This window comes from Pungitius pungitius, chromosome 10, assembly GCF_949316345.1.
Source record: "Pungitius pungitius chromosome 10, fPunPun2.1, whole genome shotgun sequence".
NCBI classification, from domain to species: Eukaryota; Metazoa; Chordata; class Actinopteri; order Perciformes; family Gasterosteidae; genus Pungitius; species Pungitius pungitius.
This window is the reverse complement of record NC_084909.1, coordinates 4,734,051-4,794,998: the sequence shown is the minus strand read 5'-3', so window position 1 is coordinate 4,794,998 and position 60,948 is coordinate 4,734,051. Positions and strand designations below refer to the sequence as shown.

At 42.2% G+C, this 60,948-nt stretch overlaps 3 protein-coding genes across 11 annotated transcripts; all 3 read right to left on the bottom strand.

Annotated features, from left to right (window-relative positions):
• Window positions 1–632: 632 nt before the first annotated feature.
• On the bottom strand, window positions 633–14,950 carry LOC119229016 (kinesin heavy chain-like). The gene is made up of 25 exons (XM_037489092.2): window positions 14,602–14,950; window positions 11,864–11,951; window positions 11,524–11,597; window positions 11,273–11,377; window positions 10,735–10,783; window positions 10,601–10,656; window positions 10,169–10,256; window positions 9,915–10,039; window positions 9,586–9,690; window positions 9,343–9,491; window positions 8,687–8,835; window positions 8,301–8,470; window positions 8,097–8,165; window positions 7,733–7,939; window positions 6,975–7,121; window positions 6,545–6,733; window positions 6,280–6,397; window positions 6,107–6,183; window positions 5,351–5,460; window positions 4,953–5,054; window positions 4,774–4,834; window positions 4,603–4,674; window positions 4,035–4,139; window positions 3,449–3,665; window positions 633–3,255 (listed from the first exon to the last, which is right to left on the bottom strand). The coding sequence occupies exons 1-25, from the start codon at window positions 14,734–14,736 to the stop codon at window positions 3,098–3,100; spliced, it is 2,925 nt and encodes a 974-aa protein (XP_037344989.2). The 5' UTR covers window positions 14,737–14,950; the 3' UTR covers window positions 633–3,097.
• Window positions 14,951–15,507: 557 nt separating this feature from the next.
• Window positions 15,508–28,068, bottom strand: epc2 (enhancer of polycomb homolog 2 (Drosophila)). Of its 7 annotated transcripts, none has more exons than XM_037488619.2 (14): window positions 27,991–28,068; window positions 24,142–24,301; window positions 23,848–23,987; window positions 22,851–23,057; window positions 21,964–22,112; window positions 21,462–21,615; window positions 21,043–21,219; window positions 19,816–19,899; window positions 19,073–19,191; window positions 18,717–18,988; window positions 18,359–18,483; window positions 18,018–18,171; window positions 17,635–17,809; window positions 15,508–16,163 (listed from the first exon to the last, which is right to left on the bottom strand). In XM_037488619.2, exons 2-14 carry the CDS (start codon window positions 24,278–24,280, stop codon window positions 16,094–16,096), a joined length of 1,965 nt encoding a protein of 654 aa, XP_037344516.2. In that variant the 5' UTR covers window positions 24,281–24,301; window positions 27,991–28,068; the 3' UTR covers window positions 15,508–16,093. The 7 variants fall into 7 exon arrangements, with proteins under 7 accessions (XP_037344516.2, XP_037344514.2, XP_037344512.2 ...); XM_037488617.2 differs by lacking the exon at window positions 27,991–28,068 and adding an exon at window positions 26,000–26,763 and having other exon boundaries at window positions 17,914–18,171; XM_037488615.2 differs by lacking the exon at window positions 27,991–28,068 and adding an exon at window positions 26,000–26,763.
• LOC119228726 (activin receptor type-2A-like) lies at window positions 26,833–34,289 on the bottom strand. 3 transcript variants are annotated; one of them, XM_037488621.2, is made up of 11 exons: window positions 33,407–34,289; window positions 32,522–32,787; window positions 32,163–32,333; window positions 30,931–31,082; window positions 30,093–30,236; window positions 29,767–29,910; window positions 29,407–29,540; window positions 29,157–29,271; window positions 28,766–28,904; window positions 28,522–28,652; window positions 26,833–28,301 (listed from the first exon to the last, which is right to left on the bottom strand). In XM_037488621.2, the coding sequence occupies exons 2-11, from the start codon at window positions 32,718–32,720 to the stop codon at window positions 28,107–28,109; spliced, it is 1,524 nt and encodes a 507-aa protein (XP_037344518.2). In that variant the 5' UTR covers window positions 32,721–32,787; window positions 33,407–34,289; the 3' UTR covers window positions 26,833–28,106. The 3 variants fall into 3 exon arrangements, with proteins under 3 accessions (XP_037344518.2, XP_062420958.1, XP_037344517.2); XM_062564974.1 differs by having other exon boundaries at window positions 32,522–32,768; window positions 33,407–34,288; XM_037488620.2 differs by having other exon boundaries at window positions 32,163–32,278; window positions 32,522–32,768; window positions 33,407–34,288.
• Between the last annotated feature and the right edge of the window lie 26,659 nt (window positions 34,290–60,948).

Below are 60,948 nucleotides of genomic sequence, written 5' to 3'. Positions count from 1 at the left end.
CTTAACTAATTTCATTTGAATTTAAAATTACCATAAAGTAAAGGTAAAGGCCAAGTCCTAAAAGGATGCAGCCCACCAAATAAGAGAAAACTATTGTGTTATGGAATTTGTACTATTCATTCTGTCTTTTACAGTCTTTTCTTGTCTTTTACTCCATCGTTTCCATGAAGAACTGACTTCAGAAATTCCTTTCATTCATCCTTTCTTTGGAACAATAAATACCCTTCATTTGCAAAGTGTGATTCCATTTTTGTCAGAGCTTTTTAAAAATGGACCGTGAAAAGTAAAATTACATCAGATTTACACATTTATAAAGCAGTCAACATATTGGTTATATGAACTAAGGTGAAAGTGTTAATGATAAGATATATGATTTAACAGTTTTAAATCATATATCCATTGAACCATTAGATATTTCTAAAAAGTCATGAGGTTTGTTGACGAGTGGCAGGTCAACAGATTTCCTCGCTAGTGTCAAAAGAAATCTTTTGTAACAATTCATGAGATTTGTTCGGCTAGTATTAACATTTAAAACTAAGCTCAATGGATTTGTTGTAAAGTGAACAGGTTGATATCACCGTTGTATTCACAACCATCATTTAAGATTTCTGTCAACATACTGCAAGAACACATTAACTGCACTACAGTTTATTAATACACAAAGCGCACACAGACAGGAAAACACTGGTTCAAAAAACAGTGGGTCTTAAAGACTGTGCTTCTCAGACTAAATGCTCATGATTCAGATCATTTCAGCCACAACACATATAGGAAAACACAGTAGCAGGTGAACACAATTTTAGAGTTGAAAGTTTACTATTTTCTGAGCTAAACACTTTCATAACAAACAACAAAATAAATCATTAAAGAAATCTGTAAAAAATACTGTGATGAATACCAATTATTATTAAAAAAAAAAAAACAGCTATAACATTCAGTCCAGGACAATAAAAACAGTTAGGAATGATAAATCCTAATTTACATAATCACACAGTTTAAAAATCAAAGGATGGGGCGGTAATTCAATAATTAAGTAATTTCTACGTATATAAACGTATTTATTCTTTGATTTATTTGTTCAAAGATCATAATTTGGTTAATAAACTGTTTGGGATTAGCTTTTGGGGGGTAATCAGCTGATTGGGAGTTAATCAGCACTATGAGATATGCATGAGCTACAGTTTGTCTGCTCTTCCTTTTAAAATATATTCATTTCTCGGCCTCTGCCTTGGTGAATCTTTTGGCTTTGTTCTTTTGGAAGCAGTCCTGTGCATTCATCCATCCATATATTTCACTGCTTTACATTGGTTTTCTTAGGGTTGTTATTAATAAATTGCTTCCCCCTGTTTGTCTCCCTGCTTATCCTACAGTCTCTGATTTGGGCTGAGGGTAAATTGTGCTTTTGGAAGGAAAAATCCTAACTGAATAATGTTCAACTTTAAACTTAATATTTTCTGTTGGAAATTAACACTGGTGAGTTATTTGTGATATGTGTCATTATTTTATCATTCCTAACTATTTATTTTCCTGATGGGATACAATATCCAAATGATGAACGGTGCACATTCCATACATTCTTGTGTAAAGCACAGAAGGAGTTCTACATGAAATATTCGACACATTTGTTTGACACATGAATACTGTGGAGGAAATATAAGTTATAAGCACAACGGTTCGATTTTACCCTGAAAAGGATTTTTACAAAGATAATTAATCACATCGATCTTTTCTCAGATTTAGGTGAAACACAATCACCTTAAAGACAATTTTGTTGTTTCAAACTTGCTGTTTCATCTCATCAACATGCTAAGTCATAATCTTATAATGAGTATCAGTTTAAGTAAAAAAGGGGACATTTAATCATTATTTCCCCAATCTTGTTATTTTCCTCGAAATTTTCCACAACACATGGATCAAAATCTGTTAACCGAATAAACCCTGAACATTTCTACATAATAAGTAATTATCATCCAACTTTTTATTTGACTTATCCAACTATTTGTCGAATTAAATAAAATGGTAATAGACAAGTTTTTTTTTAATTTAACATATAATATTTTAGTCTTTACTATGAAATTCTGTCTGCCACCAGGAACGATCTCCTGAAGAAAAAGCAGTTTCTCAGGTTAGCGTCCGAACCGCTGGCCACAAGTCTGTGACCTTTGACACTAAGTGGAAGAAGCTTTAACTTGATTCAACTTGAAGTTTGGTTTTCAGAGCTGCTCTCCTCCAGGTAAAGTTCTTTTACCAACACCCACGTGGTACAATATCAAAACACTGCTTCAGAAAATTCAATCAAATGTATAAGTTTAATTCAGCATATTATTTCATTATAAGTCAATATATCAAATGTAATATCTAACTCCTTCAACTTGTTATTCAACGAAACGACCGTAATTAACAAAACTGACTTTGAGAAGATTAAGACATGGAAATAAACATTCAATATCTGTTAAGGTGGAATGGCTGTTAAGGTAAGGGGGCTGTTAAGGTGGAATGATTGTTACAGTGAAACGGCAGTTTTGGTGGAACATCTGTACAGGTTGAACGGCTGTTCGGGTGGGAAGTTGTAGAAACAAGAAGCCCGGTTCCAGTAAAGGCAGAGTGGTGAGAGCAGGAGAGATCAGAAGACCCACAGAAAAGGAAACTCATCGGCCCTTGTCTGCCACCTTTGAAGACAGGACTCATACACTTTTATTAATACAGCATGATGTAAACAAAGTTGATCCAGACACCGATCCTTCAACAGAAAATGCTGCACATATAAACTAATGTCAACAAGCATGACTGCCAAATCTTAAGGACAGATTTTATAAAAACAGGCAGCATTTAAATTGATGAAATAATAACAGGAATCCTCTCTAATCTAGTTCCACCACCCGGGTCACTATCAATCATGTAAATTATCCTGTGATTAAAAAGCTCTTTGAATTTCAATAGTATATGTGGCTATATTCCTGGATGTTCCTTTTTTCCACTTCCCAGATTGATGTAGCATACAAATAGTTTGATTGCTTTTAGTGCCACATGCGAAGATGCCAGGTTTGCTTCTTTTTGGTGATTAATGTGGTTGCCATGGTTGTGACTCACCTGTAGCTCACTTGATTTGACTCTGATGGGGTTGTTGTTGGGGTGGTTGGTGTGAGGAATGGTGATGTGGATTAGACCTCACCCCCCCTCCTCGAATGGTGGGTCGGATGGACGGAGAGGACGACGGGTGCTGATGATGCTGATGTCCGGCTCTGATTGGCTTGGCTAAATGAAGACAGGTGAAAGACAGACAGATACCAGATTCAGTCTGACCCATTAATAAGTTGACGGATTCTCCTCAGAACTGAACCCTTGACATTTAATAACCATTAATCCAGCACTGCCAATAGGTCTGTTCTGAAGACCTGGATCGTTCATAGGTTCAGTTCGTTGTGGGGTTCAGCAAACATTTACTCACCTATCTGAGCAGAGTTTACTCTCCTGGAGACATTCTTGGTGCGAACAGCCTCTTTGATCCGGTCCACTTCCTGTTGATACCGTTTACGGTCCCTCACGGCCGACTCCTTGGCTTCTCTCAGGGCAGCTTCCAAAGCTTTGACTCGTTCCGCTGTGGCCCGCAGACGCTTCTCGAGCTTAGGTAGCTCGCAGCGAAGGTCTGCATTGTCCTGTACAAGCTGGACCATACAAAGGGTTAAATGTGCTGACTCATTTGGACGGATGCAGTGTCTCTATCATCCACCGGCCGGAATTACAGCTGATGTTGTTTCATCGGATTTGTAAGAAAAATATGTACATAGGATTTTTGAGTAGGAAAACTTTCCCGAAACTCACACTAAATGATTAGAAAATCTATATTTTTCTGAGCTAGTACTGAGAAACTGGTTTTGGGGGATTGTAGATTCAGGGATCCACTCTTTAAAAATGGACTGTGTGATAGAAAAACTGGAACCATTGTCAACTCTATTAATTGAAGTAAGCCAAAGTTGTAGTTTAGCAATAGCAACCACGTTGAAGAGATCTGAACCTGTGGTGTAATAGCTTACCTGTTTGTGGACCTTGCTCAGCTGCTCCAGGTTATTTTCTAAGAAAACAATCCTTTGTCTCTGAGCCATACTACCGCCTGCCTCGTCGCAATCGTTCTCCGAACTCTGAACCAGAAACAGAAAAATATCGAAGCTCAAATCTTCATGTTCGTCACACAAACCCATCAAACATCTTGGTCTTGAAGTTAAACTTCTAAAGAGCTAATTGAACAATAATGCAACGTGTTTTTTGCAATGAGTGTTTATAGCCTGTTCGGGTTTATAGGTTTATTCATGTCCTAGTAATGCACATTACTATGCTTCTTCCTTAAAGGCTCTCTTCTTTCTCGTCTCACAGGTTTCCAGAAATCATGGTTTTACCTAGATTCACCTTAATAGTAATTCACATTCATCCACAATGCTGCGCTCACACCTCGGGCAGGGGAGAAGAAACCAGCAGGTTATGCTTTGGATGGTTGATCCAGAGCTAAATACTTTCATAAATGACGCATTTGCTAAGATCATGTTTACTATGAAGTTTTGTTAAAGGCAGATTTAACGCTTAGTATTAAGGAGGTTTTTTTTTTACGTTCTTGACTCGAGTGCTGAGGTCTTGGATGAAGACTTTACGAAGGGTGGTCAGCGTCTGCAGCTCTTTGGCCTATTGGATGAAAAACAATAACTCAGCTCATCTCAGGTGTTTCACTTCTCCGTTAAAGATATAATAAATATATTTTGAAGTAAATAATATTCCACCTACCACAGTCTCCTCTAGACCCTTCAGGTCCTCTTTGGCTTGTTCTCTCTTCTCATTCAGGAACCTTAATAACATAAACGAGAGTTCAACGAATGGTAAACTGGTATGTGGTAGAAAACTAACTGATACTCAACTGCAGATATGCTTCTTGAGTCTAAATAAGCACAAGTGGACAGACTTACAGGAGTTTTTGAAGTTTCTGGCCTTTGTTCTGATCCTCGGCTTTAAGTTTGTCAAAATCAGACCGAAGCTTCTGGTTCTCCAGCTGCAAAGCCTGATTCACACTAAATGAATAAATAAAGCATTTATTCATGCTTTATTACTGCCACCGCATTTGCACCGCCTCAAAAGGTTGAAAGTAATTGTAAAGTCATTAATTCATCAATTTTAAAGCACAATATAAAATAGGACGAAAAATGAAAATGACTAAAGAGACATAACAATAGTGCAGAAATCAAGGCTGCTATACACATGTATAAACAATATAATTATTACTTTACTTTAATTAAAACCACACCATCTGTTATTCACTCTTGTTTGACATGATCAGTCACTTTTATAATTTGAATCGTTAACTTACTCTTTGAGTTGGTCAACGTTTCTATGCTTCTGCTCGATCTCGTCACGTAGGGCACTCAACTGTTTGTGATGAACCTCTCTGTGGTTCTCCATCTGTTCCTCCAGAGTTCTCTACAGAAAGAAGCAAGTTACAGATTGCTCCAAAAGTTACTGTGAGTAGGGAAACAAATTAAATCTCTGAAGGTTACCAAGCTTCAATCGCAGGAATCAGGAATCAGGAAACGGTTATTGCCATGTCAGACATACATGGAATTTGACTTGGGGGGTCAGTGCATGACAGCAGACAGTACGACAATGGACAACACACAACGCAGTGCAGGAATAAGATTAAAATATAATAAAATATAGTGAAATACATGCTATGGGTTAGGAAGCTAAAGCTGTGGGTCAGGCCAGAGGGTATTCTCCAGGTTCTTTGGCTTCCTGCCACCCTCCATAAACACGTAGCTTGGGTTAATTGAGGACTCTAAAGTGAAGGTCTGGGTGTGAGTGTACATGTTGTTTGTCTCCCTGCGTCATTTCTGTGAAAGCTTGGCAACTTTCCCCTCGCATCAGCTATGTGCCGTGTATACAATACAGCTCTTCAGTTATACATGAATGTTAATCAATGTTCATCAGTAGCCCATGATGTTGAGATCAACCTCTGAATATGCCCCTTGTAGAAAATGAAGGTTATTTTAAATAAAAATGTTGCCTGTAATGTAACATTTGCATCATTGTAAAGTCTTAAATTCTTTTCGTCTTGAAGTATTCCTACCTTCATCTCAACAGCATCTTTCAGTCTGCTCATATGTTCTTTCTCTTTGTCCATCACCGTCACCTCGTGCATTTGACCTGACACACACACACACACACACACACACGTGATTTGAACAGTTAAGCAATAAACTAGCAGTGTTTCCTCCTCTCGTGACGGAGATGTTGTCTGACCTTGAGCGTTGAGTTTGGCGACTTCCTCCACCAGACCGTCCTGACTCTCTTCCAGCTTCCTCTTCTTCTGCTCCACCCTCTGCAGGTCGTCTGTCAAAGACGCAATCTTCGCCCGGAGCTGTAATGAGCACAAATAACATGTATTGGGGAAAATAGTAATCTCAATATATTGTAATATATTATAATGCATTAATCTATCCATTAAAAAGGGTAAGACCCAGATTTTTGATCCAAACTCTGGTGTGAAATTTGGACATTCTATTACCTGTGCAACAAGGAGTTGACAGCTGTTGAGCTCCTTTTCATTAGCCTCCATCTTGCAGACGTTCTCCGTCAGGTTGACTTCCAGGTGTCTGCTGCGGCTCACCAGAGATTTGACCTCAGACTTCATTTTACTAATGTAGAGACGAGCTGTGGTAAACTCTTCCTCCATCACTCCACTCGTCTCCGTCATCTGAAGAGACAGAGCGACACTGACGTGACACTGTGTCCGCACTTCATCCACAGCTGTGGGCACTGGGAAGCTTAGTAACATTTTCATTTAAGTAAGAATACTATTCTTGCGTGTATAGATGATTTATGTTATTGTTTAATGTGACATATTACTAAGAAAACATTGAAGTCCTGCACACTGTCAGTAATCGTGTAAAATGAGTATGATTTCTGAACAGGTGGAAGAGGAGTTGTAGTCTTACGGCTTTGAGGTCAGTGGTTCCGAGGACGCTGCCAATATCGCTGAGGTCTCTCAGTAGCAGACAGAGAATATCTGCTGACCTCTTCTTATGATGAGAATTGACCTCATTCAGGGTGGCCAGTTCCCTCTGAACCGCCTCCAGACTAACCTGAAACACAGGATTGTGGAGGGTTAGCTCAGTGGTAGAGGTGGTACCTCCAAAACAAAGTCCCACCTATCTCTAAACCCCTCACGACCCGCGTCTTTCCTTTCAGCTAAAGACATTTGAGGCAATATTAATAAAAAACCCTCCCAGCCTAATCAATGCAACAAACCTATCAACCAACTGTCCGAACATCCACCCGCCATAAACCTTAACATCCTTAAGTCAGATTGTTGAAAAGCCTCCTGTCAAACACCAACATCAGAACTAGCGGTTGCCTCAAAGTCTTTTCCTTGTAATACTGAAATGATAACGATCCTAACCCCAAACTACCACCACCCCACAACTCTCACACCTAAAATCCGAAGATCTTACCCTTCTGAACATGCAACGTTCCTACCAATCTCACACCCCACTGTCCTATCTTACCCTGACATCTTAACATCCTACCGCTTTCAAACCCTAAAGTCCATCATCCCACCCTTTCTTCTGAACATGCTACCCTCCTCATGTCCTAATCCCCTAACAAACCATCATCCCACCACTCTCATACCCTCCAGTTCTATCATCCTGGCCTACTGTCCTACTGCCACCATAGCTTCTTCATGTGAACTCACCGTTTTGCGTACTAGCTCCTCGTTCAGCTGATCATTGCAGCGGTTCTTGTTCTCCACTTCTTGGCTCTTTTGGTCGTAGTTGACGGCAAGCTCCTCCAGCGCCTGCAACACCTCCTTCACCTCCTCTTTGGACGAGTCACTTTCCCTGTGCAGCCGGGACAGTTCCTCCTGCACACGCTCATATTCCTGACGGCTCAACACCAACATCTGAGTGAACGGATTATGAGGAGGTAGATGTTCACATTGGTTCCCAAACTGCTCATGGCAGCAAAGAGGCAGAGGGAGGCCCCACCTTTGAGGGCCCTGACAGGAAAGGTTTCGTTTCGGCACTGATGGATGGATGTAGTTCATTTCAGAGACTCACCTCATCCTGATCAATAAGCTGCTGTTTGAGTTCCTCTGCAGTCTGACTCTGATGGTTGATCTCATCATCCTAAAACACGACAGACTTAACAGAATTAAAAGGTCACAGAAGACAGGTAGGACAGCTTGTCCCATTAAAGGCTCACCTTGGGGTTAAACTAGTTGTACAATGTATAATCTAGATGACAGGACAGGTTGGACTCACCTTGTCGTCCAGCTGGTGGTACAAGTCGCTGATAAGCGTCTCGTACTGCGTCTTCTGTTCGTCTGACAGCGGGAGAGGGGGCGGGGCCAAGCTGTCCATCACCGCTGTTGCCTCGCTGTTGCTCTTCTTGTTTCTACTGCTCAGCTGCTCCTCCACAGGCACAGAATCCCCTGGGAGGTTAGGAGTCAGATAATGTCTGTCCAAACACAGCTCAACATGTAAATCTAAACACAAATCTCATCTTCAGGCTGATGAACAGGGTCTAAGGCACCTCCAAGCCTACAAGTGAACCGCACATCATACAGCAAAGTGCTGCTTTGGCCAAATAAACTCATTCTCATACTCAGCTACCCTTGGTGGTTGACGACACTACTACTACTGTTTACCTTTCCTCCAGCGTTTCAGCTCGTTCTCTTGCTTCTGTATCATGATATTCAGGCTCCGGTTCTTTTCCTTCTCCTTCTCGTACTTCTTCTTCCACTCCTCGGCAGTCAGCTCCAGGTTCATAGACACAGTGTTCTTTATGGTTTTTGCTCTAAAACACAAAAGCACTTTGCCGTTTGACCAAAAACAGTTTAGAGGGGTTGTGAGAGATGATGGAGATGAAGGGTAACTGGCATTAAGCACTAACCCCCCCCCCACCCTAACCCTAACCCACTAATATAAAAAGTCAGGGACAAGAACCTAAAATATGTTCTTCAGTCACGCCGGAGTGATCATTTATTATAACGATGCAGTACAATGTTACCGTTGCACTGCAATTTGATGACTATGCATTCAACTTCTAACAGATGCTGCTAATTTCAGTCAGATTTCAATAAAACCAGGAGGAACAATTAACACACATTACAGTTTCACAGTTATGGCAGCTTGTTTTTAGCTGTGTCAAAATATATATCTGGGAACATGTCTGCCTGTCTGCCTGTAAAATAGTGAAGAGCATCAGAAGTGTTCAGCCTCCAGGGAGAGTGAATTTTCATAGTTCCAGATAATGACATCAGCTTCTCAATGATATGTGGGTCCCTCAGCTGTGTTCCCGTACCTCTGTCCAAACATGAGGGTGGACTTGGTTTCAGCCTCATTGTACACAGAAGGAGAGCAGCAGATGATGATGGTGGTTCGACAGTTTCCCCCCAGGGAGTCCTGCAGGATCCGAGTCATCTTACTGTCTCTGTACGGGACGTGGGTTTTCTATGAAAATGATATGAGAAGAAGTGTCTGACTTTACGCTGCATGTATTTTGTATTTCTAACGGACATTTGAAACGTTCCAGGCGAGGACTCACTGTTCCTTCACTCAGAGCAGAGATCACGTTTCCCAGAGCAGAAAGAGACTTATTGATGTTCTTGGCTTCGTCCAACACGGAACCTTCTGCTCCAGTTTTACTAACCTGAGCAAAAACACCATCCTCTTCAAAATTCATCATCACCGACATCAGTATGTAATCATTTCGTCATTGTGTTTGTTATTGATTATGGAGTCACGTATCTCATCAGATGCATTTAGTTCACCGCTGGATGTGTTTCATGTTAGGTATTGAATGTTAAGGCATTGTTGTTAGGATACAGATCAATAAATATGTTCAATAAAGTGAGTGTGGTGGAGCACAATGACCTTCTCGCTGCCGGCAAGATCGACCAAGTAAAGCTTCCCCGACAGTTTCAGCTCCGTCTCCATGTTTTCCTGCTTGATGTTGATCAGAAAAATACTGTGACTCCGAGAGCTGTGCTCGTTCATGTCTGCAGGAGCAAACCAAAAGACACTACGTTATACATTCATTTGTTGTAACAGTAGAAGTAACTGTAGTTGTTATGGTTGTAGTGGTAATATTAGAGGTGTTAGTTGTAGTAGTAGAATTACAGACTTACTGGTGACGGCGACATGTCTATTTGCTTTTCCCTCGTCGATGACGTCCATCACTTCGTCAGGACTAGAAACAAAGCGCTCTGTGCAGCCCTGAGGGGGAAATACACAAAGCGCTGTTGTTGTGTTGACGCTGCAAAGCTCATATTCTAGTACTGATACTGCAGAGTCTATATCGTAGTACCGATACCGTAGACCTCATATCGCAGTATTGACACTGTGGAGCTCATACCATAGGACTGAATAGGTGGAGATCACACTGTACAACTGGTGTTGTAGAGATATTGTATTACCAATACTGCATAACTCATATTATAGTACTGATAATGTAGAGCACAAATCCTCGTAGTGGTATCGAGGACCGCATATCATAACTCATATTGTAGTACTAATACTGTAGTTGCAACAACATCACTTAAGTAGTAAAGGATAGATACCTTCACAAAGGGGACCCTGTTTTTGTCCTCGTGAACTGACAGGTTTGTCTTTGACACTGAAACATGAATCACATCAATGATTAGCACCATCAATGTTTGTGTGAAAAAATATTGATATTAAATATTACTGTTACCATCCAGCAAGTCTCTGATTTTATCCAGATATATTTCGAAATAAGACACCTACAGAGAAGACAGAAATGTTTCATTATGTGGAAATACATATGCATAGTATAATATACAATAATAACAATATAAAAATGACCATGATTTCCACAAGCTTAAGAGAATATCTGTAATATCTCATTTTTAACAACAGATATATTGATCAAAATGCAACACTGTCTATCATTAGTCTAGGAGTACTGAGGTTATTGTATCTTGCTATTTCGAGACGAGCAGGTGGTGGCCAGTCAGGTACACAAAAGATACACTAAATATTTATCAAGTGAATGAATTTCCAAGAGCTGTGACTGAAACACATTTATAATTTTGAACCATCTTACACTTGATTCATTTTAGTGTCAATGTTACATAATACTATAATAATAATTTAAGTTTGTTTTGGTGATATTTACTTATTATTCATATTTATTTTTCAAAACTGGACCAATATATAATAGATCAATTTGAACAATAAAGTGTTGGTTTCGTGTGACTGAGGTGACTCACCTTAATGTGAAACTCCAGGTTTTCGTCCATGGAGTAGATGTGGTCAAAGATATCTCTGGAGATACGAGGGATGATTCCCATCAAACGTGGGTCGTGCAGATTCCCCTAAAATCACATTGTTTTCGTGTGAAGGCAAAAAATAGTTCATTAATGTCTAAAAATACATTTAAACAGAAGACTTGATGATTTTAGGTGTTCAATTCAAGGTCACATGCTGTAAATAAAGGTATGTATGTAATAAGTCAGATGACCTCCATGGTGTGAGTCTTTCCTGATGCCGTCTGACCGTAAGCAAAGATGGTTCCGTTATATCCTCCTAGCACATCTGAAAGGCAAACAGCAGACATAGGTATTTACTTTTTATAAATTTGAAAAATTTGCTTTTTTTTCCACTTTGTCCTTTTCCTTGTGTGCAATATTTAGAGGACAAAATGTATTTAATCCATTTTGGAATAAGACTGTAGCATATTAAAATGTGAAAAAAGTGAAGCCCTCAGAATACTTTTCCAGATACATTGTATATCTACATATATATATATATATATATATATATATATATACTTATATAGCTTGTTAATCAGCTGAACGGACCTTTAACAATCTGTCTGGCGCAGGTGTCGTAGACCTGAACCTGCTCAGTGTTTGGAGGAAGAACTCGGTCGAACACATAAGGCTTCCCCTGAAACAAAGGAAACACACCGCCAAATTAAAAGCTTATTTCTCATTACATTACTGTCATGTAATTTGTCATTATGAACCAGCTAAGTATTAGTTAGAGACCTGATAATACATATTGTTAGAAGACATCTCTGTTGAACCAGATGTCAGCCATCAGGATAAACGCACATGCAACAGTACAAGAGCAAATAAAGGAAGAGACTATTTTTTTCTGTTGATGAGCAGATGATCACGCAACGCATATGAGGAGTTCAGGACCATAATGTATATTATGTATGTATCAGACGTATCAAATTTGAATCATTTCTGTCGTATGAATAGATCGTATTGTATCTTTTACGTTGTTCATTCTGTACACCCATCGCAGCCTCTCCATCCTGGGCGAGGGATCCTCCTCTGTCTCTCTAAAGGTTTCTTCCCTTTATTCTCATGCTTTGTCATTTTGGGGTATTTTTCTTGTGTCAATGTGACGGTTTCAGGACAGGATGTTGCATTTGTAAAAGCCCTGTGAGGTAAATTTGTCATTTTTGTGCAAGAGAAAATTAAATCAATTGAATCAAATAATCATGGCAAAAACTGACAGCGCCCCCAAGATGAAGAAGAAGCCATTTTTATTGCCAAGCATTATTTTACACATACAGGAAATTGTTCTCTGCATGGAGCAGGACGGGGCTCGAACTGCCAACTCTTTGTGCCTCATCACTCTAATCAATCAGATTATATTTCTTTAAACGTGCCTGCTGGCATGAGGCTTCATGGATGCATCATCATCCAATGAGAATAATGATCTCAACTCTTTCAGAATAAGTAGATAAAAACAAGCCCAAAGAGCATCTAAGTGATGCAGAAAAACTAGTTCATGCATTTGTTACTTCTAGACTGGATTGCTGTAATTCTTTGTTATCAGGCTGCTCTTGTAAATCGCTTAAACCTCTCCAGCTGATTCAGAATGCTGCAGCACGTGTATTAACAAGAAGTAAGAAATGGGATCATATAACTCCTGTATTAACTTCTCTGCACTGGCTTCCTGTTAAATCAAGAATAGAATTTAAGGTACTTCTCCTCACCTACAAGGCACTTGCTGGTGAGGCACCGTCTTATCTTAAAGAGCTTGTTACACCGTATTGTCCTACAAGGCATCTACGCTCCGTAGATGCTGGGCTACTTGTGGTTCCTAGAGTTTTAAAAAGTAGGATGGGGGCCAGAGCCTTCAGTTATCAAGCTCCTCTTTTGTGGAACCAGCTTCCACTTTCATTCCGGGGGGGCAGACTCGGTCAGTTTATTTAAGATAAAGCTTAAAACGTTCCTCTTTGATATTGCTTATAGTTAGGGCTGGCTCAGGTTAGCCTGGACCAGCCCTTAGTTAAGCTGCTCCAGGCTTAGACTGCCGGGGGGGACTTCTTAGGACACACCGAGCCCCTCTCTCACTCTCACTCTCTCCTTCCACAATCATCCATGTTTTATTAATGTACATCACTAATTCAGCTTCTTTCCGGGTGTTTATTGTGCTTTCTCGCCTAGCAGGTCTCCGTGGATCATAGTTCCGTGCGGACCCCGGTTCGGACTCCTGGCATGGCTCTGCTGACACCTGCTGATGCCATCATCATTACTTTAAATATGATTCATATTACTGTCATCATAAACCAACATCTTTTTGCTCTCCCTCCCCACAGAAGCTTCTGTGGATGGTGGTTCTATGTGATTGTGGTTCTATCTGATGGTGGTTCTATTTGATGGTGGATCTATCTGATCGTGGTTCTATCTGATGGTGGTTCTATCTGATGGTGGATCTATCTGATGGTGGTTCCATCTGATGGTGGATCTATCTGATGGTGGATCTATCTGATGGTGGATCTATCTGATTGTGGTTCTATCTGATGGTGGTTCTATCTGATCGTGGTTCTATCTGATGGTGGATCTATCTGATGGTGGATCTATCTGATGGTGGTTTTATCTGATGGTGGATCTATCTGATGGTGGATCTATCTGATGACGGTTCCATCTGATGGTGGATCTATCTGATGGTGGTTCCATCTGATGGTGGTTCTATCTGATGGTGGATCTATCTGATGGTGGATCTATCTGATTGTGGTTTTATCTGATGGTGGATCCATCTGATGGTGGATCTATCTGATGGTGGTTCTATCTGATGGTGGATCGATCTGATGGTGGATCTATCTGGTTTTGGTTCTATTTGACGGTGGTTCTATCTGATTGTGGATCTATCTGATGGTGGTTGTCCCTGTGGTGGTCCTGCAGTACACTTGTTCTGTTACTTGCAATTACATGTATCATTTCTGTTAGAGGAATTGAATGTATTTTTATGTACTGTATGCGGGTATGTATCATACGTATGTGTATATAACACAGTTGTGTAGAGTATGGTTATGTTTGCCAGTGGACTTTATTTTAATTTTGAATTTAATTTTTCTTTTTATCCTTTTTATTTTTTTAATTTTATATCACCTTAGCCCATAGCCTTCTATTTTACACTGTAGAGTTAAAATGTAAATTTGTAAATTGAATTGATGTTATTATGGCCGTAGAGGAACGATCATGATCCTTTGTTTCTGTTTCCATCTCAGTATGTGAATGAGATATTTTATTTTTCATGATTCTACACACAGAACAACGGTGACACGGGGACTCACCGACACCACCACCGTCTCCTCTCCGTTAAATTTGGGGATATATTTGTCTCCTCGGCTCCGTTCCGCGTCGTTCAGCGGTCGGAAGCGACACATCACCTTCACTCCGCACACCCCGCACCCCGCCGCGTCCTCCATCACTCCGGTAAACACGGCCACGGGGCGCACCGGACGCTTCTCTCGCTCCTCACGGTTCGAACACACCGGACCGGAGAAACTCGTCTACCGGAGACTAGGCCGACAGAGCCCCGCCGTTATCAGAATCAGAGGACCGGTTATTTCTTCCCGTTAGATCGCAGTCGCTCCTTTACGGTGCTGACCGACTGAACACACCCTCCTGCGACCCTGGACCACCGAACCGCAGGGCATTCTGGGAGATGGTGTCCTACCTGTTTATACAGCGATCTGATGGATTCATTTATCCGTTTATGAAATATAAAAAAATTAAAAATATGTAATAATACATTTACAAATATTATATAAAAAATACACATTATATATAATAATGTATAAAGTATATATATATATATATATATATAAGCGTATATATATATATATATATATAAGCGTGTATATATATATATATATATATATATATATATATACACGCTTATCCTGGACCAGCTCTTAGATAAGCTGCTTTAGACCTAGGAGGCACCTCTCGGTCTCTCTCCATCTTCTTACCTTCTTAGTTTTGTTGTGCCTTCTCGCTTCGCAGGTATCTGTGGATCTGGACCCTGGTCCTGACCAGCCTAGCCCTGCTGACATATTGAGCAAATTGTATTGTGCCGTTTTTTCATTGTTCATTCTGTACACATGCCATCCATTGTAGTCGGTCCATCCCGGGAGAGGGATCCATGATTTATTGTATATTTATACACAAATAAAACAAACCAAAAAGTTGTTCGTCTGTTAAATATATTTTTATTTCTCAGCATTTCATGAGAAATACAAACTTCTTTTGCTCATGATTCAGACTGCATACATTTTAAAATATAAAAGACTTCCATGTCTCATTTCAGAGGTGCATTTTAATGGGCTCAAATGATCAGACATTCGTTAACATTAAAAAATACAGAGCAGATCCTGGCCGGCGCACACATCTTTAAATCCTTCAAATCAGTTTTTCATCTTTAAGAAAAAAAAATGAAGACTTGAATTAGGATTTTAAAGAAATGCTAAATGTAAACATGATAAATAAATAACCAAACAGGAAGCTACACTTATTGTGGACCAATCAGAGCCAGGTGCTGTGTACCAATCAGTTGTTTCTTCAGTCACATAATAATCTGCTTTAAAAAATATACTTATGAAATGAAAAAACTATTTTACAAAGACATTTACAAACCGTATAATAACAATAATTATATTATTGACACTAGGAAAAATTCTCACACCATCTCTTCTTCTAGAGGTCAGGAAATTCACATTCACCAGTGACTGAGGAAGAGGAGAAGCAAGGGGTGATTGGTAATAGCAGGAAGAGCAGGAGGTGTTATGTGACCTCCATAGGTAGCGTCGTCTCTGACAGTCCGTTCAGTGGTCTCTCCGACTCATGAGGGTTTCTGCAAGATAAAAAACAGTCAACCATCAGCAGTGTTTCCCCAAACATTATAAAGGGGGGAAGGAGACAAGAGTGAGTGTCCTCTTCCCACTGGAGTTCCTCAGGGCTCCGTCCTGGGTCCCCCCCTCTTCTCCCTCTACACCAACTCTCTCGGCTCTGTCATTCGCTCGCATGGTTTCTCCTTCCACAGCAACCAACTACTTCTCTCCTTCCCTCACTCAGACACTCAGGTGGCGGCACAGATTTCTGCCTGTCTGACTGACATCTCCTCTTTCTGGGAGAAGATTCTCCGACCCAGCACCTGACTTAACTTTGGAAACTCCGTGTTAACGCCCACTTTGACCGCCAGGAACCTCTGTGTGACACTTGAGAGCCAACTCTCTCTGACTCCCAGCATCACAGTGACAACACAATCCTGTAGGTCCACGCTCTACAACATCAGGAGAATACGACCCCTTCTCTCTCTGAAGGTGGCGCAGGTACTGATTCAGACTCTTGTGATCTCCTGGACTATTGTAACTCTCTCCTGGCAGGTCTCCCTGCTCCATTCCACCTCTGCAGCTCATCCAGAATGCAGCAGCTCGACTGCTCTTTAACCTTCCTAAGTTCTCCCACACTTCTCCCCTCTAAAATAGCTAACCGCATCCACTGTGAATGGATGGGGTCCAGTCTCCATCCAGGACATGACCCCATGGCCTTTACATCTTCAGACTAAAGACACACCTCAGACTCTACCTCCACTAAAACACTAACACTGCAGACCTTAAACTGTACTTATATTGGCTCTTATCTAGAACAAGTTGTGCATCGGCTTATTTGATGAAATTGCACTTCTTGTTTTTCTGGGTTTGTATCGTTATGGTTGAAATGCACTAAGTCGCTTTGGATGAAACACTGCGCAAAAGTTTCTGAAATTGTTTGTTAGGCCACAAGATGACCGGACGTTTTACCTTCAAAAAACAGCAGCAGATTATATTCACATTTTCGATGAAAACGGAAAAGGTATGGGGCATATCGGATATATATAATTCTGGTGCTTGGTGTCCTTTTACAATAACTCCAGCACAGTTTGTCTGAGAGAAATGTTAGATATCACCGTATTCAGGGTCGAATGCGCTGGCGTTTGCAGAAGTTCGTTGTTGCCTTCTAGCTTTGATAGAGTTACATATGCATCGCTGTGGGAGATATTTATGGACACATTTGGATATTTTATAACTCTTTTAAGGCTTGTAGGAGTTGTGTTTGGAGTATTTTCAACCGAACGGTGGGAAACACTATTTGTTCGTGATGAGTACAGAATTGTTGGGTTGGAACTTGGTTCTGGCTCGGTTCTGTAGCAAAATGGGAGATGCTTTAGCCCAACCTTGGTCATGGGGACAGGAGCTAGTTCTAGGATAAGCAGCCAGCGAGCTCTATAGATATAACTTTGCTGCCCTGAAGCTAACATTAGCTATGCCACATGAGGCGCTCACCTGGCGGCGGAGACTTTCGGCACTCGGTCGAGGCTGGCAGCGACCATTATGGCAGACGTTGGGGGGGCGAAGGGTCGAGCAGTGTGGGCTGGGGAGGGGAAGACAGCTCCGGCCTGGTTCCTTTTGTTAGGAAGTGACTGAGGGGAGGAGGACAAGTACGCAAGCTTGGAGGCACCTGAGGAGAATATTAACATCTAAGAGTTAGCACTAAATAAATAAAACATCATTGTATACATTTAAAATACATAGTCCTTCACTATTGATGAGGTCAATCTTTACCTCTTCGACCATCATCTTAGTATTGGAGGATGTGACAAGGACACCCAATGGAATAAGGTTCTCCTTGGTTTCCCAGTGAGGCTCACACAGGTGAGGTGTCTCACCTGAGGAATAAAGCCCTCCGTTGCACTTGTAGGGTTTTTTCTGTCGGTCCATGTGACAATAAGGAGGAAGAGGAGCGCTGATCACAGCTGAGGCTGCAAACTGAGCACTGGCAGAGTTCACAGTCGCTGATCTGGTCTCACTGGACCTGGATGACTAAACACAAGAGGAAAGGATGTTACTCAGAGACCAGGAGGCTGAGACAGACACACACACACACACACACACACACACACACACACACACACACACACACACACACACACACACACACACACACACACACACACACACACACACACACACACACACACACACACACACACACACACACACACACTACCTGTGTATTGTACAGTCTATATGGAGCAGAGTGGTTCTGTAGTTGCAGCTGCTCCAGCTGTTTTCTCTGCATCTGGATGAGCTGCTGCTGATGACTGTGGTACTCCTCCTCTGTGGTGCCTCCTGCTGGCACAAGACATGTTAAAATGCATCACTATCTTCCCTGAAGCCATGATATGACAAATGAGCATATTTGACACATGACAAATTGAACCACAGACTCTTTTTTGAGGTGATGTTTTCAGACTAAAGATCAACTGAAGCAACACACCTGAAAAATTCTGCTTTACTAACCTACGACACTCTGCAGATGAGCTACACCTCGGTCACATGCAAACACTATGGTCCTCAAGGCTTACCTGAGTTATTGCAAAGTCCTCTAAGGTCCTTCATACAGAGCGCAGTGGTCCTACTGCCGCCCTTCCTCTGGCCCTGAGCTGGTCTGGGCCTGAAGCAGAACCTCCTCAGGACCTCAGTCAGAAAGGGAGCCGTGGTTCCTGAAGTCTGGGGGGGGTTCTGCTCCAGTGTTACAGTGTCATTACTCGTCCTGGTTCTGCAGACCCGATGTGTTAAAGACTCCAGCTCCTTCAGTAATGGATCCAGACCTGTAAAGGCTCGGTCCAGTATGACCCTGATCAAAAAGACGGAAAAAGGGGCTTCAGCTTTACGGATGCAGACTGTGAGGAGTGTGAGGGCTCAGCAGAGGGGGAGCTACCTGCCCCCCCGTCCTATCCTGCGCCGGCCTAGGCCCGTCCAATGAGGAGCCAGAATCAGTTTAGCTAGAGAGTGATGGAGTCCCGAGTGATCGTCTCCACCCGGCTGATCCGCCCCAGGCTGCAGAAACAAAACACAGTTCAGAGAGGTATACATATTCAGTGTTTCACAACTTATTCTACGTTCACACTGAACACGACGCAAATGTGTCGCCTCAAACGCTCCGCAGGACTCTCGGGGTACATTTGTGGTCAATCCGCGTGTATCGCGACCACAAATGTGAACTGACCACAAATGTACCCCGGGAGTCCTGCGGAGCGTTTAGAGCGTCTGAGCGCAACTTGTCACCGTTTGGAAGTCAGATGTTGAGGAAGTGGACAGTAAGGAGGACGTTGATGAGCTCCAGGAAGAAAACATTCAGAGAAATGAAATTATATTTAAAAAATCTAAAAAAAACTATCGCCTTGTCGCCAAAGATGGAGTATCTGATGTTTGGGGTGGCTCAATCGCAGAGTTGCGTCCCTCCATGCGTAGACTTTGTGTGACGGGTTCGGTGTGAACGCTCCTTTGGACGTAGTATTTAAAAGGATCAATCAGGTCCCCGAATTAGTTATCTGTCATGAAGCAAAACCAGTAGCAAAGTACTACAAGAAGCAGCAGTACTAGAATCAGTACTATATGTATTACTAAACGCAGCAGCAATAGTACCACAAGCAGTACTAGTTTAAAATAAAACACACTCACAGCGAGATATTGACATCCAGCTTTTCTCCTGAAGACATAAACTCCATCAGGATCATTTTCCCCATCAGGGGGAGATGGAGGAGACTGAGGAGAGATGGGATTAGAATATTGTGTTACTGCATTACACAGATTAGGAGGATAATAGTGTAGCGATTACAATAATGGATTAGATAATGATTTTTTTTCTCCCTTTGACTGACACCCTGCCCATAAGCAACTAGCATTCACACACACCGTAGTCACAGCTACAGGACCAACGTTGGGTTAAGAGTCCTACCCAATGACACGTTAACACGCAGGTTAGCCGGACCTGGGATCAAACCACCAATCCTCTGAACTCTTTTAGCATTTAACCTAGCTTAGCACGTAAAGGACACACACGTCCAGTACTGGTGCGTTCAGATTAGGGCTGCAACTATCGATTATTTTGATAATTGATTAATTGACGCATCGGATTATAAAAACCTTCGAACCCTTAATTCTAAAGCAAAATTCCAAATTCACACTGCAAAAAAACAGGCTGCTTAAAAGATCATTTGTAAAAAAATAAAGAAAAATACAAATCCGAATATTTAACAGGATTTGTTTTAACGTCAGATCTTGTTCTTAATACTACACTCACAGATGCACACCCCCCCATGTTCACTTGAAGCTTATTCATTAAATAACCATCATTTTAGTCCAAGTTAAGTAAATGTACACATCACATCTAAATACAGCTAAGAAATAACCAAGTGCTATGAGATTAATTTAAAATGGCATTTGTAAATAAATTCATTAGAGGATTCTTAGTTTAATGGATCACCGTGTGTCTCCCTTTACAGGCATAGCATCAACTACCATATAACCCACAGTAGATGTGCACTAGACTACCGTATATGACAGCATTAAGAAGTACAACACATAGAAATATATTTGTCAACAATAACAGACATGGGACAAATTTGTGAAATAAATAGACGTCTTCGTCTGAATAGAATAGAATATGAATAGTCGTTGTGAGTCATGTGACTGCTCTTTCCTCTACGTCGGCTCGGCTTTTATTTTTGCTCCGCAACCCAGTGAATGACGTAATAATCGCAGGACGAAACGAAAATGTTGCAGCCCTAGTGCAGACTCGCATCAGGTGATGGTCATGTTTCAGATGAGTGAGTTTACTACATTTCAAATGATGATGTTTCTTTGTAACTAAAAGACGGTAAAGATGCTGTGATGGTGCAGGCTGACCAGTGGAGGTGGGGAGCTGTCTTCTTCTCCAGAGCTGTGGAAATCGTACTGTCTGATGTTGGCCTTATTGACGGTGAATGGACAGGGACGTCTCTGTGGAGGACACAATCGCTCCCTTTTGATGTTGTTCTTTGGCTGGAGCAGATTAGAGGCATGCTCGTCAAAGACCAGGTTCTTCTGAAAAACACACTTGAACATGAGATCTAAGGGAGCAAAGACACTGTATTGATACACAAAACAACAAAGTCCCTTCTTCAAAATGTCTTCAATGATGACTAGGGAGAAAATTATATTTTTAGCTTGGATAATCACTGCTGGCAGGTATGCTGAGTGATTTATATGAGAGAAGGTTCTTTGAAGGGGACTAACTAATGTATTAAATACATTTTAGAGTCTTCTAAGTAACTACAGAAGGTCACCTGTGTACTGTGAAGGAGACCCCGTTGTAGCTTGATCTTGATGTCGCCTCTGTGTCTGTTGTTCAGGGTAAAGGGGGCGCTGTACACTGGTTTTTCCACAAGGGGGAGTGAAACCTCTCTGAGAGCTTCTCCACTGAAATCTTCCATCTGATACCTGAATGCAAACACATAAGACTACAAACATCAAGACTTCCCACCCACACCCACTGCAGGCTGTTTCACCTCATGCTCCCAGTAGTGACAATGACTCTAGCTAGAGAAATGGGAAAAAAAGATGTCATCTGGTTCTATAGTTACTACCCTTAACCGTCAAGAGCTGACATGGCGACGTCATCAAGTCAGCTGCTGTTCCAGCTGAAAAACGCACATCGCTGGTCCACACGTCTCTGGGAGTACGGACTCTAGAGCCCATTCTACTGAGAACACAAGTTTTTCTGTCTGACGTTCTCGGTATTGAGGAACAGCTCAACTTTCCACCGACCCTCCCCACCCACCTCCTCACCTCTTCTCCACCACCTCCAGGGTGAGGTGGAGCAGCTCCCTCTTGGACTTCTCTCTCCTCTTGATCATCTCCAGGGTGGTGACGGCCCGACTGAACTCCCTCCTGAGTCTCAGCATCTTCTCGTAAGAAGCCTCATCGTTCTTACGGTTCTGAAACACATCAGATATATATAAATAAGTGATGAGTGAAAAGTCTCATGCTTTGGTTGTACACTGTTAAAGGCTCATGGTCTACATACAGGGGTGTAAGAGCCCAAAGTGTGTATGTTGTTTAATTGGACCTCCTTATGTTGAGGACGTATTATATTGGACATCTGTTGGCGTGACGCCCCCTTTATTTTCCTGCTTATATTGACAACATGTTTCCAACAGGTGATTCCCGAGATGAGCTGATTAGGCACTTGTGCACAGTTTTTCTACCGCGTGACGGAATGTTTTATTTTGTGTATTTAGTCAACGTTTTTAATGCGTAAATAAACTCCAAACGAAACAAGCGTAAGATCTGCTGTCATTCGTGTCAAGAAAAGGAATTCAATGTGCCTGCAGCTCAATAGCGGCTTAGAAATGCAACGAAGGAACGGCGCTATAAGGATTCTTCAGCTAAAATGTGAAGAGGTCCAGTTAAAGAAAATTTCTACAAGCAGAGGTCCGGAAGATCATAATGTTCCTATCGTCTTTTTATTTGTACTTTGCCGCTACCTCATCTCATCTGTCCGCGCAGTATTGAGACGATATCATCTTCCTGCCTGGAATGCAAAGACTCGATTGGTGGAATAGTATCACGTGGGATGGTTCAACGCGAATGCTATTGGTCGGCGCTTTAGGTCCGGGTCCGGATCGCGATCCGCCAGTCTACATCACAAAGTCTGCATGATGACAAACACTAACCTTCCTGGTCTGCATCTTCTCCGTCCTGCGTCTGAATGCCACGTAGGCGTCACTGTTTGTGGACCCATCTCTCTTCTCCTGCTTGATGTGAGGAGTCAGAGATGGACCTCGAAAGTTCTTCCTCTTCCTCAGCCAGTAATCATACACCGACTTCAGCAAGTAGTCGTCCTCGTTCAGCAGCAATTTTGCCTCCGACAGAGGGACCAGCTGAGGACAGAACCAGACAAAAAAATTATCATTATTAGGTACATGATGTGCGATATATTGACTTATCGCACAATATACAAAGATTAGTGCAATTAATTTTGGTGGTGCGATATTAATTTTACATATAAATGAACGTCACCAACATTTTCACTTTGGGATTCTGACTGATACAACGTTCTTTGTTCTTTAAAAGAGCGTACTTGTATCTCTATTATATCATAATTATGTTATTAGTTGCATAAAATTACAATATCGTTTATAACAACTAATGTTGGTGAAAGGATTGCACAACAAAAATGTGATATCTTGACAGCCCTACACATGGCCACAACTCGCTGCATGTAGGCCCACAGACGTGGTGAAGTCGGAACGGGGAAGAAAGGGGATTGAAGAGATTTTAACGTGGACGGTTGTTGGTGCAGACGGGCTGGTCTGAGTACGTCACAAACTGCTCATCTACTGGGATTTAAACACACAACCATCTCGGGTTCACAGAGGATGGTCCTAAAGAGAGGAAATATCCAGCGAGCACCAGTTGATGTGAGAGGTCAGAGGAGAACGGGCAGACTGGTTGGAGACGATAGAAAGGCAACAGGAAGTCAAATAACCACTCGTTACAACCAAAGAACACACAATACCATCTCTGAATGCACAACACGTGGAACCTTGAAGAAGATCTACAGCAGCAGAAGACCTCACCGGCGGCCCCTCCTGTCCCCTAACAACAGGAAACTGAGACTCCAACTCACACAGGCTCACCACAACGGGACAATAGCAGATTCAGTGTTACCTGGAGTGTCATGGACTTCTCTAGTCGGTCCACCATGGTCTCAAACTGCAGAGGTTTGATCTCCATTTTTCTGTTGAGCCTGTTGAGCAGCGTCTCATCCTCGGAGTCCATGTCGTAGTCTGGACGGTCTAGGCCCAGAGCTGCAGAACCACATCATTACACACATAAAGATGAAGACCCGACGCAGGTAGTCTGCTCAGCAGAAGGTGCAATACAGAGGTACACATGCACATGTCTACTAGTGATAAGATCATGCAGGTTCAAGCTCAGGTACTACACAAAGGTAGAACTCACGCTGTATGTGGATGAGCTGTTTGGGGACTTTGACTTCTCCTTTGTACAGACGGTCGTAGTAGGTGGTGTTACTCTCAGTTTCAGGTACAGGGATCACCATGTTCTCCTTCTTCTCCCTGAAAACCTGCTGGGCTGACATCGCCCTCTGCAGGTGATGCTCCTAAAAAAACATCCAGACACAGACTGAAGCCAAGGTAACAGTGGGTGTTCACTTGAATAATAAACTGGACTGATCACATAAATGCACTCTATAAAAAGGGACAGAAGACTGCTGAGGAGACTGAGTGCTCCCTGCCCCCGAAAACCTCCTTTGACAGTGTGGCAGCATCACCATACCCTACAGCAGAGGTGTCAAAGGCATTTCAGGTTTGGGCTGTGACAATTAAAATTCATAGAAAGGGGGAGCAGATGGTCCAGCTGACTATTATTAATTATAATAATAATAATAATAATAATTACGAGCAGTAGCAGTAGCCATACATTGCATTACATGTCATTTAGCTCAGTGATTCTTAAACATTCTATAGCGGATAGTATTCTAACTGTCTTTACGGAGATAAGCCACGCCCCCTTCAGGGCGTGCATAAAGCGGGACGCGAATAAAGTGAAATTACTACACAACTAGTCGGGGCTGCGCTTGGCTTTTGGTGTGAACGCAGCATAACACACTCCAACTAAGCATTGAAGCGTCATACGAAAACCAAAGATCCAAAGCAGGTGGGGTTTTTTTTAAACGAAAGAATAAACGGTCTGAAGCATTAATCAAATCTATTTTAAGATTATATGGCCACATTTTCATTTGCACACAATATGAATTTTATTTGAAACCCATTTTAAATGTATTTTATTATTCCATATCATTATTAGAAACTCAGAGGAACAAGAAACAAATAAGCCGATGTATAACTTGTTACAAGTACAATTTCAATGCAACAATTTGTTGGTGTTTTTAGTCAAGGGTTAGTCTGAAGAGGTGTGTCTAGTTTGCGGTGGATATGATACAACAGCGGACCAGCTGAGGACCTTGTGAGGCCACCGGCGTTTTATAAGTTTGGGAGCATTCTGGCTTCCCCGTCTACACGTGTCTGTGTATGCGCGCGTATGGCCACACAGAACACATTGAGAAGACCAGACGGAGGGATCTTCTCCACCAAAGAAGTGAGCCATAGAGGAGCTTTTTGGGGGAGATCCGTGCATGCAAGGACCCTGAACACCACACCTTTTCCCAACACGATCACACAGGAAGAGGCCCTCTATTAAGAAGTCAAAAGCATTCCATTGGGGGGGGGCAATCTTCTCTTTCAGTATCGAGTACAGGAAGAGGGTATCAATAATATTAGTGTACGAAGGAGAACTGCCGCCGCTCCTTCCTTCAAATACCAGGTGAGTTACTTTGGTTAATAGTAGTAACGTTATACAACAGTGGTGTACTGTTAGGCAGCTCTGTTCCCAGTAAATCACAAAACACGCAAGACCTGTGCAATATAAATACACTGTGCAATAGTGCATAGTCATGTCTGTATATTATGTTACTGCTTATTTCTAATACTTGTTTGAACGGTTCTGGTTGCACTTTAACCTGGACTGCGGTTAGATTTTCCCGCAGCGGGACTAATAGATTATTTGATCATCTTATCTTAGTAGCACTGATAAGATAGCAGCTAGGTCGGCTAGCAGGGATACGGTACACCGCGTCGCCGGTTGCCATGTGAACTACGTATAAACGTTGGCACTACGCTAACAACGCGGACAGTTCGCAAAACGTAAGTTACGTACGGACAGAACTTTACGTAAACATGCCATGAATCCCGCCATAGCACGCCGCGAGGCTAACTTCACAGTTTAAACATGTCCGTACCAGCTCCTCTTCTTTCTCCATCCCGCTCGGCATCTGTGGGACAGCCCGGTTGATGGAAACGCAGTCGGTGAGGTCCGGCAGGTCTCTGTTACGGTAAACCGGGAGCGGTTTGGCGGCGTCTAGCGCCCGCGCCCGAAACGAGAGTTTACTCATTGTTCGCCAATCCCACGGAACCGTGAATCCCGCCAGAAACCCGCACCGGTACCGACGTGTCCGCCGCAGCAGAGCTCATCGGTATCCGCTGCTCCGGAAACCGGCGGGGAGACTCATAAGTGTGCGGGTTTAGTGGGAGGTGGGAACCGTTTGAAGGGGCTGCTCAGTTGCATGCACCGTGGAAAACATGGCGGACATGTCCTACCAGCGAGCAATCCCATCAGCCACCGCGGCACCGCTCACATAAACACGCGAGACATGAAGGTGCGCCCGCAGCTCCTCTGACAAACATTGCATTAATTGTAGCGAAACGTGTTAAAACTCTGACAGGACGTTCACAGCTCTCTTATATAACTCGAATATGTGTCTCAGTAGAACTCATTTTATTGAAAAATAGTAGAACCGTGACAGAACTTTTATAGAACCCTGATAGAACCCTTACAGGTCTTTTATAGTAATCTGGAGCAACTTTCAATAGACCATATATCTCCTGGTTTGTCAAGAAGGAAGGACATGAAGAACAGAAGAGGGGATGTGATGAAGAACAGAAGAAGAAGAGGCAGGCTATAGAACAACAATTGCTTAAAAAGCCAGATTAACATTGAATTAGTTGTTTTGGATCATATATTTATTCTTCCGGCACCGTCGGTTTAAATAATACTAATATTTATAACAACGTGTTCTGAAGCTGAAAATCTGCAACATTAGTGTTGGAAATATTTTATTCACAATCAAAGAAATCTCAAGACTTTTCTCCAGAAGTTGCATCTTAAAATGTTATGAAACGATCGGGCGAGCGATCAATTGGCTCATTTCTGATCTTGGCTTCCAAAGAGAAAATGTAAAATAAACCAAAAAAACAGAAAACTGAAAGATGTTCACACATGCATGCATGTTTAACATCTATATCTTCATTATCGTCATATAAAGCTACCGGTCATTTCAACATTATAAAATTGTCCGAGAATAAATGTTAATATGTACAAACTGAAGCGAAGTGAGACAGTGGTCTGGTTTCCTGACGATCCCTGAACGTCTCGTAACACACAATGATGTCACTTACTTGTTTAATCTTTTCTTTCTTCATTCTCAAACTGTCTTTTTGAATCCCACAGGTTTTCTCTTTTTTCAGTGATAATACCAAGTTTATGTCTGAATCAAAATTAATAAAAATAGAAATATTTCTGGATTAATTATTCAATAATTCCATTCACTTTTGAGCCACAAACAGGATAAAACACAGGAAACCAACAGGAGCTATTACAAAATAAAAGCATACTTTTAATATTAACTGTGAATTGAACAAATCCAAACTTCACATTCCATCCTCTGTTATCAGTGTTATTGATTAGCAGCTCTTTTAGTTTCTGACAAGACCTTTATGAAAATTAAAAAGCACGTTTTGGATTTTCTTCAGTCAGATTTGATTTTCAGAATAGGTTGAACAAATAGTGAAACATCACAGATTATTGATCCTAATCAATATCTAAAACATGTGAAATGTCTTGTGACTTTTATTTAGACTTAAACTTGTATAATCTATTTTAATGAACTATTTTAATCTCCCACTTATCTCCACTTTTGTCTCAACAAACCATCTTTTAAAATAATAGAAAGGATAAAAAGCCTGATTATGAAACCATGCTCTGGAACGTATATACATATGCATATGCACACACACACACACACACACACACACACACACACACACACACACACACACACACACACACACACACACACACACAATGAGTCACTCTTCAGATCAAATTACTTTACAGGAAGTCTTTTTTTTACAATACAAACAGGAACTAATATCATTGATCAGTGTTGCTCACCGTGCTGAGAAAGAGACCCTCTGCATCCTCATCAGAGGGTCACGTGACCAGAGTCTGCCATCAGGGAAAGAAACTGTTTGCTCAGGAAGTCCCAGCTCCGTCCTGATTGGTCCTCATCATAAACTGCACTCCTTTGGGGGGTAGTCCACATTGGTTACCATGGTGACCACGGTGACAACCTCCTCGGGATCCATGTGGCTCATCTGACGCTGCATCTGAACAACTCGCTCCGCCACACAGCCGGCCGACAGGCGAGCTTCGGCCTCGTGATCCCAGCACTCCTCAATGGTCTCACACAGAAAGGCTAGCCCCTGAGGACAGACACACAACGCGCACAGAGACAACACGGGTCAGAGACACAACACGGGTCAGAGACAACACAACACGGGTCAGAGACACTACATGGGTCAGAGAGACACAACACAGGTCCAAGACACACAACATGAGTCAGAGTCACAAGTAAGGATTTTTTTCTTGTCCGTGTTGGATCTGCATTGAATGGTGCATGATGGGTAATGTAGCGTTACTCACAGTATGTTTCTGCCAGCACTCTCTGATGGTGGGTCTCAGCTTGCTGTGGACCACCACCTCCTGCATGTCCTCTAGAGACGGATGGTGACCCACCTCGTCCTCAAAGGGCAGCATGTACTCATCTATTGGACCTGGATCACATACACGGAGGACACCAGAACAGTATCAGAGAGATGGCGTGCCTTCAAAGACCACAATGTGAGGTGGATCGGAATCCAGACTCATGCGGGGGGGGGGTTCTTACCATCAGCAGCTTTGCAACGGGAGGCGAGCTCCCACAGCACCAGACCCACAGCGTACATATCTATCCTCAGGAAGGCATCTCTCTGGAAGTTAATGGCCCCTTCCAGGACCTCCGGGGCCATGTACCTCCTGGTCCCCACCTGGCACACAATCACATGTGGTTTCTCTAGACATACATATAATATACAACATAACAGGTCCTCTCAGTCCCTCTCACCGTACTTTTCTAGAACCACCCTTAAGAGATATTTAATAACTTAATAAGTGTAATAATAAACTGCACACACTGGTGGACACACACTAACCTATTAGTGTGAAAGCAGTAATGAACTACAAAGAGTGATTGTTTCCTGTTCCAGCTCACACAGAGATACAAACAGGTGTACTCTCACCTGTCCGTGTGTGTCTCCAGGGGATTTTCCCGCCTCAAACCTGAGAGCGAGGCCGAAGTCCGCGATGCAGGCGGTCAGGTTGCATTTCAGAAGAACGTTCTTACTCTTAAAGTCCCTGGAAAACACAAAGAGTAAGACCCCTCGCTCACAGGCCTACCTGTGTGTGTTTTTGTGTGCCCGTGGACCAGTTTGTTACCTGTGTGCGTGTGCGTACCTGTGTGTGTGTGTGTGTTGCGGTGTGTGTGTGTACCGGTGTGCGATGGCAGGCTTGTGTCCGGGGACGTCCTGGTGCAGGTAGGCGAGACCTCGGGACATGGACTGAGCGATGAGACACAGCTCAGACCAGGAGAGGACGTTGGCCTTCAGGTAGTCAGTGAGAGAACCCTGTGGATACAACAGGTCACACGACCTCAAGCAACTGATCTGATATGGACCACTCAGAAATCAAAGGATCTACCTTCAGATAATATGTTCTGTATCCATTAATCATTCCTCTACATAGTTTATCATTATTATTAATTATTGTTATTACGGATTAGTGTTGTTGTTTTGTTGATTTAACTAAAACCATGATTCTGGTGGACACTTGTGCTGTAAGGGGTGGAGCTACCTTCTCGTGGTAGGCCGTGATGAGCCACAGCTCCAGGTTCATGTTGCTTCCTCTCTTCTCTGCTCCGATGAACTGCAGCAGGTTCTCGTGACTCATCCCGTCCAGGCTGAAGATCTCAAACTCCTTCTGCCACGACTGTTTGTTCTGAAGGTTCACAAGCAACGAGAAATGTAATACCGCGCACCAGAGGCTGACTGGGTCCTCGGCCAATCAGAATTCAGTAAAATCCCTTCAACCTTGATTGACCCCCCCCACACACACTGCCTCTCTGTTTATACTGTCTGCGTGTGATGGATGATAGTGTGTTCAACCAGGCTGGGACGGACCTGGATGGGGAAGATCTTGACAGCCACGTATTCAGTGAGTAGCTGAGCCTTCCACACACAGCCAAAGCGCCCCCTGGCTTTGACCTCCAGTAACTGCAGTGGCTTCTGGCCCAGAATGGGGGAGGGAGGCAGAGGGCCGGGGTCCTGAAAAATAAACATGGATACTACATGAGACACTGCAGTCTGAGGGTTTTCCTTCACCATCTTATATCATGTTTGACTTTTGTTCTGCTAATATTTGGCTTTGTTTCAGAAAGGAAAAAGGGATTCGGGTGATGGTAATTGTCCAGTTTGAACTAGACATGGTTCAGAGGTCCAGTTAGAGAACATTTCTAGAAGCAAAGATCCGGAAGATCATAATGGGACTACTTGGTGTGACTAAATAGAGTAATAGAGTTCTATCAACATCTGCATGTAATCAATACACGACTAACAAATCAAATGAATTCAGTTTAATTCTAAAACTTTATTTATTTATTGTCACGGAACAAAGAACTGAACAGTGATGACATAGGGGATGCACTGCCTCCCCTATGTCATCATGAAATGTTGAGATTAAAATATATATATATATATATTATGGGCAATATCGCTGAAATTGTATATTTTCCTGTTCGAATACAGGGAGGCGGCCTCCTCTCGGATTGCCAATCCCTCATAAACCCGGTTGACCTGCTCATGATTTTGCTCAATTTGAGCATGTGTGATTACTGGATCTGTTTGTCACCAATGTAATGTTAATCACATGATTTTAATCACATGTCCTCACATCCCATAGCCTGGGCCCTGTATTTCACGTATGTTAGCCTAACCCTCACTCACTCACTCACTCACTCACCTGCGTGGGCACCAGCACAGGTGGGTAGGCCTGTTTGTGGTGGCGGTACATCCAGAAGAAGAGGACGACGGCTGTGAGAGCCATGATCGGAACCAGTGAGTACATCAGAGTGGTCAGCACTGGAGTCTTTGAAGGCACTGGCTTGTTTGTTGCTACGACATAAAGGATGTATATTTATAAAAGGTATAAGAACACAATAACAACTGATAGACATACATCATATAAACCAATAAAGTTATTCTATAATTGAGAAGAAATACATTTTTTGAGAATAGGGCATTCATGGTAAATCAGTGCGCCATTACTGTAAAGCCCCTTCTAGCAGGTAGGGCTGGACCATTATTGCCAAAATCAATATAGCGATTATTTTGATCAATATTGAGATAATTATTCATCACGATCATTCATTATTTTGGGAACATCTTTTTATTGCGCTTTCACGTTTAAATGAACAAGAACACCACTTTGTCTCTGCTATTCTACTGATACCGGAGTCCATTGCAGACAGAACTTTCTTGGAGGCTGACGCTGCAGGACCTGCCCATGACTCCTCCCACCTCGTTCCCCCCCCCCCCCCCCCCCCCCCCGTGGTTGACTGAGTGTTAGTTGAGCAAGTGCTTGATCGACCTCGGCAGCTTAGAAATCAAAATGCACCAGCTCGACTGGTCTTTAACCCAACTAGATTCAGCCACACTACTCTGCTCCTTTCACTGGTTACCAGTCCGCTACTTTCACTGGTTTCATGTGGCTGCCCACTTCCGTTTCCTAACATTGGTACTCGTGTACTGTGCTGCCAACCGATCAAGTCCATTCTACATCTAGGACCGGGTCTAACCGTACCTGGATTCATCAGGTCCACCTTACATCCAGGACCTGGTCTAACCTTAGGTCCCTGCCCGCTCACTCTGCTCTACATCAAACTGTTTGTGAGAAATAAACCCTCAACAACACTCCAACTGTTTGATGTCCTGGCTCCTAAATGACACCGGGAAAGCCTGTACAGCTAAAAACACACCTCTACAGTACATTTACCTAGGGCAATGAATTAATGTGTTTACTTGAAAAAACTGAATCTTTCTAAATACAGTGATATGAATTTTTGGCCATACAGCCCTGCCCCACCTCTACAGACTAAACCTGGACTAGGTAGCATCACACACACACCCCTTACACACACACACACACACACACACACACACACAACCACCCACCCACCCACCCACCCCCCTTACTTGGTATCTGTGGCTGGTTGTTGACAGGGCTGTAGAGGAACTTATTGTTACACAAACTTCCTTCACAGCAGCAGAAGAAGACTTCAGGAGCCTCTTTCTTCTCCACACAGTCACTCCTGTCAGCCGAAGAAGAACAGGATTTATAGAAGAACACTCTCCGTCCTAAGGTGTCTGAAACCAGAGAATCAGTACGTGGTCCGTCGGTATTAAGTCAGTGTGTCAGTATTTAGCCCCACCCCCCGTAAATCAGTCTTTAGTCGTAGCCCCTCAGTCTGTCTGTGCTTGGCAGTTCTGAGGGTTACTATGTATTGATCACTCCTGATCAGTAGACATTGAACTGATCAGAAGAGGACTCTCACTTGTCGTAGCAGTTGACGTCATCCAGCCAGCAGCCCTGCTGGACCAGCTGAACCGCTCCAGATACATTCCTCCAGGTGGCGAAACAGTGAAGTCGCTTATCCTTCTCTCCAGAGCAGGAGACCACCCCAGTGTTCCCCTGAGTCTCCAGCAGCAAGGAGGAGGAGGAGGAGGAGGAGGAGGAGGAGAGGGGGGGGGCATTGGAGTTGGAGTGGATGCACCGAGTGTCCGAGCGGCCCAGGATGGCACCTGAGGAGGCCAGGTGGGACTACGATCAATATCACAAGGAATTGATCATTTAGACGCCACCTCTTATGATTGCAAACTGCAAAATATTTATTATAAGTTATATTCCCATTTGTGTTGCATAGCATAAGTGTAACAACACATATTATTGAGCACCCGGAGACTATTGTCTCAGTAATGATATTTATTTGATCAGATTGTCATGTTCAATCAGTTAACTAAGATGCAAAACAGAATGAACTGATTATTTTTGCTTAACTAATGAACAAATGAAACAATACTCAGTTAAGGATTAAAAGCGGTTTGCCAAACTTCTTGATGAAAAATGACATCACCACCCAATGAATAATAAACCTCATCTGTAAAGGTTAGCAGTTCATTTGAGTGTACTTTTTTTCTTCCTCTTGAACAGACACAACTTTAATCAATTATAACATGTTGAATAATGATATTACACTATAAACCGTTATTTACTAATAGCAGATTTGGCAGAGGATAGATCATATTGAGTTAACTAATAAATTAATGATACTGGCCAATAGATAATACTAATAGAACTATGACATGGTTCAAGTACTAGTAGTATTAGTACTGCAGTATTGCACTTCCACAGAGTAGTGTGTACCTGCAGGTAGACTCACCTGAGCAGCAGGAGATGAAGAAAACACTGAGAGCCAGTTTGGTCGCTGGTCCCATTGTGGACACTCGAATGCTTAATTTGATTCAGCGTTATAATCCCAACCGATTATCCCGGTAAAATAGCGGCGGACACCTTGTGCCGGTTTGACCTGACCACCGTGAGGAGCAGCTTTAGCCGTTCCCGTGAGACAGATCGGTTCGTGTCGCTGGAGTCGAACAACGGGCCGATCCACCGGCTGATATGAGCTGAAGTTACCGGTAGTTATCCGTCCATCGGAGCCGAACGACAGCCACGTTCTCCGGCATCAAACAGCCGGACGTGTCCATTGATGACCGCTGATATCCGCGGAGCAGCCAACGATACGGTTAGCTGAACTTTCTGATGAGAATTCAAAGGTCCGGCTCCGGTCCATTAGCGGTCTGGCTCGGGTTTGTTTCCGACCACAAACGGTCGGTTTGTGCACAACAACAACAACAACAACAAACTCGATGCAACAGAGATACTACAGTCCTCGACCTGGCACCAGCAACCACCGTTCGGTCATCGCACAGCTACATGTAACGTTAGCTGGCTTGGCTAGCCGTTAGCTTAGCTAAAGTATTTATCAGGTTCTGTGTTTCTTCATCTATGTCCTCCAGTCCGCAACGAGCAGAACAAAAATGGCCGTTCAACTCAGATTATTTAGGTATTTTTCCCTTTCTCCACCTTCTTCCATAGTAATCTGTCATAGTGTTAAGGATATTGTGACTGACGCCAAGAGTGGCCAATGGGGTGCGTAAAAGGAGCTCTCCTATTGGACATCATAACGCAGAACGTCTGGAATGCCAGATAAACCCCTCCTCCCGACAAGAGAGCTGCGAGTTTTCAGATTACATTACATCACATGTCATTTAGTTGACGCTTTTTTTTTATCCAAAGCGACTTGCAATAAGTGCATTTCAACCATAGAGATACAAACTCGAAACAAGAAACAAAAAAGTGCAATTTCATCAAATAAGGTGATTTACAACTTGTTATAGATAAGAGCCATTATAAGTACAGTTTAAGGTCTACAGTGTGTTAGTATTTAAGTGGAGGTTTAGTCTGAAGAGGTATGTCTTTAGTCTGAAGATGTAAAGGCTCTCTGTGTATGGGTGCCGTTTGTAAAATGTTGCACGTTGTAAAATCCTGTGCAGTTTTCGTACATTTAGCATTATCATATGAATTAAAAAAAGCAGGACAATATTCACATGTCACTTTTTCATTTAGAGACAAAACAACAACTTATCCGAGGACAATGTTTGGCAGTAACACAAAGTTGTAAATGTAAATGTTATATATAAGTGTTAAATATAAATGTACATGTTAAATATAAATGTAAATGTTAAATGTTAAATGTAAATGTTAAATCTAAATGTAAATCTAAGACCAGAACCCGGGCCCTCCTAAATGGAGCAGAGCCATATTTTAAATAGTCTCACCCATGTGTGTTTACAGAATAACTCTCTGATACCAATCTGATGATTTATCAATCAGCACTAATATTTGTTGAATGTGCAATGAAGTGAGTTTATTGGCATAAAATACATAAAACGTATCTAATATGTTCACAAATCACAGGAGTACCGGTATATTATGCAGCTTTACCAGCCACGAGTCCTTTATGTATTATTTATCATGTAATATGAACTTATTATATAATATTAGTATCAAAAATGGATTATGGTTAGTTTCACCTCAATTGTCCTGGTTTATGAATTACTGTTTTTAATTTACAAAAGCTTTTTGAGTCAAATGAACAGAGATACTGATAAAGTTTATGACATTACGGTGAGTTAAATGTCCTCTAGAGGGCGCTGTGACATCAGACCTCCATCAGCTGCTAGATGTCTGAACTTCATGTTGGAGATAAAAATACATTTTTTATTAAAGTGCTTCTGGAAGGTCTGGTATGACTTTTAATAAGGCTTAAGTATATATGAAGTGAAATTATCACGCTGTTACAGCAGTTTAGTGAAATGCATTCCACCTCACTGGAATTACACTTCTACTCTCAAACCTGTAGTAAATAAATCCCTTTTAAATAGATTTATATGTAATAAATCAAACATGATACAATACCAAAATAAAGCCTCAACATGATGCCAAAGAGAGAAAACAGCTTCCCACCGTGTCTCATAATGCACTGCGTCTTAACGTTGGCAGCGAGAGTGGACATTCAACGGTTTCATTCATCTGATTTCAGATCAGTGTGAAGCTCACAGCTGGAGCAGGACACACACTCTCTGTTCACGTGTCTCACACACACACACACACACACACACACAGCAATTCACATGTTTGACTTTATGATTGGACTAAAGATCACTAATATGATCACTACATATGTGTTTATATAGCAGAAAGATTGGGGCTTTTATTTTCTCTGATCTTGAGTTATACGAAAACCAACAACTAGTTTATTAGCCAATAAGTTATTTCATTTGAAGGATAGTTTAAGGTTTTAAGAGGGTCATACAATATCATGACTGTGTTGTGAGTTCATTATAGTCTAGATCTTGACCACACTGACTATGATCAGAACCTCGGACCCACCTCTATCTGTCACATCCGTACCGTCTTTTACGACCGGTGGACTAATCATCAGATGATAAAGAGAAGATATTCATTTCATGAAGGAGTTATTAATTTAATGTTTCCATCCGGTTGGACCAGAAACTAGTCTCTGCTGGTCTCCGGTCCGTTGAGGGGCTTCCTGAGCTTTCACCCGGATAAAAGGTGCTGTTGCTAAGTGACGCTGGTGCAGCTCTGGAAGCGCCTCCACCCCGCCAGGCCTCCCTTCTCTACAGCCAACACGAAAACCAAACGCAGGGGGCTCTCCAAACACTGAGATTGTCCTCAGTGAGTAGCGCTTCCTGTCACATCGAGGGGGACCTTTAGTCAGCTTTCAGCTCTGGACACTGTCCTCCTCGTGTGGACCTGCTCTGACAGAGATTCAGGAGGAAGGAAACCGACCTGGGGTCTGTTGTACAGCGTTGGCAGTGGGACAGTACCATGTGGGGTTTTTATCTATAGAGGAGGACCGTGAACAAGTGGACACTGAGGGTCCACACCGAGAGGACACAAACAGCCTCTTCAACCTCCATCTGCTGTCCCTTGTCTCTACAAAGAAGTCCACACTGTGACTTTATGATTTATATTCTTTTCTGTTGGTTTTTGTTTTGTTGGAGTATAAAGTGAAGACTGTTTACCAGCAGCCTGGAGAGAGCTAGAGTTTAACTATTGATGGTGTCACTTAACAGCGTCTCCTAGAGGAACGATCCATCTCCTCATGCGCCAAATGTGAGCATCATTAATAACATTAACCCTTGGTGATCATGTAACATGATGTAAACAGGAGAGCTGGATGTTCACTAGAGTTCAGACCAAATGAATGGTTACAGAGGATGAGGATTTACTCCTAGCATTGACGTGGTTGTCCAAAGAGATGGTTCTCCATTTAGATGGTTCTTCATTGAATTAATTAATTAATTATATGGTAGTCCAATGAGATGGTTCTCCATTTAGATGGTTCTTCATTGAATTAATTAATTAATTATATGGTAGTCCAATGAGATGGTTCTCCAGGAAGATGGTTCTTCACTGACGCATTGGTTCTGCAATGAGATGGTTCTTCCACAACATGCCTCTTCAAAAAGATGGTTCTTAAATGTGAAAATTCTTCAACAGCCTTGAAATTTCTATCTAAAGTAAAGTATTTCTCATCTCACAGGTATAACCCAGTATAGTAAAGTACAGTACAATGCGTTATACTGTTATTGTATTGTTTTTTAATGCACTCTACTCTATTGTACTGTAATGTACTCTATACCTTTTCATTTTATGTCTTTCAAATACTAAAATTGAAGTTGTGAACTGCGCGTCTCTCTATCTCCCTCTTGCTCTGCCTCTTTGCTGCACTTGTACCGTGAGCCGTTGTAGGTTCAAACACAACGCATGTCATGTTCTCGTTCGTTTTTAGCCCAGTGTGTGGAGTGTGGACTAACGCTCTCCAAACATCCAACGCTCGTGGGAAAGCCAGTGGAATTTTTTTAAAGAGAAGGGAAATGAGCTACAGATCCAGAAAAAGTCTGTCATCTCACTGACTTGCAACTTAAAAGGGAGCCCTAAAGAAAAAATAACATTAAAAGGAAACACAATCTACAAAAGGAAATGTAATTAAAATTCAATCGGGAGAGACTCGGTCCGAATTGACAAACATTTATTACACCTGTATAACATTGTAATAGTACACAATCTTTGGCGATTAGACTCCATCCGAAACCAGGATAATTAAGGGGCCCTGATGCTGAGTCTTTTGTTACCTGGTTTCATTTCCTAATTTAGACTTGAGGGCCAGTTTTAATGCATAGTCACGTTTTTTCATTAAATTCCAGATAGCATTATTTAGCCATGGAACTGCGTTCTTTTGATTTGCTTTAACTTTGGCTTTTTTAAGAAAACGGTTAATTGTGCTCTGTATCAATTTTCCTCAACACCCGTTAGACAGTTGCTCCAGTAATTTTCTTGTATGGCATTCTCAAAAGAATTTTTGGTCAATTATAAGTATTCCCAATTGGTTTACCTTTCTGGTAGATGACATAAATAAAACGTTTTGTTGTAGGTGTAAGTGTCTTCGATAAGGAAACATTTTACCCATGTGTACAGACGGCAAAGACCTCTGAGCTAAATTTGTAATTTGCGATATTGGGCTATACAAAATAAAATGGATCAAATTTAATTGAATATAATGTACACTATACCACAATGCTTTATTGTACACGCCGTACAATCATACATTGTACTTTGTGACCTTGAGGACAACTCTAATACGAAACAGGTCGTTGTGAAAAGAGCAAAAAGAAATAAAAGTTTGAAATTAGTCTGAGAGAAATGGACTCAGACGTCGGAGATTTTTCAGCTTCAAGGTCGAGCTTTGTCTCGGTCGGACGTGTTGATGACTTCCCGCAGCTGTAATCACAGACGGTCAGACATTATCAATGACCTCTGACCTCAGATTAGCCACACTCTCTTCTAGTTTCAATGTGAAGGAGCTGCTTTCACTCAGCTCATTATGTTGTCATTGTGTATTCATCCAATCAGAGAGGTTTGGGGTGATGAGGACTGAAGATTACAGCTTCAGTTCAGTTTCCGTAAGGACGACATCATTGGAGGAAAAGTGTGAAACAGCAGAAGGTGGAGAACACGGAAGATGATGCAGATATCTTTGAGCACACGGAGACGCAATGATTCACAAATGCAACTGAAGACATGTGGTCGATAATACAGACCAGAGCTTCATTAACATTCATTAAACTGGAACACTGATGAGAATATGTGAATAACCCAATCCTGAATCAGTTATCTGTGTTTCCCCATATAGGGCCTCAATATGCAGCTCTGGCGGAGACTTGCCGAGCCACAGAGCCAGAGAGCTACAAAAGCTGCAGGGAGGTGTGGATTCATTTCTTTTCTAAATATTCTCTTAACTTGTTGACTTCATCCATCTGACTCACACACCCTCATAGACCAGGAACTCAGTTACACACACACACACACACACACCTACAGAACACACTGGAGATTGAGATACTTCAGTTCAATGAGATTTATTGGAGAAATAAACCAAGCTCCTTCCAGAAAGACACTGACGAGGTGAGGAAACATTAGTTTGTTAGATGTTTCATTTCTTTGAACATTTGATTGAGTGGAACCCTCCTAACTGTGTCTTCCTGATATTTCCCACTATCCTCCACTTGTCCTTCACAACAACCCCCTCTCAGGTATGGTGATGTACCCACACCCATGAGACCTGTGTCCCACTGCTAGTGTCCCACTGCTAGTGTCCCTACACTCCATCTTCCTGGGCCTTTGCATTCATTTTTAAGGCAAAGACTTTTCTTTTTATATCTCTATAACCTTGCATGGTTGGAGTCGTATCTCTTGCCAAACGGTCTGTGCACCTTCATTTAGCTTTCCAATCTCCCTACCTAGATGTATCTATACAATTCCATGAAATGATTATAACAGGAAAAGGGCCATCAGATGTAAATTGGCCTCTCTGGCTAACTCTGCCTCATTTACAGTACAACTGTTGATTGGTGTGAGTTGTCCCTGCAAAAACATGAATAAATAAACAAATGTCCTCTGCAAGAGCTACTGACCTACAAAGCTAAAGAGCCTGTAAGAGAGGCAGAGGAATAGCTAAACATGTGACACACCAAACAAAAAAGAGCAGGTGAGGTGGGGAGGGAAGACATCACTAAGTTAGCTGCTAAAATAGTAGCTAACAGTGTGTTTAACATCGCCTCAAAAAGATATAAAACACATAATTCGCCACTTATACTGAAAAATATCAGGAATCAGGAAACGTTTATTGGCATTATATGTTAGACATACATGGAATTTGACGGTTGGTGCATGACGGAAGACATCGTAGTGCAGCAATAAGATAAAAATAAAATAAAAGATATGCTATGGGTTAGTACGCTAAAGCTATGGGTTAGTCATTTGAGAAATAAAGAGAAATTTGAAATACAAATAAAGATAAAGTGCACCAGCTAAACAGAAAGTGACAAAGTGTATGTACATGAAGTGAGAGTCAGTCAGGGGGCTGCCCCGGGCTCTGTTGATGAGCCCGGCTGCCGAAGGGAAGAAAACGTTAGTGTGGCGGGAGGTCTTATTCCTGATGGACCTCAGCCTCCTGCCGGATGGAAGGGGCACAAACAGTTCATGTCCAGGGTGGGAGGGGTCGGCTACAATCTTTCTGGCCCACTTCAAAGACCTGGAAGCGAAGTCCTGGAGAGACGGCAGATTGCAGCCAATTACTCAGAGCGGATGACATGCTGCAGCCTGCCCTTGTCCTTGGCTGTGGCTGCAGCGTACCATACAGTGATGGAGGAGCATAGGATGGACTCCATGATGGCCGTGTCTGATGTTCAGCTCCCACTTGAGGTTCTGGGTGATGATGGAGCCCAGGAAACGGAAGGAGTCCACAGTGGTGATGGGGGAAGGTGGGGCTGCGTTCTTCCTGAAGTCCACGACCATCTCCACTGTCTTCAGGGCGTTGAGCTCCAGGTTGTTCTGGCTGCACCACGTCACCAGGTGATCAGACTCCCACCTGTAGGCGGACACCAGAGATCAGTCCAATGAGGGTGGTGTCATCAGCAAACTTCAGGAGCTTGACGGACTGGTGACTGGAGGTGCAGCTGTTGGTGTACAGGGAGAAGAGCAGAGGGGAAAGAACGCAGCCTTGGGGGGAACCGGTGCTGATGGACCGAGAGGCAGAGACGTGTTTCCCCAGCTTCACGACACAATTGTGCATATGATAATATATTCATTAAGTTACAAAGGATGTGACCATTGTCTGTAATCCTACCAGCTAATCAGTTGTCTGTTTTCAACACCAGATGTGATACCCCCGTCCCCTGCCCCTACCCCCCAGCAGCTTCTTATTCAAATAACAGTGCCGTAATCCATATGGCACATTTAATGGTTCACGTCACCTAATCTCACCCTTTTATCAGATTAACACAGATGTTTTGGTACAACACTGATTCTTAGTGTCTGATACATTTTGCCTCCCTTTCTGCACCAGGTTAATGGCAACAGAAACATAAACAGCTAAATCGTCTGGCTGTTTTCATGGATATGAAAGGTCATTTGTTAAACCAGAGGACCTGATGATAGAAGATCAGAATTAAATCCCTCGAACATGCTAGAACATCACGTATGAAGCTTCAGGTCCATGGACCTGGTCATTAGAACTGAATGTGTTGATCTTTTGAAAGAATCATGCCACCAGACATTTTTACCAGCGATGCTTTATGTACTAAAGCTGCATTCTCTCTAGTGACCGCCAGGGGGGACTTCTCTGTTAGTATAGAAGTCTACTAGAAAATGACTGTACTTCTCTCTTGATTGATTCCCTCAGTAAACATTTTAAGCATGAGTTTATTTTCTCAATCTCTAGTCTCAAGTTTTCTTCACTGCAGCAACCTCAATTTGGATTGGACTATATAACAATATGTATTTTTTGTTCATTTCATTAATTATGTTCAGTTGAGTTGGTCCTGTAGGTGAAGCTCCATTACCTCCCCCCAACACAAACTAGTGTTTGTCTGTAATGTTTCTATAGTAGAAGTGAACCATAATCCAAATGTGTGTCTGAAATGTTGTTTAGTGTAGAAGCAAACAATAATCCAGATAGGTATCTGTAAAGTTGTTTAGTGTAGAAGAGAACCGCTATTCAGATGTGTGTCTTTACACCTATCAGATCATGAAGGATTTGGGTGTTACCAGGGTGGCTGATTTTCTGATGCAGTAAATGTCTCGTGGAGTCTTTTTGAAAGTAGAGATAAAGTAGTTCCTCTTTGTGTGTGAGTGAAACTGGTCCTAGAGGAAGTCAGTGAAACCGTTTACCTGCTAACAGACTGAGAATGATGCAACCTGCTGAGTGTGGACTTCAACACACACACACACACACACAGTGTGACTCACAAAGAAGAAGAAACAGACACATATCCAGAGTCTGTGTTGTGAGTCTCTGGATTTTAAAATTATGTGCAATAAAGACAACAATTGGCAATAACCACTGTGGTATGTGTGCATATACAAACATATATATTTGGTACTCAGTATATTATGCTACTGTGGCCTTTGTACTTTAATTTAATTTTGTCAGCTGATCGTCTAGCAATTCCTTCCACCTGCTGCCGATCTTCTTCTTCTTGCCTCTACTCAACTCCAGTATTATGCCCAGTCTTCACCAGTTCGTTACTTACTCTCTCTCTGCTTCCCGCCTGCTGTTCTGTTGATTAGTATTTTGTTGCCTAACTACTAGTACTAGTATTGCTGTCCAGGACTTAACTTCCTACCATCTGCTTCTTCCTCAGCTCCATTCTGTGTCCTGCTCCTCTTCTCTCTGCCTCGCCAGTTCCCGTCCGGAGCTCTGGCATCCAGCCTCCCCAGTCTCAACCACCAAGGACAGTTCCTCTTCCTCACCAGTGTGTGTTCAAATAAACTACTGTGGTGAAGTTCAGTCTGCCTTATGGATCCAGTAACAGTTTGTAAGGATAAGGATCTTGACAATGAAGGTCTCGAGGATAAAGGCCTTGAGGGTGAAGGTCTCGAAGACAAAGGTCTCGGGAATGAAGGTATTCCGGATAATGGTCTAGAGAATAAAGACCTCGATGATGAGGTTCTCGAGGATGGTCTGGAACAAAGGTCGTTAGCATGAAGGTCATGAGGATGGAGGTCTTGATGATGAAGGTCTCGAGGATAAAGGTCTCGGGAATGAAGGTATTGAGGATGACGGTATCAAGGATGAATATCTCAGAGGATAGCGGTCTTGAGGATCTGGATGATGAAGATCTCAAGGACGGTCTGGAACATAGGTTGTAAGGATGAAGGTCTCGATAATTAAGATGTCAAGGTTAAAGGTCTCAAGGAAAAGGTCTCAAGGTTGGAGGTCCCAATGATGAAGCTCTAGAGGCTGATGGTCTCAAGGATGAAGGCCGTGTGTATATAAAGGTTATGAGGATGAAGATCATGTAGAATCTGTAGATTTTTATATAAATCCAAATTTCTTCTGTGATGATTTGCCGATGAGACATTTGCGACCCTGCGAAACACTGCGAACATGTCTGAGAAGGATTGTCTCTGAGTTACTACCTGAATGAGTTAGGATAAGACCTCTTCAGTCCCCCCATTGCCCCGCCGCCCCCCTCGCCCTGCACACCCGGCCATCACAAACATGCCATTGTTGGATGGCAAAGAGACGAACAGTGTTGGTCACAGCTGCATGGACATTGATGATCCTGTGAGCAGCAGGCTAAAGAAAACCTCTGTGTACGCTCATCGTCTCTGAGACATTTATTAGTGACTAACGAGGACAAGACAGAAAGTAAAGTGACATAAAGAGAGACACAGAAGGACAGTTGACAGAACAGAGACTTATTTTTACAGATAAAAATGGATAAAGTTAGTATGGCACATCCTCTGGGGAACATAAAAGTTTCATGGAAACCTATGTTTACTCCTTTACTGACGAGCAGAGACTATAGTTTGGAATATGAATCACGTAGAGAACTGACCACCTGTACACACCTGCTTTGTTCTTTCCAACTCAGTGGTGTAGTCTACGTAATGTGCAGGCATACGCCGTATACCCACTTGGAAAAGTCAAGGTTTTCTGTAAACCCACCAACAAAAGCGCGATGATAGATAACAAAATCATTGTGACAGAACGTTCTAACTGTCATTCATGAATTCACCCTGTCTGAAGGCACAGGTCTACCGCGGGAGATGATGAAAACTATAGTGATGCTCGCTTGCTAATGGACGCATTCTCCTAACTAACGGATCTTACTTCAAGAATTAAATGACACCAAACACAAAGTGTACTGAGAGCTTCCCCACCCCCCCCCCCCCCCCCACCCCTCCGAGGTGAACACCACTGCTCCTCAGTGAGTCGGGGACAAGGCCATCGGTCGAACAGGGCGGCATTGATGGAGCGAGTCTCAGCAGCACATCTGGACCAGACTCAACAAGCAGCTCAGTGTGGTGGGATTCACGAGTTACTTTATGAAATCAAACGCACATTCATAACTGTCCCTGATTCTCCTTTCACACACAAATCACTTCCTGGGCGGGTGGCAGGGTTCAGTTGTTCATCTGTGTGCTGCTGAGCAAAACAGTTTGTTTGTCTCATCCTTTTCTTCACTGAGAAATGAGGGAGGTAGCAGAAGGATTAGGAGACCCGCTAGCAGAGGTTAGCTATGTGGGGGGGGGGTATCACCAGAGTGGAAACACCACCTAAAGCACCACCTACAGACACCGTCGGTCAGCTCCTACTTTATTGGGGTGGTGGGGATTACTCTATTATGTACGCTAAAGGCACTTCAGTACAACACAATACACCAACAATACTATAGAACACTAAAAGTACTACAGTACAATACAATAACATTGCAACACAGTACACCAACAGTACTACAGTACTATACCAGTACTACAGTACACTAACATTACACTAGTGTGTGTTCAAGGCAGGGGTGGGGCGTCAGCCTGATGTCACTTCCTCCTCATCACCTGCCAGGTCTACAAGCTGCTTTCCCTCACTTCATCGGTTCACAGTACTTCTATATCAATGGAACACACCAGGTCCTCCGAGTACCTCCAACTGCTTTAAAGGGTTCACTGCTCTGCCCCCCCCCATCCTCCTATTGTCTCCATCCCGTCTACCTGATCATCCTGAGTTATATCAAAGTATAATATCTTATCTCCACCGTGACAACCTCCTTGACCCTCACTAGTCAGGATTTAAGGCGGGCCATTCCACAGAGACGGCTCTCCTTGCTGTCTCAGAGCAACTCTACACTGCTGGAGCCGCCTCTCTCTCCTCGGTCGCCATCCTTCTGGACCTTTCTGCTCACCTTGACGGCCGCACTTACCGGGTAACTTGGATCTGCGTCTGCCAAGCTGCTTGTTCTTTCCTCACTGAGAGCAGAACACAGATCACGAGTCTTGGCTGGCCTAGCTCCGAAATGGTGGAATGAGCTCTCTGATGACACCAGGGCCGCAGAGACTCTTATATATATATATATATATATATATATATATATATATATATATATATATATATATATATATATATATATATATATATATATATATATATATATATATATATATATATATATATAGTGAAGTATAATAGAGTCCACTGAGGTATAGTGGAGTATAATACAGTCCACTGAGGTAATGTGTCATGGAGGCTGGTATTGTAGGAGTATCTTTGTGGATCTCACATCTGGATTATGTGCCCCCCCCCCAGTTTGTGTGTTATTGAAGATGAGTGCATGATAATCTTCCTTTAATGCTGAGACACCTGCCACAGCAGTAGAGTGCATCCCATAATGTCCCTCTAAGCAGATTAGGCTCCTCTAATGCCAGGTATTTCAAAGTGCTTATGTAATGTCTCCAAGCCTCCATGCATTTTGATTTTGGTACCCCCCCCCCCCCCAACTAAGGAGCCCTGGGGCCTCCTCACCCACATCAAAGCCTCACAAACATATCTGTAGTTACACACACACACACATATACAAATCTCTTCATCAATCTGTGCTGTTGATATTTATTGCATTCTGCTGGGAAATAATCTGCTGCTTAAACACAATATATAATTTCCATCGTATAAAAGCACAATATCAAGCACACATTTACAACATATAAAAGCACAATATCAAACACATTCATATTGTATAAAAGAACAATATGTAATACACATTTACTTTGAATAAAAGCACAATATTTAATATCCAATAAATATTGTCAAAGAAGTTTTAGAATCATACTGAATTCATTTGATTTGTTAGTCGTGTATTGATCATATGCAAATGTTGATAAAACTCTATTCCTCTATTTATTCACACCAAGTATTCACATTACGATCTCCCGGATCTCTGCGTCTGGAAATTTTCTCTAACTGGACCTCTTCACATTTTAGTTTAAGATCCTTGATCTACAGGTTCATGTCCACCTTCGAAGAGCAGGATGAAGGGGGATAATGATTCATCGTTTTCTTCTCTTGATTTAGTCAGTAGGTTTATTTCAGTTTCCATGGAAACACTGATAGTACAATTACATAATATCAATATTACTTTGCTTTGGCTTTCTTGTAGAATTTTCTTTTAAAACAAATATCTGCGGTGTGTTCCTTAAAATGATTTTTATATCCAGTCATGGGCAGTGTGTGTGTGTGCGTGTATTGGTGTGTGCTTTCTGAGGGAGGTGGGGAGGGGAGAGAGACGGGGTTTGTAAATCCAAAATGTACAAAAATAAAAGCCTATTAGTGAAGTGAAACATTTTGATCTATCAGATTGCGAATACAAACAATGTCAACACCCAAACACATCTGTTGCAGCTTATGCTTAATATGCTTCTAATGCTGCGGTTCACTTCCACTGTGAGCACTATTTATGTGCTGCATGCTGCAGAGTATTTCCCACTCACTGGATTTCATACTGTAAGCTGCTCGGCGCGAGCTCACCTCAGACCTGCTCTCTGATACATCTCACATATTAGTCCCAACAGATCAAGGGTTTTTCTCTGCGAACACGTCCACCTGACTATCAAATAAAAGGGGAGGTCAGCCTTCCCACATCAAATCAAATGTTCAACTCCTTAGTTTGTAAATTGCCTTCCCTTGCCTAGTTAAATAGAGGGCATGCCGAGAAGGGGGGTGGGTTGGCGGTGTCATCAGCAAGCCTCGGAGTCAGAACTGATACCTGAACACAGTCTGTTGGATGCAGCTCAAATACTCACAGGATTTTTCATGTGCATCTGTAAGAGGCTTTTATTTTTACACTAATGCAGATTTAAAGAGTAAAAAGCGAGAAAAAAAACAACAATCCACAGCCAGTATTCACCTGAGGATTTCATCACGTGCATCTATATCAAAACAAGCTTCATCTGACATATCAGATGTAAAGTGTACAATACAATACTGCTAATGGAAGTACTTGCTTAAGGACTCTGTTCTCTACCCGTTGAGGTACTCCGTATACTGTTGCTGGAGGTGCCTGGGGTGGAGGAGGGTCGCATCCGGTTTTGCACTGAAATGACACCTGACAGCAGCACAGAGAGAACTGCTTAAAGCACACGTGTCAAACTCAAGGACCGCGGGCCACATCCGGCCGTGAATGAATTATCTTTGGCCCGCATGATCAAATCTATTTACTATTAGAGCTGGCCCGCCGGTATATTGCACGCGTCACCATAACACTAAAAATCCCACAATGCACTCTCCGTGTGTCGTTGCGCCTCACAGTCTGTATTACATACCACTTGTGTCAACTTTAAACTATCCCTCCCCCCAAAAAATGGCTAAACCAAAGGTGAGAATTTGAAAACAGGAGTTTTCAAGACAGGTGGGAGGCAGGTCCGTGTACCTTATCATCGTCCCTTTTACCATCAAAACCATACCAACAACTTTTTACTTCGTTAATTCTTTTTGTGGTTTTTCCCAAAAAAAGGAAAATACGAAGCGTAGCCGCTAAACCGAAAGTACGTAGATTTTCACAGTAAGAATCGACGCAACCGTCTGCAATGACAGCGGTTACCAGGGTCAAATGAGGAGAAAAGTTCATTAACGGATATAAATAAATAATCCTGGTTCGACGGGATGTGTTAGCAGCAGTAGTTGACTACACTCGCTGCTCTTGGCTCTGATATTTATTCACAGATTGTGTTGCTTCAGTGAGCAGAGCAGAGACAATTTAAGGAGATCGCAGCGTAAACATGTTCGCATCTCCACCAGTATGTGGCAGAATACGTGTACTTAAACCATAGATTAAATTATTATATATTTGTCTAGGTCACATATGTCGAACTCGCGGTGTCCGGTTGCCCGTTAGTATCCTAAGGTAAAGCCTAGTTTATGGTTCTGCGTTTTCAGAGAAACGCAAGGACACGCACGCACACACACACCTTGGGTGCTTTTAACCCCTTCTTGCGTGCTTGCGTGCGTCGACCAATTTTTCTAGACTAGCATCAAAAGTTATGCAATCCTCATGCAGCCTGCAAGGCTGTGATTGGTCCGCTTACTACATCCTTTCCGGAGTCTCACATTTCCGGTTTCATAGCATTTTACCGTGATTATTAAAACAAAAGATTTTTCACGAGAGAATGAATCAGATTGAGATTTTGTCGGAAGAAATCCGTAAACATGACCACTTATACAACCCGTCATTGGCGGACTATAAGGACGCGCCAATGGTCTTCAATTCATGGAGGGCTCAGGTGTAGAGGGATGTACAAAGTTGTTATACGGGACAAATATGTGCGCGCAAAGCTTTACTTGTGTCCTGGTAATAATTACACAACGCAGGAAAAACACTAGGCTAAGCTAGCTGCTAGCCTACAACATCTACCCTGCATGGCACAGAATGCAGAGGACCACCACTTTGTCCCTAAAATACAGTGGTTTGGACAACGTTCTGGCTAAATGTCAGGAGATTATCTGCACTTCAAACACAGCCGTCAAGTGATGGAGAGTTGAGAGCACAGCAGTGCACGAGTCACTAGTTCAACATATTCCAGTTCCAAGATGATCGCATGTGTGTAGTTTGTGTTTAAAATACAATTAAACAACAGTGTCTAAAATACACTTTCTAAGCAAAGCAATTTGGTTTGTATGGCATTATTTCAACAACAAGGCAATTTAAAGTGCTTCACATAAAACCATTACAAACATCCAAATATAAAGCAAAGAGATTTACAAACAAAGTGTTGTTTCCTCGTCCCATCTGAGGGAGAGAAAAGACAGTCTTGCACAGTTGTGTTTTGATGTTGCTTTATCCATGATGTGTAATATTTAGTCTTTAGGGTTAGGGATTTAATCTACAGAGAGCCCTCATAAATATACTAGTCAAAATTTTGGAAACATGTTCTTATTCATTTCAATAAGAAAGCGTGTCCAAACTTTTTGGCTACATGAAGAGAAAGCCTGTCTCCCTCGTAACTTTGAGGATTTGACCACCTGGAAGAAGCCAAAACATTCCCAAACGTTGTGATGCAATTTAACCATTCACTTAAGTCAGCTCGATGCTAACATCAAGCTAACATTATGCTAGCATCAAGCTAATATGTGTATTTTTGGCAGCGGGTAATTCTTTGTGTGATAGTGTGGTTGTATAATTGTAATCGTGTGTGTGTGTGTGTGTGTGTTGTGTAATTCTTTGTGATATTGTGTTGGTGGTTTGTGATTATGCATTTGTGATTGAGTGTGGTGGTCTGTTATTTTGCGTGTGTGTGTGTGTGGTGGGGGGGGGGGGGGGGGGGTCATGGGGGATCTGGCAGGAGGATTGAGGGTGGAGGATTTACTTTGATCCTCAGACGTTACACTCACACAAGGTGGAGGATTTATGTTGTTAATCAGTCTTACAAAAAAGCAATCAGGACAGATGTTTCTAGCTGCAGCTGGAGGGATGTTTGAGGAGGGATTGAGAGCAGGACACCACCTGTGTGTCTGATAATCTGCAGGAGACAAGAAGAGAAGAGCAACCTACTCCGAGCCACTCTTTAATCCTTCCAACATATGGAACTAATGGCAAATGGATAGTGGTTGACTTCTTCTGTTGTCATTGTCGCTGTGAAACAGGTCTGAGGTTTGTTACTGTGAGATAGGTCTGTGGTGTCTTTCTGTGAGACAGGTGTGTTACTGTAAGATCTGTAAGGTCTATATTCAATTAATTTTACTTTATGAAGCCCAAAATCACAAATTGCAAATCTACCTCGGAGGGGTTCACAGTCTGTACGTACATCCCCCGTCACGAAACCCTAACATCACTACGGGAAAAACTCCCCAAAAAATGAAAAACCCTTCGATGGGGAGAAAAGAAGAAGAAACCCAAAGGCAGAGGAGGATCCCATTCCCGGTATGCACAGAATCCCAAAAATGTCTTCTGTACAGAATGAACAGCTTAAAAGATGTTTATTACTTTAATTTCATACAACATAAATGATTAAAATATTGAGAGTAGTAAGTCAGATATTTCATTAAATTACAAGTCATTACAAGTCAATTACAAGTCATCATCAAAGATAGTCCAAATTATATCTTTGGACTGTGGGATAAATGCAGAGTACCTGCAGAGAACCTATACAGAAAAGTCGCTGAATGGAGTCAAACACACCTTGCTATGAGGGGACACACACATATATACTGTATATATGACTGTGTGTCAATAAGACACCAACATGTGTCATCTCTCATCTGATTTTTCTGTTTTTAATGACTCCGTACTTCAAGCATGTTTTATAAAGTAATTGAATCAAATTGTGAAAGCTGGAGGTGAACAGCAGCTTCTCTTAGACACATCACCCATTTTTCTACAAAACCTGATAATTGTTGGCTGCCATGAGCGAAGCATTCAGAGGAGCCCACACAGCTTTACTCGTCCTCCCTTCACTGCTTCACATTAATTAAAGGTTGTCACTCTCTGATTGTCCTTCAAATGAAGACCACTTTCATCCTGTGAGGAGATGAGCACTGAATGTATTCATTTGAAAAGTGTTGATGTGAGGAGGAGAGGACTTTGGCACATTTGATCACCGTCATCCGGTGCTCAAATCTGTGCCTCTGAGGTCCTGTTCTTAGGGTTAAGAGGGTGCACTAAGCCAATGGTTAGCTCGCTTGTAATGTGTTTTATTTAGCCTGCTAGCTAGTTAAGTTTTCAGCTGTCATTCATCAGCCTCTGTAAGGTGTCTTTGAGGAGTCCATTTAACCCGCAGAAAGTGAATGCTGTGAAGCTTATGTTGTTTAAACACAAACACGTTGTTGTGTCACCCAGTGGGGGACTTGTTTCAGAGTCCAACATAAGTATCCCCGAAAACCAGCAAACATCTATTGAAATATAATGAGCTGTTGGGCTTCTGATCAGAAACAATGACAGCAACAGTCAAACTGTTGTGTCAACTCTGAGGCACCATGGCAACCCTCTCTGACAGGAAGCTGTTTTTTTCTCAGGCATTTAGGAATATTAATAACCCTGGAGGGATGGCTGCCAAGTCCCTCTGGCCGGGGTTCAAACCCTCAGTCAAAGCAGGGCGCTGAGAGGTTCTCAGTTTGGTGGTGAAGAGCCAGGAGCTTTCACTCAAAGGACATCTTCAAAAAGGCTCCTCCAGGGTGCCTCAGGTTCTGGACAAAGTTCAACACAAACTGTACCTCATCGTGGTTCATCAAATGTCCTCTGAATTCTAAAAGGTCCTCTAAATCCTGATACTTTCTCACAACCCTGAAATGTCCCATGAATCCTGAAATGTCCTCACAACCATGAAATGTCCTCACAACCCCAAGTTGTCCTCTGAATCCTTGAATATCCTTTGAATCCTGAAATGTCCTCTAATCCCTAAAATATCCTTGCAAGCCTGAAAAGTCCTCGGAATCCTAAAATTCCTCACAACCCTGAAATGTCTGACATTATTAAAAAAATCTGTAAAAATTACAGCGTCAACGTATTAGATATTACAGGATTTTTTTTTAACACAGTTCAGAACCCTCATTTGATTACGGTAATTTACATTAAAAACAACACACGGTATAATACTTCACTGTAAAAATGAAAACGTCCACATATAAGACATTATGGTAGTGTTTTTTAGCCATTGTAAATTTCACAGTTCAAAAATGTTCTTTGTCTACGGCAAATGACGATTAAAAAACATAAATATTATAAACTTGTTGATGGTAATTTGTGTTAAAAACAGGATATCTGTTACGGTATGGTGTGTTGGCCACTGTAAATTTCACAGTTGAGGAAGGTTTTTTATTTACTCCAAATAAAAATCTGTATTGTATCTGTATGTAAAGCTGTATAAATTACATCGTAATATGATACAATTTCAAACAGCTGTTATACTGTCTAAATGTTTCTAATTACAGTCATCAGATAAACACAGTAAAATGTAAGATTTAAACTTTTTTATTACAACATTCAAATAAATTTGCAGTGAGCTGTGGTTGTCAGAATTTAATTGCAAAAAAATTATCCAATTATTTGGAATGGATTTTACCTTCTGCTAAACAACCCTAAAAGGCTTTTATATATTCAGACACCAAGATTATCAGGTCCAAAGAAATGCGAGCAGATTAAAAAGTAATACATTTCTCAAAACAATACTATTAATTATCATCATTTTTTTCTGAACAGACTTTCATCAACTGTGTGTCAAAACACAAAAGTGTATATTCCAGATGTGGTCATGTCATCTTTGTGTCAAGAGTTAAAAAGAAAAACACAGGAAGATTCCATCATCTTTCATGCCGAGGTGTAACCGACACATGTTAACATTTCTGTCCTGATAATCCTGTATCCATCTGCGCTCATAATCCTCATGGTGTTTTTTCTTGTGTGTGTGTGCCTGTGTATGTGGAGAGGGTTCATGTAATGAACATGGAAAGGAAACCAGCTGTTTACATAGAGACTTCTGTTGGACTGAGTTGAGCCAATCTGAGACAATGAACAACGACCAGATATCGATTTACTCCACAAACTCTCCTCAGATCAGGCACGTGCACAGATAGACCTGGATGAGAAAAGTGCCCCTTCTGCTGGAGAAAAATGTTTTCTTCAGTAATCAGAATAAAAATGACTCTCTTTTATTCTCTTTAATTATTGAAATGAAAGGTCTTAAGTTAAGCTACATGACAGTCTGGTGAGATATATTGAGGTAAATTATTGATGTAATGCTGCTTATACATATTTGCCCAGCACTAATTGTTCTGTCAAAGTTAACGCGTTATTCTATGAGATTATTGTGGCCAAGATTAATGCAATAATATATTTTAACGCAGTTGACGCAACTTTGTCTACTTCCGGTCTCCCCCGAACCTTAAAACCGCTGCGTGCTGTTAGAGAGATCAAGACAGTGGTTGAAGATGTAGAGCGTTTTGTGTTGGATATAAAACAAACAGAAGAATTGTGCAGAGGAATTCCTCCACGTGTCAAACAGAAGGGGGGTGAGTGGCAAACGGACCACTGTAGAACCGATAGGGCCCGGAAAATGTTGATAGCTGCTAGGCTACTTCCATCTCAACATCTACCCTCCAGAGGACCACCACTGTGTCCTTAAAAGACAGTGGTTTGGAAAATGTCCTGGCTAAATGTTCATAGTTTGTTAAGCACTTTAAACACAGCCGTCAAATGAGGGAGAGATAAAGGCACATCCAACTGCACAAGGACAGCAGGCAGAGTCGCTAGTTCAAGATGGTTGATCTTCCATTAGGACAATGACATACAGCCAGAGGTACAATGGAATGGTTTACATAAGCACATTAATGGTTTAAAATGGCCCAGTCAAAGCACACACCTCAATCCAATTGGGAATCTATGGCAAGATTTGAAAATTGCTCTTCAAGTACACTGTCCATTCAATCTGACTGAGCTTCAAGAAGAATGGAGAAACGGAGACATTTAGATAGTGGAGATATAACCCTGAAGAGGTTCAAACTGGAATTGAAGCCAAAGTGTTGACTCAGGGGGGGAATACTTACACATTCAACCAACTTTGGTGTTTGTTTGTGTCATAAAACATGCAAGTGCATATATACGTATAGGGACAATAAAGTGCCTGATTGTAGTCCTAGGAAGGTAAATTACATGGTTGTAGAAATAAGGTAAAATACTTGCTTGTAGTTGTAGTATTAAGGTAAACAACTTAGTTGTCGTATGGTAGCTGCTGTCATCAGTCTGTCAATGGGTGAATCATGATATGAGGTGTTAAAATACTTTGAGCGATCGAAAGTACCTGGCTATAGACATAATATTGAGATAAAGTACCTGTTTTTTCTTGTGGTGTGAAGGTTGGGTACCTGCGTTTAGCCATATGAAGTACTACTTGATGTTGAATAATAGATTTGAGAACATGGTCCCTGTGAGTCGCCATCACAGATCAGATTCCTCTGAGGTCAGACCCTAACCTCCTCACCATGAAGAGCCGGTCCTCTGTTCTATTCAGCATTTATCTCTTCATTCATCTTCCTTGACCAGAGGCGCTGCAGAATTAGCAAAGCTATGCGTGTCTGTCATGTTCTGTCACCGAAGACCAGACACCCTCTGAATAAGGGATCCCTGAGGCCAGGCACAGGCCCAGTGCTGGACCAGACAAAAGCCTGTCTGTTGGTGATGTCGCCCCGTTGGGAGGGCAGCGGGGGGGGGGGGCTCTCAGTAGTACTCCTCACCATTAGCATATCAACTTGGATTTGGGGGGATTTTGTGAATCTGTAAACAAAGTTTGAAGCAGGGCAATGTGGGGAGGTAATAAAGCCTCCACTGTACGAGGGACATAGAATAATGTGGCGCTGCCTTCAGGAATCTGTGACCAAGCTTTGCCTACAAAAGGCTGTTCTTCACAGACGGGAGCCCCCCGTCCCAAGCCAGTCATAGTCATATTTTTAAACTCCAGCCGGAACTTTGAATATGTGAATATACAAGGTTAGATGAGAGTCACAAGGACACCTGTGGGGACTTCAGGTTGCTGATCACAGGAATTGAGACGGACCTTCGGCTGGTTTTAGGTTTGAAAATGTTGTGTTTAGCTTTCAGTGAAGCATGGAAACCTGGAACACTTTTTATACCAAAGACAGCATGAAAGGAAGTTTTTTTCTTGAATTATTGTTTTATGAGAAGATTTATGGACATTTCTATATGATTACTGAATGTGAATCGCTTCATAACTTGAGATAGTTCAGAAAGAAAGTAAAGCATCCATTTAATTTAATATTTTACTTGAAGTCTATTGATCATTTTAGTGTTATTTTTATTTGCTTTTATATGGATTTGTACCTCAATAGTGAAAGCTCAGTCCAACAAGTCCATTGCTGGTTAAATATAGTCACACCAAGCCCGGATGTAACTCTATAAGTCTAAAAGACAAAATGTCAGCACAATTTAAAAAGTGTGTTGGGTCTTGTGACACACCAGAGGAACCATGCAAACAAGACTGTTAACCTTCATCCTTCCTTCGCACGTTATAAAGCTGCTCCTTATAATGTCACAATGTGCTGTTCTTAAATGGACTCAGATGTCATAAGTGATCCTGTGACTGCTCCATTATGGCCTCACTATGTTGTGCTGCCACTATCAGAAGTCATGCTAATTAGTGGTTTTGGTGAAATGCACGAAACCCCAGAGGGGAAACGCCCGACACAATGATCCGTTGTTACTTCTACACTTATTGATGCTGTGGTTGGAAATGTCCTCTCTATAAAGAAATGGGCTATACATAGATACATACATTTTTTTTTGTTTAATTACTTGATGTTTTGACTATTATGCATAAACTAATTCTACACAGAATTTTAAACGCATTTTGAACTAAATTTAGATTAATTAGAGAATACAAGGCCAATAAATAAAAATAATAATAATAATAGTATAGATGAACAGAAACCTACACTGTGAAACACTATCTTGTCTCTGTCACGGAGGGAGCTCTTGAGGAGGAAGCGCAAGGAACCTGAAACGAGAGGAGAGTTAATTTCAAAAATATAACAGCAAGTCACAAAACAAACGTGGAGACAGGACAAAAGCCCAACTTGACATACAGGTGTGACAATCTCTGCAATAAATAACCACATGTCACCATAAACAATAGGATACATCAAACAAAATGATTGGTAGAAACCGTTGTCACACCAGTCCTCAATGCTAATAGGACTAGCTGCTAATGAACTTCATGGAACTCAAAGTCACAAAGGTCTGCCATGTCAACACAAGTAATTTATCAAGAAATGTTGCAACATAATTTTGTCAATAGTGTGATCTTCTTAAATTGAGGTGGTTTAGGACAGTTTTATCTAGCTTAGCACGACTCGAAACAAGGGAGTTAGCCTGACTTTGGGTTAGCTTAGCTCCATTGAAGCTCCACTGCTCATACCACTTCATACAATGGTACTATGCCAGGTGCAGGATCTAAATGATCTTGTACGTCTGCTACAAAGACCAGGTCTCTGTAGTGAGACGCATCAGATCCCTGTGGGACTTGCTGTTACAATTAATATTAAATAAATCCAAAAATAGATATCTGTAACGATTATAAGAAGAAAACAACACGTTGCATAACGCTTATCTATCCCAGTGTAGTGAGTGATGACATTGCTACCGCCCTGTCCTTTGGGTGACTTGACCCCCCCCCAGTCTAGTCCTGTGGTGCCCCCCCTGTCAGTGGGTTAATGATCATCCAAGTCCAGTGGTGGAGCCCGAGGCAGATCACTGACTTGAAAAAAATAAAGGGCCAGTGCTTGGGACGCCGTTGTGGGGGTGGGTCGGGCGGTGCTTGACACATGAAACCTAACATTGTGCAGCTTCCACAATAGACACACTGTCGACAAAATGCGGCTAATGGAATTAGCCGGGAGTCGGTGCATGAATTCCCCCAGAAATCCTCTGATGAGCGAGTGTTGGACCCAAGTGAGGGAGGTGGGTGTACTAAGCACGCAGTAACCTGTCGCACACACTGAAGAGGCAGTCATTCAAAGTATGGACTTTCGACTAAAGGACCTGGGCTTCATCCCGGCAGGCTGGAGGTCGGAGGTCACAGAGGAGACATGATGTAAGCGCTGAGGTCAATCCTTAATTATGAGCTTTACAAGTCAGACTGTTGCTTTATTTTAACATTCAGTCATGGTCACATCAATAATTTAGTCATCACACATACACTGGATATGATTTGACTATCAAATAAAATGACCAATAAATATAAGAAACTATGACCAACAAGTATAAAATGTGGAGGACGATTATGTGGCAGTAATTTATCATTATTGTCACATAATCGTCCTCCAGCCTTGCCGCAAATCATTTCACAATCATCAATAAACAGACTGCTTTGTGTCAAATAAAAAAAGTGTAATATCTTATGTTTTTCCTTTTCATGGAATTAAAATATTTAGATGAAAATCATTTGATTACCGTGTGGCATGAGAACGTGGACATGAGGTGTGTATATCTATGTGTGTGTGTGTGTGTGAGTGTGTTTGGGTGTGACTGATGCAGACAGATGGTCAAGTGAGAACTTAAATTCCATGTCTTCAAAGGTAAGGTCCATATGAGACAGAGCTGAAGTGCAGATCCTGGATCAGTCGCTGTGTTTGAACAGCTTTGCTCAGTTGTAACAAATTTCCCCCTCCGCCTAAACTGAAAAAGGGAAAATGCACAAAGCTAACTTAAAAAAAAAGGAAATGGGCGGATCGGCCGTACTTCGACCTCGAGTCGTTGCAAGAACCACATGGCAGGCAAACAGTCCGTTGCAAACCTGGGTGTTACTGCCGACAAAACATTGATTGCAGTAACGCTCAAAACAAAACATGATATGAGATGCAAACGATTAGTCCATAGACACCCCCCCCCCCCCCCTCCCCAGCCGCAAAGTGTTTGACTAGCCCTGTGAGAACACCCACCCCCCCCCCAAATTCGACGCGCAAGGCCACAGTCCTCTTCAGCCGCTGGGCTCAATGCCACGCAAGGCAATCGCCGCGATACGCCGGCCAGGAGCCTCCCGGGCTGACTGCTTCGTCTCAGTATGGCCACCAATTAGTACAGCGTGGGGAGGGTGATACTCTTCCCGAAGACCACCAAGTACATGAAACAGCTGGAGGACTACTAAGATCGGCCGGAGGATCAACAATGGCAACGAGAGTGCTGCTGGGGACTCAGTGGAGTACCGGCTGAGGGGATGAGCCAATGACCAGATGAACTACCGGTTCGTCGGCAGCGTGGGCCTAGTGCTGATTGGCTGGATGGAGATTGTGTCTTCACAGAGTCATTATGGGTATTGATTGGACCTTAGTGTCACTATGTAAACATGTTTTGTTTGGTTATTGGTGTTTGTTTTTTATAAGAAAATAAAGGTTTTTGAAAAATCCCGACAAAAAATCTCTCACTCTCTTGTCTTAGAAGTTGTCCTTAGTTAATATTTCTGATGGCTGTCTGTCTGTCCCTCCCGTCTCTCTTCTCGTAGTTTCTTATAGGACTTTCTCATTGTCTCCAGCAGACTGTATTTTCAGTCTCTTCTCAGGAACAACAGGACGTCTCTCTTACCTCTTTTATCCTGCAGATCAGATATCTGTAAATCTAACGTCCCCGCTTCTCAAAGCTCTCTTACAGTCCTCAGGGAGTCCAGTATGAAGCTCCTGAGACAATATGTCGAGGGTCAAACACGAAGCTGAGGGGACCGCTCTCGTTCCTCTGTAAACACGCCGTCTCCTGGATGTCAGACACAGACACACCTCAGCTGGAGACTGACATGAGAACTCTCTGCTCCTGTTTCTCTACTTCAGTGTCATGTGCCTCCATCACATCATCACCTTACTGTGGTCACAGGGTCCCTCAGAGGACAGATATAGAGAGGGACAAACTGCTTCCTCTTGTCTCAGTGTACCTCATTGAACACGACACAATAAGAGGGGCAAACCAGGGGGTTTTCTGAGTGTCCCTGAGAGGATGGAAGATATCCTTCTCTCGCTCGTGGTACTGGTGAAATTAAAAAGTGTCCACAGTCCAGATCAATCCCAAACGATGGGACTTTGTTCATCTCCACGTGGCTTTCCGGTGTTCAGATTAGCTATTTTTTTAAGTTAATGTACGAGTGGTCAGTAAATCAACACGCATTCTCTTGTAGGTCACTTCAATAGTTAAAGCCAAAACACAATCCTGGCTTCACTCAGGAGAATTGTGCAAAGGAATTCCTCCTTGTGTCAAATAGAAGGGGGATGAGTGGCAAACGGACCACGTTAGAACCGATAGGTCAAGGAACATGTAGCTCTGCACAGTTCCTCTGTTTGTTTTACAATTAAAAAAGCTCTCTTTAGGGGTCAGGGGCATGAAGCCATTGTAAATCCCGGGATCCTCACAATCATATTTTGGCCCTCTTTGTGATAGAGTTTGACACCACTGCTCTAGCCTACTCAACACTTGTGCCACTCGCTTGCAGACAAAGCCATTTTGGAGCGCAAGCCAAAAGCAAAACGCAAATCCTCTAAAAGGTGGAACTGAAAAGCTCTGTGAGAAAAAGAAGAAACGTCTGGAGGAAGGTGCATCAAAATATTTTGAAATCCCTGACTTATTTGGGAAACCACCGACTGAGGACACAACTGACTGTTTTGTTCACCTTGAACAGCCCCACACACACACACACACACACACACACACAGCATGCAACACTTCTGATACCACCGATGTCCACACCCTATCGTTTCTTCTGTCCATTTCTACAATATATAGCTCATACTAATTTCTACATATATACACATACACATACATACAACAATCTGTCATATCTGTCATAGGTTTGGGCTATGGGGGCGGCCAAGACAAACATTTGTGAAGTCTCCTAAAAGCCTGTGGGAATCGTGTCATTGTGATGGAACCACGGTGTAACTTTATGACCATAGTTTTTTGGTGTAAAAACAACACTTCACTCAAGGAAAGGGAGGGGGGGGGCATCATCCTCTGGGGGCTGCTTTTCTTTAGCTAGAACTGGGAGCTCAGTAAAGGTAGGGGGATTATGAACAGCTCCAGTGGTCCCTCTAAGGCTCGCGTATACCTTCCTCCTTCTATTCTCTCTTCTTTGGAATTAAAATCTGTGATATCAGTTCACAACACTGCCTTCATTTGCCTGCCTACTTTTAATTTGAATATCTATATTGTAATCGGTATGTAACGTACATGATTACTGGCATAACATATTTACGTGCAAAGGCACAACAGAGTGGTGCTTTTTATCGTACATGTTGAAGAATACAGGATCCAAGTACCTACTCAGACTCTACTCAGTCACTGAACCGCTCCAAATACCAGTTCATTTAAGCACAAAACCTAAAAAAAACCTGAAGATCAAGAGGACTTTCACCTTTCAGCACAAGAACGACCCAAAGCATCCAAACCCACAAAAGCATGGCCTCACCAGAGGAAGTTTCAAGTTTGGGGTTGGACCGCAATCCCATTGAATATCGGAGAGATGATCTGAAGAGGGGGTTGTGCACACAAATTAAATTGTTTACGTCATAGGTCACATTAAAGGTGGAAAAGGTTTGTCTCACTTTGTGAAGTGAAAAATGGTCTAATTTTTCACATCACAAAAAACTACCATTTCACAGTGGTGCGCATAGTGTATAGTGTTATACTTAATGAAGCCCGAATGGAGCATTTGAAAAATAAATTATTTCCATCGTGAAACATAACAAAATGACTGGGTCGAAACCTCCAGACATCATGTCTGTCTTATATGGGTTAGGGTTAACCCATTGAAGAGGATGATCTGAACCATTTCTCATCTCGATCAGGTCTGATCTAGACCAGGTTTTGTAATGTTATGTAATCAACCCTGAGCAGGTTGACTCAGAGTTAAGGAAGTGATACTACAATTTACCATGGCAACAACCACAAACAATCGGTCGGCATACGTCAAACCTATTGAGCTGGAAATATTAATGTACACACTAATCATAATCCATATGTTTTACTAATTCCCAGTGGGAAAATGACATGTTTTACACTCTGTTAACACTCGCAGAGTAATACCCGCTTCTTCATCAACAGGATCGTTCAGAAAAGGACAAAGGCCATGTTCGAGAAGCAACTTTAGTCTTTAACGAAACAGTTCAAAAACTGCGCTAAAATACGCCTGATAGAGAGTAATTGACTGAATAAGGAAATGAAAAAGCGATGTGTCATTGGCTGGGCTGCTGTCAGAGAGAGGAGGAGACCGTGAAAGAAACTCAAGGTTTATTGAAGAGAACCTGCTCCCGACCAGGTTCGGTTCACAGGCTCAGTTACCATAGTGACTGACCTTGAGGTTTAGTTACCTCCCTTTCTGAAACAGACAACCCAGAGTTTCGCTCATCTCAGGGTGAACAAACTCGAAGTTTTCACTAAACCTTCAGATGGACTCTCAGGTTCCTCACCAAATGTCCCTTTTGAAGCTGCTTACTGCTTCAACCATATGAAAAAATCCTTTCCGATT

Coding starts and splice junctions, on each gene's coding strand:
- epc2 (XM_037488615.2), bottom strand. CDS start 26,152: ATGAGTAAACTCTCGTTTCGGGCGCGGGCGCTAGACGCCGCCAAACCG. Junction 23,058..23,847: donor AGAAGTCCATGACACTCCAG/GTAACACTGAAT, acceptor TTCTGTCCTCAG/CTGGTCCCTCTGTCGGAGGC. Junction 21,220..21,461: donor GTCTCCTTCACAGTACACAG/GTGACCTTCTGT, acceptor TGTGTTTTTCAG/AAGAACCTGGTCTTTGACGA.
- LOC119228726 (XM_037488620.2), bottom strand. CDS start 33,461: ATGGGACCAGCGACCAAACTGGCTCTCAGTGTTTTCTTCATCTCCTGC. Junction 32,279..32,521: donor GACGTCAACTGCTACGACAA/GTGAGAGTCCTC, acceptor TTCGGCTGACAG/GAGTGACTGTGTGGAGAAGA. Junction 28,302..28,521: donor AGTGCTGGCAGAAACATACT/GTGAGTAACGCT, acceptor GTCTGTCCTCAG/GGGCTAGCCTTTCTGTGTGA.
- LOC119229016 (XM_037489092.2), bottom strand. CDS start 14,736: ATGGAGGACGCGGCGGGGTGCGGGGTGTGCGGAGTGAAGGTGATGTGT. Junction 8,836..9,342: donor ACCCTCATGTTTGGACAGAG/GTACGGGAACAC, acceptor TTTGTGTTTTAG/AGCAAAAACCATAAAGAACA. Junction 5,055..5,350: donor AACGTTGACCAACTCAAAGA/GTAAGTTAACGA, acceptor TTATTCATTTAG/TGTGAATCAGGCTTTGCAGC.